The sequence below is a fragment of the Liolophura sinensis genome, chromosome 13, assembly GCF_032854445.1.
Source record: "Liolophura sinensis isolate JHLJ2023 chromosome 13, CUHK_Ljap_v2, whole genome shotgun sequence".
NCBI lineage: Eukaryota > Metazoa > Mollusca > Polyplacophora > Chitonida > Chitonidae > Liolophura > Liolophura sinensis.
Genome location: NC_088307.1, coordinates 447,680 through 508,627, shown reverse-complemented (window position 1 = coordinate 508,627; position 60,948 = coordinate 447,680). Strand labels below are relative to the sequence as shown.

Here is a 60,948-nt window from a genome sequence, read left to right as displayed (position 1 = left end):
CTGAACCAATCCAGAGGATGCAGTAAACTCAAAGATGTTGCAGCTTTGTTAAATGAATTATTCCTGACAGAGGTAGCAGGGCACCTTAAGTTGTAGCATGCCAAGCCAAGTGGTAGAAGTCTTTATTTTTTCATTGATACAAGTGTTGAATTGCAGTACTGAAAAATTTTTCTTTTAAATAAAGGCCATTCCTTGATATCGCGCTGTGTACTGAATCAAACCTGTTAGAGGTAGCAGTACACTTGAATATGGAGCACCTTTGTGTATTAAATCAAACCGGACACTGGTAGCAGTACACTTGAATATGGAGCACCTTTATGTATTAACTCAAACCTTATAGAAGTAGCAGTACACTTGAATATGGAGCACCTTTATGTATTAAATCAAACCTGACACAGGTAGCAGTACATTTGAATACATGTATGTGGCACCTTTATGTACTGAATCAAACCTGACACAGGTAGCAGTACACTTGAATATGGAGCACCTTTATGTATTAAATCAAACCTGTTAGAGGTAGCAGTGCACTTCAATATGGAGCACATTTATGTACTGAATCAAACCTGACACAGGTAGCATTACACCTGAATATGGAGCACCTTTATGTATTAAATCAAACCTGACACAGGTAGCAGTACACTTGAATATGGAGCACCTTTGTGTATTAAATCAAACCTGTTAGAGGTAGCAGTGCACTTCAATATGGAGCACATTTATGTACTGAATCAAACCTGACACAGGTAGCAGTACACTTGAATATGGAGCACCTTTATGTATTAAATCAAACCTGACACAGGTAGCAGTACACTTGAATATGGAGCACCTTTATGTATTAAATCAAACCTGACACAGGGAGCAGTACACTTGAATATGGAGCACCTTTATGTATTAAATCAAACCTGACACAGGTAGCAGTACACTTGAATATGGAGCACCTTTATGTATTAAATCAAACCTGACACAGGTAGCAGTACACTTGAATATGGAGCACCTATATGTACTGAATCAAACCTGACACAGGTAGCAGTACACTTGAATATGGAGCACCTTTATGTATTAAATCAAACCTGACAGAGGTAGCAGTACACTTGAATATGGAGCACCTATATGTACTGAATCAAACCTGACACAGATATCTGTGCACTGAACTATGTAGCATCTTCATGCACTAAATCAAACCTGTCAGAGGTAATGAAAACAGAGGCAATTGCATGGAGTCACATCTTTAATATTTTTCTTAACAACTGGAATGGCATACAGTACATATTTAACACACTGCATGGGTTTTGATTTATAGCATGTATGTACAGAGTTATCTCCCTTGGTCATTCCTTGGTCATTCCAGATCAGGGTGGCTCTCATTTACCTGTGGTTCAATCTGATCTCTCAGCACATACTACATGACAAGGAGTGAATGTTCATCCATGGTCTCTGCTGTCAAAAACTGATAAATCCTTCTGTCACAATTCATGACAGATTTTGTCAATTTTACTCTAGCATTTCTGTTCTAGCATGCGATTCCACTTCTGCATAAGCAGCACTGCGACCGAACATCTCACGTTTTCAAATTAGAGATGATCCTATTGGTTATGTTCCCTACTTGCTTTGACAGCAGCTCCATGGCAATTGAGACCAATCACAAAAGAGAATGAAAGTGACATTAACCAATGAACTGTTCAGAATTTGATCGTGTGGAACTTCCAAACACATTCTTGCCTACACACTAAGATTTGCACTGGTGGACATTAGTTGCCTGTCATAAATTATGTGTCGAGACCAGATGAGGCTGTGGGTAGATTGGAGCACCTGTGCAGGCGAGGTCTTTAGGACAAAAGCTGTATATACAGAGTTCTCTCCCTTGGTCCTCTTGTTTATTTTGGAGGCCCAGGAGATGGGGGATCTAGAAGAGCTTTACGGCGAGCAGTCTCCTTTGATACATTGTAATGAAGTTTGCCCAGTCGGTCCTGAAATTGAACAATGATGGCTGTTAGTGTCAAATAGAAACTATCCACAAAAAGAGTCAAAAACAAATACAATAAAAAATAAAATAAAAAATCAAAAAATATCGTTTTCTGGACTGCATGTGTTTGTACTGCAGCCAGACAGTGTCACTATGTAAGCTGGCCAGTCTCAATGTTAACACAATCAAAGTATTTCTGAAATGGCGTGACTGAAGCACTAGATGTTAAACTACTATTATTTTACCCAAGACGGAACTCCACCAGAGTACACCAGATGTACACTCAGACTGGACTACTCCACAATAACCATCTAGAATATGTATACCACCAGACACCAGGCATGACACCTAACAGATATATACATTAGGCATCAGGCCTGTTCAGACATCAGCCGTGTATAGACATCCGTCCTGTACAGACATCAGCCCGGTATAAGCATTAGGGGACACTTCCACAAAGATGTCATACTTGTACGGTATCGCACATATAGGACAATGGTATGTTAACAGTGATGTACAAAATATTGTATGACAAATGTACGATAAAAAAATGTTGTACGCCGCTTTGTGAAACACATATCAGCCCTGTACACACATCAGCCCTGTACACATATCAGGCCTGAACACACATCCGCCCTATACACACATCAGCCATGTACACACATCAGCCATGTACACACATCAGCCCTGTACACACATCAGCCCTGTACACACATCCGCTCTGTACACACATCAGCCCTATACACACATCAGCCATGTACACACATCAGGACTGTACACATATCAGGCCTGTACACACATCGGCCCTATACACACATCAGCCATGTACACACATCAGCCCTGTACACACATCAGCTCTGTACACACATCAGCCCTATACACACATCAGCCATGTACACACATCAGGACTGTACACATATCAGGCCTGTATGCACGTCGGCCCTATACACACATCAGCCATGTACACACATCAGCCCTGTACACACATCAGCCCTGTACACACATCAGCCCTATACACACATCAGCCATGTACACACATCCCGACTGTACACATATCAGACCTGTACACACATCGGCCCTATACACACATCAGCCCTGTACACACATCAGCCCTGTACACACATCGGCCCTATACACACATCAGCCATGTACACACATCAGGACCGTACACACATCGGTGGTACTTTACCTGCACATTCTGTAGTATGTTGTTCACAAGCATGACTCTTCGGCGAGCATTGCTCAGCTTTTTCACATAGGGATCTAAATCTGCAGGCACCTGCTGGCTGTCAGAGATCCTTTTCAAGTCTGCGAAAATGTATGAAAAATATGACAAGTGTAGAAGTTTAGAAGAAATATAATTGATCTCCAATGTGTACATTTGCACGAACTATTTCAAGCAAAAAATTTCCATGTATTCTGAGAGAATGTCATAGAATCTGACGTTTTGGGAGCATTTTCCTCCACTGGAAAACTTAAAAGTGTTTAATGGTCTTTTATCGGTTACAAGGTTCATTTTAGTGTTCTCTGTGTATGTAAAACAGCTGAGATCTCTGTGAACTGAAAGCTTCCTGTTACAGAAATAATGACCAATTGTCTTCCAGTACAATTCATTGTCTTCTCTGCTCGCAAAGGGCCTATCAGTTATTTTGTCCGTAGTGAAGGACCTGGCCCCACCTCATTATGACAGGATTTTAAAGAGAATGCATTGCACCAGAATGTCATATTATGACTTCATATTATTATGATATCATATTACGATATACTGTAAAATTGTCGACATTTTCCCAAATTTTTTTTTTGCAAATAAGTCGTTACCATTTCTACTTTTCTGGTTTGTGTGAGCATGAAAATCTTCATTATCTGTACCACTGCCGTATGTGGCAACAGATCAAGGCAACAGATCATAATACAATACATGTTTTGGTCTTTACAGTGTGCATTCAACAGTACAAATATGGAAAGAACACATAAAATACTCATACAATCTGTCAACCTTTTTCCGATCTTTTCAGGGTTATATCCAAATGTTCATCGCATATAGTATATGTAATTTACAGCTCAGTCCACAATTCAACAGATAACTTATTCAACAGACCATGAAACACTTTGTACATGTGTAATAAGTTTGTTGGCATTCAGGTAATTAGGAAGATCAACTACTGGGCACTAACCCAAAGATGTCAAGCAGTGCTACAGATACTTTTCACAGGTAGTGCGGCGCTCCCTACATTTCAGAGAGGGAGTACTAGGTAAGCCTACTGCAGCACAGAGGTTTTGAAAATACTCTACACTTGACTGAGAGAAGCGAGTTGAGAAAATAGAAAGGCATACATGTGCATACATGTATAGGCCTACACAGACTTACCTGTAGAGATTCTTGCAGTTACACACAGGACAACCAGTTTATGTATGTACATGTCGATTGCCCAGTATTACGACTTTTCATGACATTCTGAATACATTGACTATAACAGCTCTTCCTCATGAGGAATGAATCTGAATGACACTTATAGGCCTACATTTATTTATAACACCTCAACCTGTAGGCCTACTGGGTTTATTCCAGTAACTCACTCCAAGTCATCTTTACCTTTTCAGTTTGTTTTGATAGCAGGGGTTGCAGTATTATTTCATCTTATTATCCTCAAAATAGCGCAAGCGCATTCGATAAACGAATAATAAATGAAAGCACGACTTCAAATATAATTAAAATTTCTACCCAATGCATAATTTTATTTATTTATTTGATTGGTGTTTTGCACCTTACTCAAGAATATTTCACTTATACGATGGCGGCCAGCATTATGGTGGGTGGAAACCGGGAAGAGCCCGGGGGAAACCCACAACCATCCAAAGGTTGCTGATAGACCTTCCCACGTACGACCGGTGAGGAAGCCAGCATGAACTGGACTTGAACTCATCAATGCATAATCATAACATATAAATCCCAACAAAACAATGACATCACGAAAGGAAGCTAATATTTGACCATGACACACAGTCTATTTTGTTAAGCGCACTGACACGTCGTACTTGGGTTAAACTACTTCCAGCAATTTCTTCACATTTTTTCATGCCTCTATAACGAGCCTTAATCTGGCGATTCTCACCAACAGACTCATACAAGGTGTAATAAAATGTATGCCCACACAGTTTATTTTTCATTTCACTGTTTTCTTTGCTTTTCAATGACAGACAAAACATAACCCACTCACGAAGTCACATTCATCATTCTTTTGTAGAAAGGAATTGAAGAAATTGGAAGGAAAGTCACTGACCAACTCGAAGTTGGTATTAGGCATTTACATTCACAGGTACTACACCGTGACAAAATGTCTTCAATATATGTATGTATTAAACAGTGACTATCCTGAGGACAATGGATAACTTTTATTTCAGTGAAATATGAAACAAACATGTAATCCACTTGATTATTGACACTGCCAATTGCAGGAGTATAGTTACCCATTTTCAATCTTTACTATGCAATATTCTACTTGACACTGAGTACTATGTCCACAATTTCGACTGCATAATACGAAACCCATGCAGGTGAGTAAAAAACAATAGGTTTTGTTTTAAGCAGTGTTCATTAAAATATATGTTTTCATATAAATGACATGTGAATGATCCAGATGGGTACGCTAAGATAAAGGTACTGACTTAATAATGACCACATCACACCATGGTATCTCCAATAGGCAAGAGTACTTACCATCTGCCAAGTACATGTACCTTTGTACCCCATGGTGTCTCCCATAGACAAGAGTACTTGACATCTGCCAAGTACATGTACCTCTGTACCCCATGGTATCTCTCATAGACAAGAGTACTTACCATCAGCCAAGTACATGTACATTTGCACACCATGGTATCTCTCATAGACAAGAGTACTTACCATCTGCCAAGAACATGTACCTTTGTACCCCATTGTGTCTTCCATAGACAAGAGTACTTACCATCTGCCAAGTACATGTACCTTTGTACCCCATGGTATCTCCCATAGACAAGAGTACTTACCATCTGCCAAGCACATGTACCTTTGTACCCCATGGAGTCTCTCATTGACAAGAGTACTTACCATCTGCCAAGTACATGTACCTTTTTACCCCATGGTGTCTCTCATTGACAAGAGTACTTACCATCTGCCAAGTACATGTACCTTTGTACCCCATGGAGTCTCTCATTGACAAGAGTACTTACCATCTGCCAAGTACATGTGCCTTTGTACCCCATGGTATCTCCCATAGACAAGGGTACTTACCATCTGCCAAGTACATGTACCTTTGTACCCCATGGTATCTCCCATAGAAGATTACTTACCATCTGCCAAGTACATGTACCTTTGTACCCCATGGAGTCTCTCATTGACAAGAGTACTTACCATCTGCCAAGTACATGTACCTTTGTACCCCATGGAGTCTCTCATTGACAAGAGTACTTACCATCTGCCAAGCACATGTAGCTTTGTACCCCATGATATCTCTCATAGAAGATTACTTACCATCTGCCAAGTACATGTACCTTTGTACCCCATGGAATCCCTCACTGACAAGAGTACTTACCATCGGGCAAGTACATGTACCTTTTCACCCCATGGTGTCTCCCATAGACAGGAGTACTTACCATTTGCCAAGTACAATATGGCATATCCCCTTCAGACATAAAAGAACTTACCATCTGCCAAGCTGTCAATCTGCTGCCTCAGGTCCACTTGACTTTCTCTAAAACACAAAGTGATCAGTTTGCTTCCATAAAAAACATCAATATACCAAATGTACATAAAACACATGTATACTATTTAAAAATGCTTACTGCATACTATAGGTAAGGCAAGGTACATATTTCATTAAGCCTGAAACACATGTACATGTATTCCCTTGCAAAGTCTACATGCACAATAGCCATATAAGCTAGAGAGGGTTTACATAATAAAATGCTGAATTTTCAAATTCAGATCAGCTGTACTGGAATACTGGGGTGACTTTCTTGGGATCTGGTCAAAATGCAGTTATTGGTGAATACTGGGCTGCAAACAAATATTTGTGACTCATTGAAAACATCTTTCCAAGCTGTTACATCGGTCATCATTCATATAGTAGCCATTTCAAGGCTTTTGTTAAAAGTGCTGCGCCCAAGTGTGTTTCTTATACTAGCTTTCCAAAGTATTGTCAGAATGATGCATTGTGGGAAGAATTCAAAACGTCTATGACATGAATGATGGCCATGTAAGGGACGTGGTGAGACATTGGCACTGCCACTCAGAATCTATTAGCACAGCAAGTAATGAAGTTACGACTTGTACTCCTCATCAGGGCAGTACGTTAGTCAGGTGCATTGAACAATATGTCTGCACACTGGATTTATCCGGATTAAACATTGTGGGTGGAAAATGACAGATGTTTGGTGGTCTGTTTGTTTTTAGGAGGAGCTGTCAGTATCTATAATGGCCTCAGTCCAATATCATCAATATAGCAAATCGTGATAGATGCAATATCTCCTCAAATTAGAGTTACATATTTGATAGTGCTATACAGTGTGACTCTGTCCTATAGTTTGGACTTAACAGAGTGATACGTCCATGCCTTCATTGCTGGGTGAAAACTACCTTCCCTCTCAACAGCCACTACAATGATTACACCCATGCCATCACCCAGATCACCAAACATTTCTGCAAGAGTGAAGTCAGATGGTTATAAAGGCATCGATTGTTGTCAGCCATTTCCCCACCAAGCCAAACTGGTGCTGTGTCAAGCCTATAGTGTATGTTTTAAAACAGTTGAATCTGCATTTGGCATCTGTTTGCACCCTGCTACTGTCCCCGACACCAGAGCCACACAGAACAGGATCCTGTCACCCACACCGTGACAAGGAACATCACAGACCCACACAGTATAGGATTCTGTCACCCACACCAAGACAGGGAACATCACAGAGCCACACAGTATAGGATTCTGACACCCACACCATGACAGGGAACATCACAGACCCACACAGTATAGGATTCTGTCACCCACACCAAGACAGGGAACATCACAGAGCCACACAGTATAGGATTCTGACACCCACACCATGACAGGGAACATCACAGACCCACACAGTATAGGATTCTGACACCCACAACATGACAGGGAACATCACAGACCCACACAGCATAGGATTCTGTCACCCACACCATGACAGGGAACATCACAGACCCACACAGTATAGGATTCTGTCACCCACTCCATGACAGGGAACATCACAGACCCACACAGTGTAGGATTCTGACACCCACAACGTGACAGGGAACATCACAGACCCACACAGTATAGGATTCTGTCACCCACAACATGACAGGGAACATCATAGACCCACACAGCATAGGATTCTGACACCCACAACGTGACAGGGAACATCACAGACCCACACAGTATAGGATTCTGTCACCCACACCAAGACAGGGAACATCACAGAGCCACACAGTATAGGATTCTGACACCCACACCATGACAGGGAACATCACAGACCCACACAGTATAGGATTCTGACACCCACAACATGACAGGGAACATCACAGACCCACACAGCATAGGATTCTGTCACCCACACCATGACAGGGAACATCACAGACCCACACAGTATAGGATTCTGTCACCCACTCCATGACAGGGAACATCACAGACCCACACAGTGTAGGATTCTGACACCCACAACGTGACAGGGAACATCACAGACCCACACAGTATAGGATTCTGTCACCCACAACATGACAGGGAACATCATAGACCCACACAGTATAGGATTCTGTCACCCACAACATGACAGGGAACATCACAGACCCACACAGTACAGGATTCTGACACCCACACCATGACAGGGAACATCACAGACCCACACAGTATAGGATTCTGTCACCCACACCATGACAGGGACATCACAGACCCACACAGTATAGGATTCTGACACCCACACCATGACAGGGAACATCACAGACTCACACAGTACAGGATTCTGTCACCCACACCATGACAGGGACATCACAGACCCACACAGTATAGGATTCTGTCACCCACACCATGACAGGGAACATGATAGACCCACACAGCATAGGATTCTGTCACCCACACCAAGACAGGGAACATCACAGACCCACACAGTATAGGATCCTGTCACCCACACCATGACAGGGAACATCATAGACCCACACAGTATAGGATTCTGTCACCCACTCCATGACAGGAAACATCACAGACCCACACAGTATAGGATTCTGACACCCACACCATGACAGGGAACATCACAGACCTACACAGTATAGGATTCTGTCACCCACACCATGACAGGGACATCACAGACCCACACAGTATAGGATTCTGTCACCCACACCAAGACAGGGAACATCACAGAGCCACACAGTATAGGATTCTGTCACCCACACCATGACAGGGAACATCATAGACCCACACAGCATAGGATTCTGACACCCACACCATGACAGGGAACATCACAGACCCACACAGTATAGGATTCTGTCACCTACAACACGACAGGGAACATCACAGACCCACACAGCATAGGATTCTGACACCCACACCATGACAGGGAACATCACAGACCCACACAGTATAGGATTCTGTCACCCACACCATGACAGGGAACATCATAGACCCACACAGTATAGGATTCTGTCACCCACACCATGACACTGAACATCACAGACCCACACAGTATAGGATTCTGTCACCCACACCATGACAGGGAACATCACAGACCCACACAGCATAGGATTCTGACACCCACAATATGACAGGGAACATCACAGACCCACACAGTATAGGATTCTGACACCCACACCATGACAGGGAACATCATAGACCCACACAGTATAGGATTCTGACACCCACACCATGACAGGGAACATCACAGACCCACACAGTATAGGATCCTGACACCCACACCATGACAGGGAACATCACAGACCCACACAGTATAGGATCCTGACACCCACAACGTGACAGGGAACATCATAGACCCACACAGTATAGGATTCTGTCACCCACACCATGACAGGGAACATTATAGACCCACACAGTATAGGATTCTGTCACCCACACCATGACAGGGAACATCATAGACCCACACAGTATAGGATTCTGACACCCACAACGTGACAGGGAACATCATAGACCCACACAGCATAGGATTCTGTCACCCACACCAAGACAGGGAACATCATAGACCCACACACTATAGGATTCTGTCACTCACACCAAGACAGGGAACATCATAGACCCACACAGTATAGGATTCTGTCACCCACAACATGACAGGGAACATCATAGACCCACACAGTATAGGATTCTGTCACCCACACCAAGACAGGGAACATCATAGACCCACACAGTATAGGATCCTGACACCCACAACATGACAGGGAACATCACAGACCCACACAGCATAGGATTCTGACACCCACACCATGACAGGGAACATCATAGACCCACACAGCATAGGATTCTGACACCCACAACGTGACAGGGAACATCATAGACCCACACAGTATAGGATTCTGTCACCCACACCATGACAGGGAACATCATAGACCCACACAGCATAGGACTCTGACACCCACAATGTGACAGGGAACATCATAGACCCACACAGTATAGGATTCTGTCACCCACACCATGACAGGGAACATCACAGACTCACACAGCATAGGATTCTGACACCCACAACGTGACAGGGAACATCACAGACCCACACAGTATAGGATTCTGTCACCCACAACGTTACAGGGAACATCACAGACCCACACAGCATAGGATTCTGTCACCCACAACATGACAGGGAACATCACAGACCCACACAGCATAGGATTCTGTCACCCACACCATGACAGGGAACATCACAGACCCACACAGTATAGGATTCTGTCACCCACACCAAGACAGGGAACATCACAGAGCCACACAGCATAGGATTCTGACACCCACACCAAGACAGGGAACATCACAGAGCCACACAGCATAGGATTCTGTCACCCACAACGTTACAGGGAACATCACAGACCCACACAGTATAGGATTCTGTCACCCACAACATGACAGGGAACATCACAGACCCACACAGCATAGGATTCTGTCACCCACACCATGACAGGGAACATCACAGACCCACACAGCATAGGATTCTGTCACCCACACCATGACAGGGAACATCACAGACCCACACAGCATAGGATTCTGTCACCCACGCCATGACAGGGAACATCATAGACCCACACAGTATAGGATTCTGTCACCCACACCATGACAGGGAACATCACAGACCCACACAGCATAGGATTCTGTCACCCACAACATGACAGGGAACATCATAGACCCACACAGTATAGGATTCTGACACCCACAACATGACGGGGAACATCATAGACCCACACAGTATAGGATTCTGTCACCCACACCAAGACAGGGAACATCATAGACTCACACAGTATAGGATTCTGTCACCCACAACATGACAGGGAACATCATAGACCCACACAGCATAGGATTCTGACACCCACAACATGACAGGGAACATCACAGACCCACACAGTATAGGATTCTGTCAGCCACACCATGACAGGGAACATCACAGACCCACACAGTATAGGATTCTGACACCCACAACATGACAGGGAACATCACAGACCCACACAGTATAGGATTCTGTCACCCACACCAAGACAGGGAACATCACAGAGCCACACAGTATAGGATTCTGACACCAACAACATGACAGGGAACATCATAGACCCACACAGTATAGGATTCTGTCACCCACAACATGACAGGGAACATCACAGACCCACACAGCATAGGATTCTGTCACCCACACCATGACAGGGAACATCATAGACCCACACAGTGTAGGATTCTGTCACCCACACCATGACAGGGAACATCATAGACCCACACAGTATAGGATTCTGTCACCCACAACATGACAGGGAACATCATAGACCCACACAGTATAGGATTCTGTCACCCACAACATGACAGGGAACATCATAGACCCACACAGCATAGGATTCTGTCACCCACACCATGACAGGGAACATCATAGACCCACACAGTATAGGATTCTGTCACCCACACCATGACAGTGAACATCACAGACCCACACAGTATAGGATTCTGTCACCCACAACATGACAGGGAACATCACAGACCCACACAGTATAGGATCCTGACACCCACACCATGACAGGGAACATGATAGACCCACACAGCATAGGATTCTGTCACCCACACCATGACAGGGAACATCACAGACCCACACAGTATAGGATCCTGACACCCACAACATGACAGGGAACATCACAGACCCACACAGTATAGGATCCTGACACCCACAACGTGACAGGGAACATCATAGACCCACACAGCATAGGATTCTGTCACCCACAACATGACAGGGAACATCATAGACCCACACAGCATAGGATTCTGAAACCCACAACGTGACAGGGAACATCATAGACCCACACAGTATAGGATTCTGTCACCCACACCATGTACCAGGTAGATCCATTCAACAAGTTGCATTGTGGAGCGGAGCGGGCCGTTAAATCCACTCTAATAGGACAGCACAGACTGATACATGTATCTGGTGTGGAAGAAGAGATGGGTCTCCTCCATCACTCCTGCAATTTCCAATTAATTTCATACTAATTATATACAGCAAACCTGTCAAAGTGATGGCTTTTCTCTCTTCAAAATTGCAGTGTGCATGCGCGATGCCTCGGGTGCATCCCAAATCGGAGTTGCAAAGTATCTGAGGTCACGGGCAAAAAACATGGCTGAATACTTTACAATTAATTTTAGTCGCTTGACTGACTGGGCAATTTGTACTTTCTATTCTACATACATGATGACTAATGAAATCATCACTAAAGTTGTCATTTAAGACTGGCTGCATGGTCTTGTCATGTTTGGTTGATTTGAAAACCGTATCTACTGGCACACGGCTCCTCTGCTGTGACGATCATCTTCCTACTGCTCCACTATGAAGCAGGACATGCACGTAGGCCTACATGTAGCTGCTCAACCTGGCGGCCACGGCATGTACCGTGGATGCCTTCATGACTATAATAAATCTATTCTACAGCAAGTAGGGAAATATGGTGGCAGTGAGGTGGGTGTAGAAAGCCGGTCTTTAGGTTGGTGTTTTTTATTTACACGAGACATCCATGATAAGAAAGAGAATCGGCCCAGGCCTTCGTTGAGTACAAAGTTAATACTGTTAGCGTCGAGACCCCAACTACGCTAGGCCAATACAAAAAAAGGAGTTGGAGTCGATCGGGGCTAGTCTGAACTATGAAAACAGATTCTTAATCACATAAGACTATATGCAGCTATAAGACATTCTACCCTTGTTGTGCCCTTACCTGCTAACATTATTTACACTGAGCAAAGCAGCACTTGCTCCAGCAGTTATCTGCACTAACAACGTGACAGTTCCGAGTAGACGCACATTGTCCTCTGTCACGGTGTCAGCTGACGACAACTGTTACAAGATAAGCACAGGCAGTAAAGAAAGAAACATTTTTGCCTCAGTACCTGACACATTTCACCCGTTCATCTATCTCCAGCACACAAGGCTTTAACAGGCCTACAATTCCCTCCGCAATGGCATCCCTGTTGGATGTATCCAGCGGTTTTTCTCTCATGACAGGCGACGGATCTTTCACTTCCGCCATGTTCGACAGCTCGCACTCGTACCTTTACTGCAGCTGTTACATCATCGTTTATTTCCAACAATATTCGCCAGCCTCCCTCCACGAGGGGAACGGAAGTACAGTGCTATTCGTTTATTCGACCGTCAGTTTAGGGGAAACATTATAGTGCATTATGATTGGATGATTTAAGTAGTAGGCTTGTGTCAAGAGGTCACTGTTACCTAGTTGTGTGAGAGAGAGAACACGCCATGCTGCACAGTTCTTACCATCACCCTCTGCTAAGAGAATGGCAGGCTGGAAACACTTCCATAACTGCCGACAGACTTGTCTATCCCATCTTCATCACGTGAGTTCTGCAGCTTAGCAACGCAGATGAAGTGAGCATGCTTATCTGTCGTAATCGGAGCTCAAGTTAACATGCCACATGTGCATGTAGGTCTGGCATGTCGGTCTACAGGTGCATGTAGGTATCATGGGTGTATACATGTATAGGCTAGGCTAGGTTCATAATGGGTGTATACATGTTTAGAATGAACGATGTCACGTCTGGACAAATTATGCACTATTCCCATCGCAAACTAAGTGGGCGCACACAGCTAACTGCCACAATTAAAAGCTGAAAGTCTGTGAGAAGTCAGGAGGCAGATAAACAGATGGTAACAGGCAGTGATGAGATTTGCCGCATTCAATCCTGCAATCTGGGGAATGTGTAGGCCTACCTGTATATTTAGGCTGATGTCACATGCCAGGTATCAACAGCAAATTAAGCTATATTTTCTTTCTTACACAACAAAATAATTGTTAATTGATTGATTTATATTTGATGCCATGATCAAGAATTTTTTGCTTTTTTTTCTCAATCACACTACAACATAAGGTAGGAGAATAGCATGGTTTGAACTAGCACAATACTAGGGCTAGACTTATAATAGTTTGTGCACTGTACATGTAGGTGTTCAAACACTGTACATGTGGGGGTACAAACACTATATGTAGGGTTACAAACACTATATATAGGTGTGCAAACACTACATGCAGTGGTACAGACACTATACATGTAGGGGTACAAACACTGTATATGTAGGGGTACAAACACTGTACATCTAGGTGTACAAACACTACATGTAGGTGTACAAACACTGTACATGTAGGGGTACAAACACTACATGTAGGGTTACAAACACTATATATAGGTGTGCAAACACTACATGCAGTGGTACAAACACTGTACATGTAGGGGTAAAAACACTATATGTAGGGTTACAAACACTATATATAGGTGTGCAAACACTACATGCAGTGGTACAAACACTGTACATGTAGGGTTACAAACACTGTACATGTAGGGGTACAAACACTGTATATGTAGGGTTACAAACACTATATATAGGTGTGCAAACACTACATGCAGTGGTACAAACACTGTACATGTAGGGGTGCAAACACTGTATATGTTGGTGTACAAACACTGTACATGTGAGGGTACAAACGCTGTACATGTAGGGATACAGACATCGTACACGTAAGGGTACAAACACTGTACATGTAGGGGGTACAAACACTATACATGTAGGGGTACAAATACTGTATATGTAGGTAGGGGTACAAACACTGTACATGTAGGGGTACAAACACTGTACATGTAGGTGTACAAACACTGTACATGTAGGTGTACAAACACTACATGCAGGTGTATAAACACTACATGAAGGGTTCAAACACTGTGCATGTAGGGTTACAAACACTGTACATGTAGGGGTACAAACACCGTATGTGTAGGTGTACAAACATTGTATGTGTAGGTGTAAAACCACTGTGCACGGAACAAACACTGTACACATAGGGGTACAAACACTGTGTAGGTGTACAAACATTGTATGTGTAGGTGTACAAACACTGTACATGTAGGGGTAAAAACACTGTACATGTAAGGGTATAAACACTGTACATGTAGGTGTACAAACACTACGTGTAGATGCACAGTGCACATGTAGGTGTACAGACACTGTAATGTAGGTGTACAGGCACTGTACACGGTTGTACAAACACTGTATTTGTAGGTGTACAAACACTATACGTGTAGATGCACAAACACTGTACATGTAGATGCACAAACACTGTACAGGTAGGTGTTAAAACATTGTACATGTAGGTGTAAAAACACTATGTGTAGATGCAAAAACACTGTACAGGTAGGGTACAGACACTGTACATGTACTGGCACAAACACTGTGCATGTAGGTGTAAAAACACTGTATATGTAGTTGTACAAACACTGTACATGTAGGTGTACAGACACTGTACATGTAGGTGTACAGGCACAGTACATGTAGGTGTACAAACACTGTATAGATAGGGGTACAAACACTGTATGTGTAGGTGTACAAACACTGTATATGTAGGTGTACCAATACTGTACATGTAGGTAGGTGTACAAACACTGTACATGAAGGACTAGAATACTGTATGTGTAGTTGTACAAACACTATACATGTAGGTGTACAAACACTGTACATGTAGGTGTACAGGCACTGTGCGGGTAGGTGTGCAATCACTGTACATGTAGGGGTACAGACACTGTACATGTAGGTGTACAGACAATGTACATGGGTGTACAAACATTGTACATGTAGGTGTACAGACACTGTATATGGGTGTATAAACACTGTACATGTAGGTGGATGGACAGATGTCAGTGCACTGGGTGGGCTGGCGTTATTGTACTGTTACTGGTTGAGCTGTTGTCAGTGTACTGTGACGGAGTGGGCTGGTGTCCTTGTTCTGTGACTGTGAGGTCAGGTGTTGGTGTCCTGTGTCTGTGAGGTCTGGTGTACATGTACTATGATTGTGAGGTCTGGTGTTGGTGTCAATGTGCTTTGGATGGACTGATGTCAGTTCACTGGGTGAGCTGGTGTCAGCGTATTGAGACAGGGTGGGTTGGTGTCAATGTACTGTGACTGTGAGGACTGTTGTTTGTGTACTGTGACTGGGTGGGTTGGTGTCAGTTCACTGGGTGACTGGTGTCAGTGTATTGAGACAGGGTTGGCTGGTGTCCATGTACTGTGACTGTGAGGTCTGGTGTCGGTGTCCTGTGACTGTGGGGGTGGGGTGCTGCTGTCGATGTCTTGTGATTGTGGGGCTGGTGTTGGTGTCCTGTGACTGTGAGAGCTGATGTCGGTGTTCTGTGACTGTGGGGGCGGGTGTCTGTCCTGTGACTTTGAGGCCTGGTGTGGGTGTCCTGTGACTGTGGGGGCTGGTGGCGGTGTCCTATGACTGTGGGGGCTGGTGTTTGTGTCCTGTGACTGTGGAGGCTGGTGGCAGTGTCCTGTGACTGTGGAGGCTGGTGGCAGTGTCCTGTGACTGTGGGGGCGGGTGTCTGTGTCCTGTGACTGTGAGGGCTGGTGGCAGTGTCCTGTGACTGTGGGGGCGGGTGTCTGTGTCCAGTGACTGTGAGGGCTGGTGGCAGTGTCCTGTGACGGGGGGGGGCTGGTGGCGGTGTCCTGTGACTGTGGAGCAGTGCTTGATGTGTATACCATACATACATGAGCTGGGATGTTGCGATCAGCCAGCCACATTTGCATGGTGAACCTTTGATAAAATATTATGTACTATGGTGAACCTTTGATAAAATATTTTGTACTATTGAGAACCTTTGATGAAATATTATGTACTATGGAGAACCTTTGATCAAATATTATGTACTATGGAGAACCTGTGATAAAATATTATGTACTATGGAGAACCTTTGATCAAATATTATGTACTATGGAGAATCTTTGATCAAATATTATGTACTATGGAGAATCTTTGATCAAATATTATGTACTATGGAGAACCTTTGATAAAATATATATGACATATTTGAGGGAATCTTATACTTATGAATTTATTTTATTGGTGTTTTTCATCATAATCAAGAATCTTTCACTTCTGCGAGGGTAGCCAGCATTATGTCAAGGGAATAATGGGTGTAAATGTACTATGCTCAGGGCCAAATTACCTTGTCCATACTATGTATATGGGCTAACCAGATCAGTATTTACTATTATTTTTGTTTGTTTGTTGTTTGGACAGAGATGATGCAAATGGTGTACAGCCAGTGGCCAGTATGCCAGGTCAGTGTCGTTACGGTATCAACAAACTGAGGCAGGTGTTATCTCCCCTGGTTGACAAGGGTCTGAAATGTGTGCTGCTGTTTGGGGTACCTACGAACTTACCAAAGGTCAGAAATACTAGCCCTGCATACCACTCAGTATGACTTTCATACATGTACTGTAGCTTTTCAAGGAGATTAAAAACTTGTTTTTGCCTGCCGGATGACACCATTGCAGTCAGCTGAATACCTGGGTGTCTGGACCCACTACGTTGTACAAACAGTGTTGTCATTAGTTGTTCCAGGCTCCTCTTTCATAAGCTTAAAGACCCAGGTTCAGTCCTGATGCATGTAGTCAAGTCCCTGGAATTCATTTTTTCAGTCGTTGTATGGTCTGTTGTCAGGCGATGTATTGTGTTAACTGGCTGGGATTTCATGTCTTCGTTATACATTCCACATGGAAGTAATGTATACATCTATCTCAAACAGTTTTGAAACTTCCAGGATGCGAGAGGATCTTCTGCGGACTCTCCAAATACCCCTGTCATACTTGCTCTCAAGGCATTGAAGACCTGGTTCCCGGGACTACTGCTTGCCTGTGATCTCTGTATCTGTCCCTACACTTCACATGGACACTGTGGTTAGTGATCTCTGTATCTGTATCTACACTTCACATAGATACCATAGTTAGTTATCTCTGTATTTACACTTCAAATAGACACTGTGGTTAGTGATTTTTATATTTGTCTCTGTACTTCACATGGACACTGTGGTCAGTGATCTCTGTATCTACACTTCACATGGACACTGTGGTTAGTGATCTCTGTATCTGTATCTACACTTCACATGGACACCATGGTCAGTGATCTCTGTATCTACTCTTCACATAGACACTTTGGTTAGTGATCTTTATATTTGTCTCTGTACTTCACATGGACACCATGGTCAGTGATCTCTGTATCTGTATCTACACTTCACATGGACACCATGGTCAGTGATCTCTGTATCTACACTTCAAATAGACACTGTGGTTAGTGATCTCTGTATCTGTATCTACACTTCACATGGACACCATGGTCAGTGATCTCTGTATCTACATTTCAGATAGACACTTTGGTTAGTGATCTTTATATTTGTCTCTGTACTTCACATGGACACCATGGTCAGTGATCTCTGTATCTGTATCTACACTTCACATGGACACCATGGTCAGTGATCTCTGTATCTACATTTCACATAGACACTTTGGTTAGTGATCTTTATATTTGTCTCTGTACTTCACATGGACACCATGGTCAGTGATCTCTGTATCTACACTTCACATGGACACTGTAGTTAGTGATTTCTGTATATGTCTCTCAAATTCACATGGACACTGTGGTTAAGTGATCTCTGTATCTGTGTCTACACTTCACATAGACACTGTGGTTAGTGATCTTTATATTTGTCTCTAGACTTCACATGGACACTGTGGTTAGCGATCTCTGTATCAGTCTCTAAACTTCACATGGACACCATGGTCAGTGATCTCTGTATCTACACTTCAGATGGACACTAGTTAGTGACCTTTATTTGTCTCTATACTTCACATGGACACAGTGGTTAGCGATCTCTGTATCAGTCTCTATACTTCACATGGACACTGTGGTTAGTGATCTCTGTATCTGTGTCTACACTTTACATGAACACTGTAGTTAACGATCTCTGTATCAGTGTCTACACTTCACATGGGCAGTGTGGTTAGTGATCTCTGTTTCTACACTTCACATGGACACTGTGGTTAATGACCTCTATCTGTATCTACACTTCACATGGACACTGTAGTTAGTGACCTCTATCTGTATCTAGACTTCACATGGACACCATGGTCAGTGATGTCTGTATCTGCACTTCACATGGACACTAGTTAGTGACCTTTATTTGTCTCTACATTTCACATGGACACTGTGGTTAGCGATCTCTGTATCAGTCTCTACACTTCACACGAACACTGTGGTTAGTGATCTCTGTATCTGTGTCTACACTTCACGTTGTCACTGTAGTTAGTGATCTCTGTATCAGTGTCTACACTTCACATGGGCGCTGTGGTTAGTGATCTCTGTTTCTACACTTCACTTGGACACTGTGTTTAGTGACGTCTATCTGTCTCTAGACTTCACATGGACACTGTGGTGAGTGATCTCTGTATCTGTCTCTACACTTCACATGGACACTGTAGTTAGTGATCTCTGTATCGGTGTCTACACTTCACATGGACACTGGTTAGTGATCTCTGTGTCTACACGTCACATGGACACTGTGGCTAGTGATCTCTGTTCCTGTGTCTACACCTCACATAGACACTGAGGTTAGTGATCTCTGTATCAGTGTCTACACTTCACATGGGCACTGTGGTTAGTGATCTCGGTATCAGTGTCTACACTTCACATGGACACTAGTTAGTGATCTCTGTGTCTGTGTCTACAATTCACATGGACTCTGTGGTTAGTGATCTCTGTATCTGTCTCTACACTTCACATGGACACTGCAGTTAGTGACCTCTGTATCAGTGTCTACACTTCACATGGACACTGCGATTAGTGATCTCTGTATGTGTTGCTGAATATACGGCTTTGAACTCCAACTGAATAAATGTCTGTTGTCTGATGTTTGCAGGTATACTGTTTGAAGATGGGACAGTACACAATGAAGCAAGTATTTCACGTCTTGCGGAAATTGCAGTGGCGTATGCAAAAGCAGGTAAATTTACATACAGTTGAGGAATCGTACAAATGCATGTACATTATATATTGACATGCGTTTACAGCTTAACAAACACTGCGGTCTTGACTTAATGGGATGTCGTGTGCTATGGTTATCTTTAGCTGATACTGAGTTAAATATATGCATATATCAATAAAAATTCACACCCAAGAATTGTAGAGCAGACAGGAAATAATATAGACTTAGTTATTTTCTAAGGTGTGGAACCAGACAGCAATGGCCAAAGCCAGTTTGTTATGACCCCCTTGATAACTTAATAAATTAACTTTTAATCTGAAATTGTCATGGAGCTATGTACTACTCCCTGATCTGTGAGAATTCGTGAGAATTTAGAGGCATTGTTCAGCATGACTCAACCCTCAAGCTGGAACAAAACATCTTGGCCTATGGCTAAAAGGCAAAATGGTGCTTGCATGAAGTCAGCTGTCACAGCTGCATTTTCATGCCTCAGAAACACTGCACCTTGATCAGATGAAAATGATATGGCAGTGCTTTGTACTCCTTGTGCATGTGTGTACTCCATGTGTATGTGTGTGCACTAGATATGTATGTGTGTGCATTCCATGTGTATATGTGTGTACTCCATGTGTATTTGTGTGTGTACTACATGTGTATGTGTGTACTCCTTGTGCATATGTGTACTACATGTGTATGTGCGTGCACTCCATATGTATGTGTGTGCACCCCATGTGTATGAGTGCACTAGATGTGTATGTGTGTTCACTAGATGTGTATGTGTGTTCACTAGATGTGTATGCATGTATACTTCATGTGTACATGTATGTATATACACTTCATGTGTACATGTGTGTACTCCTTGTGTGTTTGTACTCCAAGCGTATGCACATCTGAACTTTGGTACCTTTTAGGCTGCCAGGTGATCGCACCCTCTGACATGATGGACGGCAGAGTTGGAGCCATCAGGGAAGCGTTGTGTGCGGCCAAACTGGGTAGCAGAGTGTCTATCCTGAGTTACAGCGCTAAGTTTGCCTCAGCTTTCTACGGACCGTTTAGGTCAGTCGATGTGTGCTGGCCGCAATCAGCCCACATTTTTGTGGCTATACATGTATGTGCAGGTCACTAAGTGTGCAAAAGAATTCTCAACTCTAACTCTACATGTACAAGCACTTAGGCATCTGCTTGACTATGGTGACCGTCATGTTATAGTCATCTGTAGCTGTCAGGGTAATTACTGCAATCTTCACACTTGACAATGGTGACGGTCATGTTATAGTGATCTGTAGCTGTCAGGGTAATTACTGCAATCTTCACACTTGACAATGGTGATCGTCATGTTATAGACATCTGTATCTCTCAGGGTAATTACTGCAATCTTCACACTTGACAATGGTGACGGTCATGTTATAGTGATCTGTAGCTCTCAGGGTAATTACTGCAATCTTCACACTTGACAATGGTGATCGTCATGTTATAGTCAACTGTAGCTGTCAGGGTAATTACTGTAATCTTCACACTTGACAATGGTGATCGTCATGTTATAGTCATCTGTAGCTGTCAGGGTAATTACTGCAATCTTCACACTTGACAATGGTGACGGTCATGTTATAGTGATCTGTAGCTGTCAGGGTAATTACTGCAATCTTAACACTTGACAATAGTGACGGTCATGTTATAGTCAACTGTAGCTGTCAGGGTAATTACTGCAATCTTCACACTTGACAGTTGTGACCGTTATGTTATAGTGACCTGTAGCTGTCAGGGTAATTACTGAAAGCTGCACATGCATGTAATGGTTATACACTGCACATCCCAACAGTCCAGTTCTGCTTGGCTGTTCCTTTGCCGAGGTTGACTAAATTGAAAGATTGTTTAATATGATGCATCCAGCATGGATGACAGGGTAAATTCTTCATCCTTCTGATATGGTGCATGTATTAACAGCACATATGGTCTGTTGTTGCCAATCCAACATGAACATATAGCTCATGACAATGAGCTCAGTGTGAAATAAAACACAGGAATTAATTAAAGTGTGGTAGAAAATGATGTTAATACATCTACATGTACCTCTCATCTGTACTACACACACATTGTGGAGTCTGAATATACCAGGGGTTGATTTACAATATACCAGGGGGTGATTTACAATATACCAGGGGTTGATTTACAATATACCAGGGGGTGATTTACAATATACCAGGGGGTGATTTACAATATACCAGGGGGTGATTTACAATATACCAGGGGATGATTTACAATATACAAGAGAAGGATTTCTTGGTTACATTATATTTGTCCTTCTACTTGGAACTTCATATAAATTAGTAAATTAGTATTGGCTAAAATTATGGAGAATTTCCCAGCACATTTTAGATGGGAGGGCATGTGCATGTAGTGCTCTGTGTAAGGTTATGTCGTTGTTGTGTGTTTCCAGAGATGCTGCCATGTCTGCGCCTAGTTTTGGGGACAGGAAGTGTTATCAGCTCCCCCCAGGCTCCGTGGGACTAGCACAGAGAGCTGTGGTAAGGACATTATACATGTACCAGTTCTCTCTAAGATTCTTGGTGTTTATTACAAGGTTAATTGAACTGTTGTTGGAGCAGTACATTCAATGACCATTTAGGGCCTACTTTAGAAACCGTGAGTGACCTGTGGGAGAGTTTGTCACTTATACCCCGAAGGCCAGTGGTGTACATTTGGAACACCAGTGTCCTGCACCCACAAAGTCGAACCACATTGTACACATGTAGGTGAAATATTCAACATATATTTATACCGCTATACTGTAATCTGTATTCAGCATGACATAAATTACATACATATATTATACCCTTATACTGTGATCTATATTCAAACTTTCATAAATTACATACATATATTATACCAGTATACTGTAATCTATGTTCAGCATGTCATAAATTACATACATATATTATACCCTTATACTGTGATCTATATTCAACATGTCATAAATTACCTACATATATTATACCCTTATTCTGTGATTTGTATTCAACATGTCATAAATTACATACATATATTATACCAGTATACTGTAATCTATATTCAACATGTCATAAATTACATACATATATTATATCCTTATACTGTAATCTATATTCAACATGACATAAATTACATACATATATTATATCCTTATACTGTAATCTATATTCAAACTGTCATAAATTACATACATATATTATACCCTTATACTGTAATCTATATTCAACATGACATAAATTACATACATATATTATACCCTTATACTGTAATCTATATTCAACATGTCATAAATTACATACATATATTATACCCTTATACTGTAATCTGTATTCAACATGACATAAATTACATACATATATTATACCCTTATACTGTAATCTGTATTCAACATGACATAAATTACATACATATAATATGCCCTTATACTGTGATCTATGTTCAGCATGACATAAATTACCTACATATATTATACGGGTATACTGTAATCTATATTCAACATGTCATAAATTACATACATATATTATACCCTTATACTGTGATCTGTATTCAACATGACATAAATTACATACATATATTATACCGGTATACTGTAAACTATATTCAACATGACATAAATTACATACATATATTATACCCTTATACTGTAAACTGTATTCAAGCTGTCATAAATTACATACAATATTATACCCTTATTCTGTGATCTGTATTCAACATGTCATAAATTACATACATATATTATGCCCTTATACTGTAAACTATATTCAACATGTCATAAATTACATACATATATTATACCCTTATACTGTGATCTATATTCAACATGTCATAAATTACATACATATATTATACCCTTATACTGTGATCTATATTCAACATGTCATAAATTACATTACATACATATGTTTTACCCTTATACTGTAATCTGTATTGAGCATGACATAAATTACATACATATATTGTGCCCTTATACTGTGATCTATATTCAACATGTCATAAATTACATACATATGTTATACCCTTATACTGTGATCTGTATTCAGCATGACATAAATTACATACATATATTATGCCCTTATACTGTGATCTATATTCAGCATGACATAAATTACATACATATATTATATCCTTATACTGTGATCTATATTAAACATGTCATAAATTACATACATATGTTATACCCTTGTACTGTGATCTGTATTCAACATGTCATAAATTACATACATATATTATACCAATATACTGTAATCTATATTCAACATGTCATAAATTACATACATATATTATACCCTTATACTGTGATCTATATTCAAACTGTCATAAATTACATACATATATTATACCCTTATACTGTAATCTGTATTCAACATGACATAAATTACATTACATACATATGTTTTACCCTTATACTGTGATCTGTATTCAGCATGACATAAATTACATACATATATTATACCCTTATACTGTGATCTGTATTCAGCATGACATAAATTACATACATATATTACACCCTTATACTGTGATCTATATTCAACATGTCATAAATTACATACATATAATATGCCCTTATACTGTGATCTATATTCAGCATGACATAAATTACCTACATATATTATACGGGTATACTGTAATCTATATTCAACATGTCATAAATTACATACATATATTATACCGGTATACTGTAATCTATACAACAAAAATTAACCATCCACTTTGTTCTATTTAGGACCGTGATGTGGCAGAAGGTGCAGACATGTTGATGGTCAAGCCTGGTATGGCCTACCTGGACATTGTGAAAATGACAAAAGACAAAGTAAGATTTAACTTCTTACCCAGACATCAGAAATGTAAGATTTGGGTATTATCATATAGGGCTTTACCTAGCCCGCCTAAACATCAGAAATGTAAGATTTGGGTATTATCATAAAGGGGTTTACTTAGCCTGCCTAAACATCAGAAATGTAAAATTTGGGTATTATCATAAAGGGCTTTACCTGGCCTGCCTAAATATCAGAAATGTAAGAATTGGGTAGTATCATAGAGGGCTTTACATCAGAAATGTAAGATTTGAGTATTATCATAAAGGGCTTTACTTAGCCTGCCTAAACATCAGAAATGTAAAATTTGGGTATTATCATTAAATGCTTTACCTAGCCAGCCTAGACATCAGAAATGTAATATTTGAACAATAATTTTTAAAACATAACAAAAATTCATATAGTATTGTAGATCTATATAGCCAAAACAAAAACTGATTCAAGTTTGTATAAAATGTACTGTACATGGTAAGTCGACTTCTTTTACAGTATATGTTGTTGAAGCCTGGTAAAGTAAAATGTGAATTTCTCTGTTTGAGACTTTTCTTATGTTTTCAGTATCCTACCCACCCTCTAGCTATTTACCAAGTATCGGGAGAATACGCCATGTTGTACCATGCAGCTCAGAATGGAGCCTTTGACCTGAAGACTGTGGTGTTGGAGGTGTTACAAGGAATGAGACGAGCAGGTAGGCAGGATGTACACGGACTGAGCTCAGAATGGAGCCTTAGATCTGAAGACTGTGGTTTTGGAGGTGTTAAAGGGAATGAGGTGAGCAGGTAGGCAGATTGTACACTGACACTGAGCTCAGAATGGAGCCTTTGACCTGAAGAATGTGGTGTTGGTGGTGTTACAAGGAATGAGGTGAGCAGGCAGGCAGATTGTACACTGACACTGAGCTCTGATTGGAGCCTTTGACCTGAAGACTGTGGTGTTGGTGGTGTTACAAGGAATGAGGTAAGCAGGTAGGCAGGATGTACACGGACTGAGCTCAGAATGGAGCCTTAGATCTGAAGACTGTGGTTTTGGAGGTGTTAAAGGGAATGAGGTGAGCAGGTAGGCAGATTGTACACTGACACTGAGCTCAGAATGGAGCCTTTGACCTGAAGACTGTGGTGTTGGTGGTGTTACAAGGAATGATACGAGCAGGTAGGCAGGATGTACACTGACACTGAGCTCAGAATGGAGCCTTTGACCTGAAGAATGTGGTGTTGGAGGTGTTACAAGGAATGAGGTGAGAAGGCAGGCAGATTGTACACTGACACTGAGCTCTAAATGGAGCCTTTGACCTGAAGACTGTGGTGTTGGTGGTGTTACAAGGAATGAGGTAAGCAGGTAGGCAGATTGTACACTGACACTGAGCTCAGAATGGAGCCTTTGACCTGAAGACTGTAGTGTTGAAAGTGTAACAAGGAATGAGGTAAGCAGGCAGGCAGATTGTACACTGACACTGAGCTCAGAATGGAGCCTTTGACCTGAAGACTGTTGTGTTAGTGGTGTTACAAGGAATGAGGTGAGCAGGCAGGCAGATTGTACACTGACACTGAGCTCAGAATGGAACCTTTGACCTGAAGACTGTGGTGTTGGTGGTGTTACAAGGAATGAGGTAAGCAGGTAGGCAGATTGTACACTGACACTGAGCTCTAAATGGAACCTTTGACCTGAAGACTGTAGTGTTGGAGGTCACAGGGAATGAGGTGAGCTGGTAGGGAGATTGTACACTGACACTGAGCTCTGAATGGAGCCTTTGGCCTGAAGACTGTGGTGTTGGATGTTACAGGGAATGCGGTGAGCAGGTAGGCAGATTGTACACTGACACTGAGCTCTAAATGGAGCCTTTGACCTGATGACTGTAGTGTTGGAGGTCACAGGGAATGAGGTGAGCAGGTAGGCAGATTGCACACTGACACTGAGCTCCAAATGGAGCCTGTGACCTGAAGACTGTAGTGTTGGAGGTCACAGGGAATGAGGTAAGCAGGAAGGCAGATTGTACACTGACACTGAGCTCTGAATGGAGCCTTTGACCTGAAGGCTGTATTATTGGAGGTGTTACAAGGAATGAGATGAGCAGGTGGGCAGATTGCACAGACTGAGCTCAGAATGGAGCCTTTGACCTGAAGACTGTAGTGTTGAAAGTGTAACAAGGAATGAGGTAAGCAGGTAGTCAGATTGTACACTGACACTGAGCTCAGAATGGAGCCTTTGACCTGAAGACTGTAGTGTTGGAAGTCACAGGGAGTGAGGTGAACAGGAAGGCAGATTGTACACTGACACTGAACTCAGAATGGAGCCTTTGACCTGAAGAGTGTAGTGTTGGAGGTGTTACAGGGAATGAGGTGAGCAGGAAGGCAGATTGTGCACTGACACTGAGCTCTGAATGGAGCCTGTGACCTGAAGACTGTGGTGTTGGAGGTCACAGGGAGTGAGGTGAGCAGGAAGGCAGATTGTACTGCACTCTGAATTGAGCCTTTTACCTGAAGACTGTGGTGTTGGAGGTTACAGGGAATGAGATGAGCAGGTAGGCAGATTGCACAGACTGAGCTCAGAATGGAGCCATTGACCTGAAGACTGTAGTGTTGGAGGTGTTACAGGGAATGAGATGAGCAGGTAGCCAGATGGCACAGACTGAGCTCAGAATGGAGCCATTGACCTGAAGACTGTGGTGTTGGAGGTGTTACAAGGAATGAGGTGAGCAGGCAAGCAGATTGTACACTGACAATGAGCTATGATTGGAGTCTTTGACCTGAAGACTGTGGTGTTGTTGGTGTTACAAGGAATGAGGTGAGCAGGCAGGCAGATTGTACACTGACACTGAGCTCTGAATGGAGCCTGTGACCTGAAGACTGTGGTGTTGGAGGTCACAGGGAATGAGGTGAGCAGGAAGGCAGATTGTACACTACTGCCCCATTTTAACATTATACTTAGTATTATCCAACCATCCTACACTTATCTTGATCGGATGTGGAGTGGATCCTACGCGGATCATACAGTCATAGTGGGCTGCCCATGCACGGATCTCGGCACCATCCTAATTACATCTTACTCATATCTTGATCGTAAGGAAGATGTAGTTTAGCTTACACTGTTTTACGGCATTATAGGCTTTGCCTACACGCTAGCTGTAAACATGGCACGATGCGTCTTCAGCTTACGTACATAGTTACCAGAAATATATTAGTAAAGTGTCTGTCATTCGCAGTATTTTGGTTTCCCATCTCTCAAGGAAGTTATTAATGTCAGTGGAAAGGTAAAATCTTAACCGCAATCCCAGTGACAGTTCTCACAATGTGCCAAGCAGATGGTACACCCATCTTGTCTGTGTGATCAGCATATGATATGAACATCTTCCTGTGACATTATGCTCTTCCCACACGGATGTTCTGACCCATATCTGTTCCATGTATATACATGTATATATCGTTAGGATCGAGTGGTACGTAAGGTACATCATTCATCTTTATTAGCGTTCAAGGTTTCTGTGGTGTACTTGAGGTACCTCTTCAAAGTGTTGATTTTTTTCAAAGTTGCCTTGTTGTACTTGAGGTACATTATCTCATATTCCAAAACTGCTCTTAGTTCCTGAGGTATTTGAGGTACAGGCATATGGCTAAGTTGTACTTGATGTACAGATAATATAGATATACCTCAGATATTATAGATGAGGTATAGCTCAAAGAGTTTCTAAGGTGTAACTGAAGTATATCTTGTAAGCGTGGAGTTTTTTCAAAGTCGCTGAGGTATACACTATATGACTGGGGTGTACCTAAGGTACAAGTCACCTCAGATAATATAAATGAGGTGTACATCTATACATCACACACATCTATATCGGACACTAGAGCGTACACACTGATATCAAACCATGCCAAAGTCTTGGAAAATGGTACTCATGCAGCCTCGCTTGACGCTCAGTATTTGTGAGGTTAGAGCTAGGACATGACGGGTGGGTCCCGTGTCAGCATAATGTGTGGGATGTCATGTCTGGTGTCTCCAGCATGATACTTCAGTGGCTGCATGGACTCGCCCCTGCCACAAGAAGACACATTACATTTACACATGTCCTTCTCATCATATGACTGAAAATTGATGAATACAACATTAAACCCCAAGCATACATACATACATATGTGTACATACCCCCTATCCACCTCATGTATACCTCATTCAGATGTGGACACCTCATGTCTGTAAGGGATGGTTGCTTCTGTCACTAGTCACCACCTTTGTAAAGAAGACTTAGATGGCGTTTATACACGTATGTGACTTTCTGATTTCCTGTTAACTCCCTGTTAACTCCCTGCAAGTAGAGATTAAATACTCAGCATTTGTTCTTGTTGCATTTTTAGGTGCTGACATCATTATTACTTATTTCACGCCTCAACTTCTGGACTGGCTTCATCAGTAATCCCAACTTCACACATCAATTTCTGGACTGACTTCATCAGTAATCCCAACTTCACACCTCAACTTCTGGACTGGCTTCATCAGTAATCCCAACTTCACACCTCAACTTCTGGACTGGCTTCATCAGTAATCCCAAATTCACACATCAATTTCTGGACTGGCAAAACTTCTGCTTGTGTGGTGAAACTCTCTGAAGAGGAAAGACATGACCCATCTGCACTCAGGAAACCAGCAGATGCCATATGTTAATTGTACTGTTATGAATATACTGTATACAAATATCACATATCCCCACCTTTACAGGTAATCTGGCAATTTTAATGGGCCTTTATGTGTAGTACCCTTTAATATTTGGATTGGATTCAGGGAATATTTTAACTAGCAATCAATAAATTGACAGATATATATTTTTTTTACAATAATGAGATCCATTGAAAGTTTGTGTTTTAATTTCCAAAAACTATAAACAGGTACCATAGGTATATATGCACAGATGTCCCCAAACTCTGTGACATGTACCTGAACTCTTTGACGTGTACCTTAACGCTGTGACGTATACCTGAAATCTGTGACGTGTACCTGAACCCTGTGACATGTACCTGAACCCTGTGACGTGTACCTGAACCCTGTGACATGTACCTGAACTCTTTGACGTGTACCTTAATGCTGTGACGTGTACCTGAACTTTGTGATGTATACCTGAAATCTGTGACGTATACCTGAACTTTGTGATGTATACCTGAACTCTGAGACGTATACCTGAAATCTGTGACGTATACCTGAACTTTGTGATGTATACCTGAAGTCTGTGACGTATACCTGAAGTCTGTGACGTACATGTATACCTGAAGTCTGAGACGTATACCTGAAGTCTGTGACATATACCTGAAGTCTGTGACGTATACCTGAACTTTGTGACATATACCTGAAGTCTGTGACGTATACCTGAACTCTGTGACGTATACCTGAAGTCTGTGACATATACCTGACGTTTGAGACGTATACCTGAAGTCTGTGACATATACCTGAAGTCTGTGACGTACACCTGAACTCTGTCGTATACCTGCACTCTTTGACATATACCTGAACTGGTGACATTATAATGTTATAGTTGTAACAGGGCATTATAATTATGGTTAAATAGCCAAACTCTGTTACGTATGCACAATGTAACTGAAATCCTGCTGTGAAACTGGGCATTATGATGATGGTTAATTGGACAGATGTGAAGGTGGGGTTGAAGATCTCTTTAAAGTCTAGGCATTATAATTTAAAGGGTGATCTCACCCATGCCATGAAATTCCGTAGTTTACTTTAGTTTAACTGGTTTGACTGTAGCTTGAGGTCAGGGGAGTACGGCCTCGAGTTCCTGGTCAATTGAGGTGGTATATTTCTTGAATTGCAAAACTTTACTGTCTCCTGGTTTTAAGATGTTCTAGCTGCAGTAGTAACAGAGTGGTGTTAAGCCATACATGTATTCATTCATTCACTCATTCATTCATTCATTCATTCTCTCACAGTATAGACCTGGTCATTGATGCATCAGTGATGGGTTTTTTTTTTTTTTTTTTGAAGGTGCTGCTTCTGTGTATTTACGCTGCTGGTTTGAATGGGTTCTGTTTCTTGAGAAATATTGTTATATTCTATATCGTTTTAGATTGATGAATATTTTATATTAAAATAAAGACTGTAAAATTCAGTAGAAATTGGGAAACCCTTTGACAGTAATGTTGGATCCAGGTGATCAGCAGATTAAACATTGTGAACATGATTTGGGGACCACCGTGGCTAAGGACCGTGGCACAATTACCCTGGAGCCTTTCACCACGTTGGTTGAGTGCACCTCATGTTGACTTCCTCTACAGTCATACCTGGGAAACTCTCTCACCAACCTGTAGATGGTCGTGGGTTTGCCTCATTTCCTCCCGCCATATCTATGCTGGCCTCGGTGGTACATATATATAAGTGAACCTTTCTCAAGTACAGGGTAAAACACCAAATAAATACATGTACATGACACCTCCGATGCAGTTAGGAAATATCTGATCGTTAGGTGCCATTTAAAAAGTGATTTTTAATTAACAATATTGTCAGTATTAGGGATTACACTTTGTGAGCATTTCTGATCATCAGAGAAAGGGGTCATACATGTTCATCTAGAAGTTAACCGGTCAGCTAGATTCTGTTTTTTTTTTGAAAGGCCTGTTGGTCGACTGATCTGGCGATTTGGTGCCTGACCCCAAGGTCGCTGGTTTGGAACTTTCGATTGGTCTCGGGGATAGTGGAATTTCTAATAACGCTAATATCGTTACAGTTATTTGATGGCATATACTTCTGATGTAAAGTCAGTCATATAATTTGTTCAGCAAAAGCTGTGCAATGATGACCATGTTGCCACAAGGTTTGAAAGCATCTGATGGCATCACTGAGATAGCACCAAAGACCATCTCAGACTGGAGACATATCTGATGATCATTTGAAACTGTGGAATTACCTCGAATGGTCGTCGATTTTGCCTTTACTAATGTTATGTTTATTCAAGAGTTGGTAATTTTTTTTTATTTTACACACAAAAATAGACTCAATAAATGCATTTATCTAATTTTTGCCTTGTGTATGTGAATGTCCATGTGTATGTGATATATCGCTGAGCAAAGCATGTACCCATATATGCACCGGGGTGATGCATATGGCGTAGAAGGTTCTGGAATGGAGCTGGGATACATGTAACCACACGGTGCCAAAGGTTCTGGAATGGACCTGGGATACATGTAACCACACCACGCAGAAGGTTCTGGAATGGACCTGGGATACATGTAACCACACGGTGCCAAAGGTTCTGGAATGGACCTGGGATACATGTAACCATACGGCGCAGAAGGTTCTGGAATGGAGCTGAGATACATGTAACCACACGGTGCCAAAGGTTCTGGAATGGACCTGGGATGCATGTAACCACACCACGCAGAAGGTTCTGGAATGGACCTGGGATGCACGTAACCACACCACGCAGAAGGTTCTGGAAAGGACATGGGATACATGTAACCACACCACGCAGAAGGTTCTGGAATGGACCTGGATTACATGTAACCTTAGCGCGCAGAAGGTTCTGCAGTGGACCTGGGATACATGTAACCATACGGAGCAGAACGTCCTGGGATACATGTAACCATACGGAGCCGAACGTTCTGGAATAGACCTGGGATACATGTAACTATAGGGCGCAGAAGGTTCTGGAGTGGACCTGGGATACATGTAACCTTAGGGCGCAGAAGGTTCTGGAGTGGACCTGGGATACATGTAACCATATGGAGCAGAACGTCCAGGGATACATGTAACCATACGGAGCCGAAGGATCTGGAATGGACCTGGGATATATGGAACCACACCAGGCACAGAAGGTTCTGGAATGGCCTTGGATACATGTACCCAAACGGCGCAGAAGGATCTGGGATACAAATGTTCACACGGCGCAGAAGGTTCTGGAATGGACCTGGGATACATGTAACCACACAGAGCAGAAGGTTCTGGAATGGACCTGGAATACATGTAACCACACAGAGCAGAAGGTTCTGGAATGGACCTGGGATACATGTAACCATACGGAGCACTCCGGCCATACGTGGGAAGATCTGTCCGCAACCTGTGGATGGTCGTGGGTTTCTTCCGGGCTCTGCCCGATTTCCACCCAGCATAATGATGACCGCCGTCGTATAAGTGAAATATTCTTGAGTATGGCGTAAAACACCAATCAAATAAATAAATAAATAAATAAATAAATAAACCATACGGAGCAAAACGTTCTGGAATGGACCTGGGATACATGTAACCATATGGAGCCGAACATTCTGGAATGGACCTGGAATACATGTAACCATTCGGAGCAGAAGATTTTGGAACAGATACATGTAACCATATGGAGCTGAAGGTTCTGAACTAGGCCTGGCATACATGTAACCATAGGGCGCAGAGCTTTTTGGAATGCAGCTGGTATACATGTAACCACACGGCGAAAAGGTTCTGGGATGCAGAAGGTTCTGGAATGGAGCTTGGATACATGTAACCATACGAAGCCGAAGGTTCTTGAATGGAACTGGGATACATGTAACCATATGGAGCAGAAGATTCTGGAATGGACCTGCGATACATGTAACCATAGAGCGCAGAAAGTTCTGGAGTGGACCTGCGATACATTTAACCACAGGGCAAAAAGGCTTCTGGAATGGGCCTGGAATACATGTAACCATACAGCTCAGAAGGTTCTGGAGTGGACCTGCGATACATTTAACCACAGGGCAAAAGGTTCTGGAATGGAGCTGGCATACATGTAACCATACGGCAAATAGGCTCTGGAATGGGCCTGGAATACACGCAACGATACGGCTCAGAAGGTTCTGGGGTGGACCTGGAATACATGTAACAATACGGAACAGAAGGTTATGGAATAGAGCTGGCATACGTCTAACCTTACGGCACAGAAGGTCTTCAATGGGACTGGGATACATGTTACCTTACGGCACAGAAGGTTCTTGAATGGGACGGGGATACATGTTACCTTATGGCACAGAAGGTTCTTCAATGGGACTGGGATACATGTTACCTTATGTCACAGAAGGTTCTTCAATGGGACGGGGATACATGTTACCTTATGGCACAGAAGGTTCTTGAATGGGACTGGGATACATGTCACCTTACGGCACAGAAGGTTCTTGAATGGGACTGGCATACATGTCACCTTATGGCACAGAAGGTTCTTCAATGAGACTGGGATACATGTGTTCTTACGGCACAGAAGGTTCTTGAATGGGACTGGGATACATGTTACCTTATGGCACAGAAGGTTCTTGAATGGGATTGGGATACATGTTACCTTATGGCACAGAAGGTTCTTGAATGGGACTGGGATACTTGTTACCTTACGCCACAGAAGGTTCTTGAATGGGACTGGGATACATGTCACCTTACGGCACAGAAGGTTATGGAATGGAGCTGGGATACATGTCACCTTACGCCACAGAAGGTTATGGAATGGAGCTGGCATACATGTAATCATACTGAGCAGATAACAGTACAGTCCACAGTGTAGTTATTCTAGTATATATTAATTTTGCCTACATGTTGAAATGAAGTTAAGACATGACAGAACAACCATCAACAAAGACAGGTGTGGAATATAGTTTCTACGCATTGTTTTGTTGCAAGAAAAAAACATCATGTCTCGGATGGGCATTTTGGTTACCGCTTTAAAGGCCGGTGCCTGTTGTCTACCATAAAGTAAAGAGTTTGGACACAAGAATTTCATTTTTGAGGTATCTTATATATTTCTTAATAACCTTTCTATATTAAGCATATCTTCCATAAATGTTCAGAAATCAGTGCTTGGGTCGTACGAAAACTAGTTTAGAGCCATTTTTACACCCCAAGAACAAAGCTGGTCACGTTTTTATATGCTTGTATTTGTTCTGCCAATACATCCCAAAATTTAGAATACTAAAATCAAGCGTTTATGTACCGTTGAAGCCAGAGGCGTGGCTGGCACAACGAACCTGGTGATGGTGGGTGGTAAAGTCGTGGCTGGCACAGTGAACCTGGTGATAGTGGGTGGTAAAGCTGTGCATGGTACAGTGAACCTGATGATGGTGGTTGGTAAATGTGTGGCTGGTACAGTGAACCTGGTGATAGTGGGTGGTAAAGGTGTGGCTGGTACAGTGAACCTGGTGATAGCGGGTGGTAAAGGTGTGGCTGGTACAGTTACCCTTGTGAAGGTGGGTGGTAAAGGTGTGGCTGGTACAGTTAAACTGGTGATGGTGGCTGGTAAAGTTGTGGCTGACACAGTGAACCTGGTGATGATGGGTGATAAAGGTGTGGCTGACACGGTGAACCTGGTGATGATGGGTGGTAAAGGCTTGGCTGGTACAGTTAGCCTGGTGATAGTGGGTGGTAAAGCTGTGCATGGTACAGTGAACCTGATGATGGTGGTTGGTAAATGTGTGGCTGGTACAGTGAACCTGGTGATAGTGGGTGGTAAAGGTGTGGCTGGTACAGTTATCCTTGTGAAGGTGGGTGGTAAAGGTGTGGCTGGTACAGTGAACCTGGTGATGGTGGATGGTAAAGTTGTGGGTGGTACAGTTAACCTGGTTATGGTGGGTGGTAAAGGTGTGGGTGGTACAGTTAACTTGGTGATGGTGGATGGTAAAGTTGTGGCTGGTACAGTTAACCTGGTGATGGTGGGTAGTGGTGGTAAAGGCGTGGCTGGTACAGTTAACCTGGTGATGGTGGGTGGTAAAAGTGTGGCTGGTACAGTTAACCTGGTGATGGTGGTGGTAAAGGTGTGGCTGGCACAGTGAACCTGGTGATGATGAGTGGTAAAGGTGTGTCTGACACGGTGAACCTGGTGATAGTGGGTGGTAAAGGTGTGGCTGGTACAGTGAACCTGGTGATGGTGGATGGTAAAGGTGTGGCTGGTACAGTTAACCTGGTGATGGTGGATGGTAAAGGTGTGGCTGGTACAGTTAACCTGGTGATGGTGGGTGGTAAAGGTGTGGTTGGTACAGTTAACCTGGTGATGGTGGATGGTAAAGGTGTGGCTGGTACAGTTAACCTGGTGATGGTGGATGGTAAAGGTGTGGCTGGTACAGTGAACCTGGTGATGGTGGATGGTAAAGGTGTGGCTGGTACAGTTAACCTGGTGATGGTGGATGGTAAAGGTGTGGCTGGTACAGTTAACCTGGTGATGGTGGGTGGTAAAGGTGTGGTTGGTACAGTTAACCTGGTGATGGTGGATGGTAAAGGTGTGGCTGGTACAGTTAACCTGGTGATGGTGGATGGTAAAGGTGTGGCTGGTACAGTTAACCTGGTGATGGTGGATGGTAAAGGTGTGGCTGGTACAGTTAACCTAGCTGGTGATGTATAAACCTGACGGCTGTCGTATATGACTATCTAGAGTACGGAGTTTTAAAAAAACGATCACTTACCTTTTCGAAAAATTCTACTCTACGAAGAAAGGGTACTGCTTTCAGTTTTGTGGTTACTTATTTCAAGGCTCCTGTAACGCATACATTAGCAGTTAAGTCCATATTCAGGAAATTAGTTTTCTCGTTTTTACGGATGGTTGAAAAAATACCTGTATGTATTTTCCATAAAGAATAGGTAGAAGTAGAACATATTATAGATCGGTGTTTATAATGTGACGCGAATCTTTTTATGAATATGCCTGTGTAAGTATACCTACATATACCGGTACATGCAGGCCTGTATAGTTACTCCTCAATCTAATCAATTTCTTTTTTACCTGTAGTAAGTCAGATTTGAACAAGGCACAGTAATTGTAATTACCATGCATAAATAGGTCTGCTACAAATACCTATGTGCCCTGTGGTTTACATGTGGCGTAACAAAATTGTAGTAGACGTACTGGTGCGTACACACATACATATATGTAGGCTCGGCTATATTCCCTTTTTGTCTGATAAATTAAAGGGGCCTCAGGTGTTCTTAGGATTTATATTTTTCAGGACTCAGGATCAGCCAAATGTTCTGCACCACGGCATTTAAAAAGTCCATTTAAAAATACAGCGAACTAAGTTTTGGGTTTTTCAGTTCAGGGCACACATTGATTACATATGCAAAACACGTGTACAATCTAGGCTGCATTAGAATGTCAACAAACAATTAACAGGAGAGTTACTCGTGCACCTAAATCGCCTTCAAAACAGAAGAGTGCTTCCGAAAACACGTTTGACGGGTTATGAAGTTAAGGGCGATTTGTTGCAGTGGACATGTTAGTTTGGTGATGGTTTTAATGTGAGTGTTGAATAGTAAAGACAATGGATTTGGATCAGGTGGCCAGTCCACCGCTCCAAACGTGTTTAGAGCAAGCAGTGTGTGATGGAGACCTGGAGGCTGTGCGAAATCTGGTCACCCGGTCTTCCTGCTGCGTCAGTAACGTGACCAATCGAAATGATTCCGGTGTGATTGATCCTAATAAGATATTTGTGGCCAGCGTTAAAAGTGGGAATGTTTGTATTGTAGAAGAGGTATTACAGTTACGGCCACCGCCGAGTGTGCGATATATGGACGATAAGGGACGACGGCTTCTTCATTATGCCGCCGAGACAGGGTCTTTAAGGGTCGTTCAAAAATTACTGTCAATGGGGTCGGTAGTGAACATGAGCGACGTAGACGGCGTGACGCCGATCATGATTGCAGCATCTAATGGTTACGCTGACATTGTAGAATTCCTGATACAGCGCGGGGGACGACTGAACAGAGCGTGTCAGAGGAGAACTGGAGAGACAATTCTCCACCTGGCTGCTCTGAATGGACATCTGGGTGTGGTCAGGATACTGGTGGAGCACGGAGCAGATATAAACAGTCAGACCCCTGCAGAGAAAGGCGGGATGACTGTCCTGCACAAGGCAGTGTTGGGTGGAAACACTGAGGTAGTCAAGTTCCTGGGCACTCATGGCGCTAACCTTTTTAAGACCGATGCCTTTGGACGCAGTGCTTTTCATATGGCAGCCCATAAAGGCCATGTCAACATGGTGAAAGTGTTCGTGGAAATCGGTATAGACCTGGAATTGAGGGATGAGAAAAGTCGCACTGCTCTGTGTCAGGCAGTGCTAGGTCAGGCAAAGGAGGTTGTGGCTTACCTGCTGGACTGCGGAGTGGATGTCGGCACAACAGACGACGATGGCTACCAGCCACTGCACCACGCCGCAGCAGCTGACAGAGCAGATATCGGGGAGATGTTGATCAAGCATGGTGCTGAGGTGGACCATTCCAGTTTGACCCTTAGCACCCCGCTGATGGAAGCCTGCCTGGCAGGGAGCCCGAGGGTGGTAGACATGCTGCTGGTGCATGGTGCAGATGTTAACAAGGCTGATGTCAATAACCGTACAGCTTTACATAAAGCACAGATTTGTGCTAAGGGTAAGGCTAGATAAGAAACTACATGTAACAGATGGGCTGTTCATTTATGTTTAAAGATATATAGAGGATATCGCACAGTCGGTGTTGATGACTGTAAACATTGCACAGGAAATCACACGGTCAGTGTTGATGACTGTAAACATTGCACAGGATATCACACAGTCAGTGTTGATGACTGTAAACATTGCACAAGAAATCACACGGTCAGTGTTGATGACTGTAAACATTGCACAGGATATCACACAGTCAGTGTTGACGACTATAAACATTGCACAGGATATCACACGGTCAGTGTTGATGACTGTAAACATTGCACAGGAAATCACACGGTCAGTGTTGATGACTGTAAACATTGCACAGGAAATCACACGGTCAGTGTTGATGACTGTAAACATTGCACAGGATATCACACAGTCATTGTTGATGACTGTAAACATTGCACAGGAAATCACACGGTCAGTGTTGATGACTGTAAACATTGCACAGGATATCACACAGTCATTGTTGATGACTGTAAACATTGCACAGGAAATCACACGGTCAGTGTTGATGACTGTAAACATTGCACAGGAAATCACACGGTCAGTGTTGATGACTATAGACATTGCACAGGATATCACACGGTCAGTGTTGATGACTATAAACATTGCACAGGATATCACACGGTCAGTGTTGATGACTATAAACATTGCACAGGATATCACACGGTCAGTGTTGATGACTATAAACATTGCACAGGATATCACACGGTCAGTGTTGATGACTATAAACATTGCACAGGATATCACACGGTCAGTGTTGATGACTATAAACATTGCACAGGATATCACACGGTCAGTGTTGACGACTATAAACATTGTACAGGATATCACAGTCAGTTTTGACTACTATACATATTACACAGGATATCACAGTCAGTGTTGACGACTATAAACATTGCACATTGCACAGGATATCGCACATAATATAGGCATTGCTCAATTTGCATGATTTTCATCTCTCAGTTGAACAATTTATGCTGTTCAACTTTCACTGCAATATTCTCTTCATTATACAAATGTTGGAAAAGTCATGAGTCTGTGTCTCTGCTGAAGAATTATCATTTTATTCGTTTTTAGCTGTAGGCCTACACACATTTGTAAGTATGATGTCACAAGAAATCAGGTACCTGGGAGATGTGCGAAAATATAACTGAAAGTGGGAATGACAGTAGTAGATGACAAACCAGATACCTTGGAGACTTGCGAAAATATAACTGTAAGTGGGAATGACGGTAGTAGATGACAAATCAGATACCTGGGAGACTTGCGAAAATATAACTGTAAGTGGGAATGATGGTAGTAGATGACAAATCAGATACCTGGGAGACATGTGCAAATATAACTGTAAGTGGGAATGACAGTAGTAGATGACAAACCAGATACCTTGGAGACTTGCGAAAATATAACTGTAAGTGGGAATGATGGTAGTAGATGACAAATCAGATACCTTGGAGACTTGCGAAAATATAACTGTAAGTGGGAATGACGGTAGTAGATGACAAATCAGATACCTGGGAGACTTGCAAAAATATAACTGTAAGTGGGATTGACGGTAGTAGATGACATATCAGATACCTGGGAGATGTGTGCAAATATAACTAAGTGAGAATGATAGAAGATGACCAATCAGATACCTGGGAGACATGTGCAAATATAACTGTAAGTGGGAATGACAGTACTAGATGACCAATCAGGTACCTGGGGAGATGTGCGGAAATATAACTGTAAGTGGGAATGACGATAGTAGATGACAAATCAGATACCTGGGAGACTTGCAAAAATATAACTGTAAGTGGGAATGATGGTAGTAGATGACAAATCAGATACCTGGGAGACATGTGCAAATATAACTGTAAGTGGGAATGACAGTACTAGATGACCAATCAGGTACCTGGGGAGACTTGCGAAAATATAACTGTAAGTGGGAATGACAGTAGTAGATGACAAACCAGATACCTGGGAGACTTGCGAAAATATAACTGTAAGTGGGAATGATGGTAGTAGATGACAAATCAGATACCTGGGAGACTTGCAAAAATATAACTGTAAGTGGGAATGACAGTAGTAGATGACATATCAGATACCTGGGAGATGTGCGAAAATATAACTGTAAGTCGGAATGATGGTAGTAGATGACAAATCAGATACCTGGGAGACGTGTGCAAATATAGCTAAGTGAGAATGATAGAAGATGACCAATCAGATACCTGGGAGACATGTGCAAATATAACTGTAAGTGGGAATGACAGTACTAGATGACCAATCAGGTACCTGGGGAGACTTGCAAAAATATAACTGTAAGTGGGAATGACGGTAGTAGATGACAAATCAGATACCTGGGAGACTTGCAAAAATATAACTGTAAGTGGGAATGACGGTAGTAGATGACATATCAGGTACCTGGGAGATGTGCGAAAATATAACTAAGTCGGAATGACGGTAGTAGATGACAAATCAGATACCTGGGAGACTTGCAAAAATATAACTGTAAGTGGGAATGACGGTAGTAGATGACATATCAGATACCTTGGAGACTTGCGAAAATATAACTGTAAGTGGGAATGACAGTAGTAGATGACAAACCAGATACCTTGGAGACTTGCGAAAATATAACTGTAAGTCGGAATGACGGTAGTAGATGACAAATCAGATACCTGGGAGACTTGCGAAAATATAACTAAGTGGGAATGACGGTAGTAGATGACATATCAGATACCTGGGAGACGTGTGCAAATATAACTAAGTGAGAATGATAGAAGATGGCCAATCAGATACCTGGGAGACATGTGCAAATATAACTGTAAGTGGGAATGACAGTACTAGATGACCAATCAGGTACCTGGGGAGATGTGCGGAAATATAACTGTAAGTGGGAATGACGATAGTAGATGACATAGCAGATACCTGGGAGACGTGTGCAAATATAACTAAGTGAGAATGATAGAAGATGGCCAATCAGATACCTGGGAGACATGTGCAAATATAACTGTAAGTGGGAATGACAGTACTAGATGACCAATCAGGTACCTGAGGTGATGTGCGGAAATATAACTGTAAGTGGGAATGACAGAAGATGACCAATCAGGTACCTGAGAGATGTGTGAAAATATAACTGTAAGTGGGAATGACAGCAGTAGATGACAAATTGGGTACCTGGGAGATGTGCCGAAAATATAACTGTAAGTGGGAATGACAGAAGATGACCAATCAGGTACCTGGGAGATGTGCTGAAAATATAACTGTAAGTGAGAATGACAGATGACCAATCAGGTGACTGGGAGATGTGCCGAAAATATAATCGTAAGTGGGAATGACAGAAAATGACAAATTGGGTACCTAGGAGATGTGCCGAAAATATAACTGTAAGTGAGAATGACAGAAGATGACCAATCAAGTACCTGGGGAGATGTGCCGAAAATATAACTATAAGTGGGAATGACAGAAGATGACCAATCGGGTACCTGAGAGATTTGTGAAAATATAACTGTAAGTGGGAATGACAGTTTTAGATGAAAAATTGGGTACCTGGGAGATGTGCGAAAATTTAACTGTAAGTGGGAATGACAGAAGATAACAAATTGGGTACCTGGGAGATGTGCCGAAAATTTAACTGTAAGTGGGAATGACAGAAGATGACCAATCAGGTACCTGGGAGATGTGCCGAAAATATAACTGTAAGTGGGAATGACAGAAGGTGACAAATTGGGTACCTGGGAGATGTGCCGAAAATATAACTAAGTGGGAATGACAGAAGGTGACAAATTGGGTACCTGGGAGATGTGCCGAAAATATAACTGTAAGAGGGAATGACAGAAGATGACCAATCAGGTACCTGGGAGATGTGCTGAAAATATAACTGTAAGTGAGAATGACAGATGACCAATCAGGTGACTGGGAGATGTGCCGAAAATATAATCGTAAGTGGGAATGACAGAAAATGACAAATTGGGTACCTGGGAGATGTGCCGAAAATATAACTGTAAGTGAGAATGACAGAAGATGACCAATCAAGTACCTGGGGAGATGTGCCGAAAATATAACTATAAGTGGGAATGACAGAAGATGACCAATCGGGTACCTGAGAGATTTGTGAAAATATAACTGTAAGTGGGAATGACAGTTTTAGATGAAAAATTGGGTACCTGGGAGATGTGCGAAAATTTAACTGTAAGTGGGAATGACAGAAGATAACAAATTGGGTACCTGGGAGATGTGCCGAAAATTTAACTGTAAGTGGGAATGACAGAAGATGACCAATCAGGTACCTGGGAGATGTGCCGAAAATATAACTGTAAGTGGGAATGACAGAAGGTGACAAATTGGGTACCTGGGAGATGTGCCGAAAATATAACTAAGTGGGAATGACAGAAGATGACAAATTGGGTACCTGGGAGATGTGCCGAAAATATAACTGTAAGAGGGAATGACAGAAGATGACCAATCAGGTACCTGGGAGATGTGCCGAAAATATAACCGTAAGTGGGAGTCACAGAAAATGACCAATCAGGTACCTGGGAGATGTGTGAAAGTATAACTGTAAGTGGGAATGACAGAAGATGACCAATCAGGTACCTGGGGAGATGTGCCGAAAATATAACTGTAAGTGGGAATGACAGAAGATGACCAATCAAGTACCTGGGAGATGTGTGAAAATATAACTGTAAGTGGGAATGACAGAAGATGACCAATCGGGTACCAGGGAGATGTGCGAAAATATAACTGTAAGTGGGAATGAAAGAAGATGACCAATCAGGTACCTGGGAGATGTGCGAAAATATAACTGTAAGTGGGAATGACAGAAGATGACCAATCAGGTACCTGGGAGATGTGCCGAAAATATATCTTTAAGTGGGAATGACAGAAGATGACCAGTCAGGCACCTGGGAGATGTGCTGAAAATATAACTGTAAGTGGGAATGACAGTTTAAGATGACAAAACAGGTACCTGGGAGATGTGCCGAAAATATAACTGTAAGTGGGAATGACAGTAGTAGATGACAAAACAGGTACCTGGCAGATGTGTGAAAATATAACTGTAAGAGGGAATGACAGAAGATGACCAATCAGGTACCTGGCAGATGTGCCAAAAATATAAGTGTAAGTGGGAATGACAGAAGATGACCAATCAGGTACCTGGGAGATTTGTGAAAATATAACTGTAAGTGGGAATGACAGAAGATGACCAATAAGGTACCTAGGAGATGTGCGAAAATATAACTGTAAGTGGGAATGACAGAAGATGACCAATCAGGTACCTGGCAGATGTGCCAAAAATATAACTGTAAGTGGGAATGACAGAAGATGACCAATCAGGTACCTGGCAGATGTGCCAAAAATATAACTGTAAGTGGGAATGACAGAAGATGACCAATCAGGTACCTGGAAGATGTGTGAAAATATAACTGTTACTGGGAATGATAGTAGTAGATGACAAAACAGGTACCTGGGAGATCTGTGAAGATGGTAGAGTATTTAACGTGGGAATGGCAGTGGTAGCAGGACCATTTAGCTACCTGCCTAACGTAAGAATATGTTTGAACTGTAAGAATTTTAATGACATCTGGAAGTCGGCTACCTGGGAAATATGTGTTGATGTAACTGTACATGTAAGTGGGAATGGCAGTAGTACCTGAGGCATAAGTTACCTGGGAAATGTGTGAAGATGTTACTGTACATGTAAGTGGGATTGACAGCAGTAGATGAGGAATAATGGATCAATATTCCCAACAGAAATGGTGAATAACAGAATAAGTAACAATAATGTTTTCTGTTTTTCCAGAAATGAAGATAAAGGAAGAACTGAGTCTACAGCTAATTGCTGGAGGGGCGAAGATCAGCGTGCGGGATAATGACCGTTACACGCCCCTGCATAACTTGGTCTTCCAGTGTGTTGTCAACTCCAGAGAGCACCTGGACGCTGTGAAGATCTTTGTGAAGTATGGGGCAGGCCTCATTCCAGAGTTCTCAGAGCCCAGGTATGAAAGTACTGATTGATACCTTGTCTGCTGCTCAGTTAATGTCAGATTAGTATTGACATCCATGCTGTTAGATTTACTGGTGATAGGAGGAGGACTCCGTAGCCATCATATGGTTAGAGCTCTTTTCAGATAACACAGGAGAAGGGAGTCCATTGGCAATCTGAGTTCTCCCTTACAGGTGGAAATTGTAAATTAGGCTCACTGCAGAAAAGGTGTCAATCTTGGTTAAGGGGAAGGAGGCAGTCTGGGTAAAGTCTGTTGGTTTGATACTTGACCCAAGAAGGTGGGCGACATACTGGTAATGATCATGTGATTATGTGGAGTGCTATCAGCCGGAGACCGTGAAAGAATGCTCATTCTGCGTCACAGCAGAAGGTAGACAGTCACTGGAGAAAATTGTCAACCTTTGTTAATGGGAAAATAGCAGCCTGGGTATTTGTAGGCTTGGTGCTCAACACAAGACTGTAGGCCACATATTGACCATAATCCCATGATTGTGTGGGGTGCTATCAGCCTAGTTTACAACACTGTTAACATCATGAGCTTGCAAAGTTGTAATATTTGTCAGGTTCCTGCTGAATGGCAGTGGTTTACTGGGGGGGGGGGAACCACTGTAAAAAGTTAAAAAAATGATTGAATGTGATATGAGACACCAATCAAATAAATATATAGAGTGCTGATAAATGGGCACTAGTTTGTCAGCCTCTGTACACTATCTTCTGTATTGTTTTCCTCTCTTGATTTTTGTCAATAGAAGAGCAATCATTTACATGTACAAAAACTGGTGTGTCTTTCAGGGGTCAGGTTGACATTTTTGCACCTGGATTCACTCTGCAAAGGTAAGCCTTATTTCCACTTGTTATTGTTATTGTGGATAAAACTATTGATACCCATTTTACAGGTGAAAAACTCTTGATTAGGGAGCAAAACACCAAAGAAATAAAAAAAAATCACTAAAACTTTATCATCTATTCTCATTTTGTTACATGCCTGTTGAATAAAACTTGTTCCATCAATGTGTCCAGTTTTTCCAAGAAAATTAGAGTGCACATTTGTTTCATTATATTGTGTGCAGTATTTTTAAAAGTGTGCAGAGTTGTTTTATGATTGTGGGCATTTGTTTCTTGAGTGTGCGGAGTTGTTCTGTCAGCCTGTCAAATACAAATATATAAATAGTCTGCTGCTCGCCACTGTAACACAGAAGGCTGTGCTTGTGATAGGTCTATCAGATTGTCACATTCCCAGCATTAGCTAGTTACCTCCCTTGTATTGGCATATGTGTTGCCTGGATCAACTTTACTGGTTCTCAGTTTACTGATATCTATTGGCTATTTAGTTTACAAAGGAGACAGTACAAAGGGAATTTGAACATTCATATTGACCTAAATGTACATGTACTCTCTATTGGTTATTTCATGTTTGTATGTGTTTCCAAATTTGAGTACAATCTGTGAAGTCACTACCCAGCTGATATAATTCTTCATTGTTTCCCAGCTTTGCTAACCACAGGAACTCCCCACTTTGCTGGCTGACATGGAATGGTTTCTATGAGGCTGCCCGCTTTCTGGTTCTGGCAGGCTGGGATCTGAGGAGAGAGAACTGGTTAGATCTTCCTGGTAAATCAGCTGAGCACTCAGAGTTCTTGGTGTGGTTAAGGACACAGGCATCAAACCCTTGTTCCCTCACCTTGCTGTGCAGAAATGCCATCCGTTGTCACCTCCTGCTGTTGACAGACGGGCGGGAGATCCTCTCGAAAGTCAGTCAACTGCCTGTTCCTCAAAGAATTTTGACATTCCTTAACCTAGATGATATTTGATAATACTCTTATTTTATATAATGTATTTATGTGATGGCATGTATCTGTTGTCTTGTTCTACATGTTCTGGCTAGCTGTGATGTCATATGTACTATGCATACCAATCTGCAGAAATTTACACAATCTATTTTCTTTACTGCCTTTTTCTTTTTGAGCTTTTGTTAAAGTTGTTTGTTATACATTTTTACATTGGCACCGTTTACTAGGTAATATTTTAGTATAATTCCTTATTTGGTACGCAGATGTTCACATAAAAGTGAAATGTAAATGTAATTAAAGGCTCCATTGAGGACAAGCTCCTTTATAATACCGGAGACGTGACACCCTGTTGTCATTTGAATATCGTACTGGAGACGTGACACCCTGTTGTCATCTGAATATCGTACTGGAGACGTGACACCGTGTTTTTATCTGAATATCTTACTGGAGACGTGACACCCTGTTGCCATTTGAATATCGTACTGGAGACGTGACACCCTGTTGTCATTTGAATATCGTACTGGAGACGTGACACCCTGTTGTCATTTGAATATCGTACTGGAGACGTAACACTCTGTTATCTGAATATCGTACTTCTTTTAACAAAAACCACGGCAAATTCCCTTCCTCAGCTGTGTAAACGTTCTCACTGTTTTCCAGATTTGTAGTTGAATCCATCAGTTTTATCTGATTGGCATTTATGTCAGCGCATTTATGTCCACTTTTTGATATACTTTAAATTCTTTGTTCCAAATGACAGTTTTTTTAAATAATAAAACATATGAAACGGCACTAACAGCCCGCCGTTTGATCACTCAACTACGCCCTGAGTGATCAAATAACGTGTTTAGGCTATTAGTGCCTGGAATTGTACGTAGCTGTCTTCTGTTTTGATTTCCACTCTCTGCTTGAGACAACAATTCTCAACGTTTGCTTATAAAAATAACAAAGACAAAAGACATTGATTTTAAATAAAATGTGAGAAAACAACAGCACAAGTCGATCCCAGTGTAGGGAATGTTCTTATTTCATTTTATTCCAAAAGCTTAGATCCACATCGGCTGTCTGCATTGTTGGAGAAGAGAGCTACAAATTAAGCTGTCGTATGAAGCGGCTAAGCTAAGCCTAAACATTCAGCACGACACTTGGGATATAATCGCTTCTGTTTTGCCACTTTAGCCACTTATCTAGGTGGAGGAGACATCCTGCATCAATGAAACCTGAAAACTTCCAGGCTGCTAATCTCGTTGTCCCGCTGTCGACCAAGCCCACTGATACAATTTTCTCTATGACTTGTTCCACAGTTCTGTTTTTCAAGGTCAAAATGGTATGTCACCCTCAAAATTGGTAACGTTTGTTGATATTAACAATTGACTTGGTAAAAGCATCCGGATTGGGTATGACATCGACGAAAAAAGTCAAGACTTAAACAACTGCTATGTTCACTTCTACAATGGCCAATGGCGAAAGTTGATGTCCCGGTCAAGCCACAGACCCACAAGGCTCTCTCCTACTCTGATCTGATCTGTATTCGTCCAGCTATGTTTACATGTAGACCAACTTGTCGATATGACCTTTGACATCCGGCTCTTTGCAGATGACTCCTGCCTGTTCGTCCTGTCCGATAATATACTAAAATTTCACGCTACGGGGGTGTATTGATGAAGAGATGCTTTGATGGAGAAATGAACAGTTGCTGTCCTTGCCTCTAAGACAAAATTTGTGCGGAAGACGCACCCACATCTAGGTTTAATACTCAATAAATGTGGTAATCTAAACAATTACACTGCTTACCTTATACATGTTATTTTCGCCTGACAGGAAAATGGCATTGTTTCCTGGTTTCAGATATCACCGGATATACTAGAAAAAACTTGTAAATTGTCATTCGCCTGTCCCTAGGCGTATCATTGGTTTAAGGCGCTGATGGGGTGTACGCTGTGTCTATACAAAAAGACACCAGACTCTGCTCTTCGTACACTTAACAACTCGTTTCGCTTGTTGACAATATCAGCGGAATGTCCAGTGTTATCGCTTAGAATTTTTCATTATGTCATGCAGACTATCAAAGCCAAAGGCTATCCACGAACATTATTTTGACATATCTTAGCCACACGCCCCGTCGTTTCTGTAAATTTTAGACTCTTAATGTATTTGCATTATCGTTTAACTGTATTTCCCTTACTTTCTCGATATGAGTGTTTATCAAATAAGAAGTCATCAAATGATTAAGAATGTCAAAGAATACAAGCGCCTCAGAACCACTGTTGTGTAAAAAACCTTACAGTATTATGTGGAATGTTGACTTAATGTAACAGAATTTTTGTCAAAGTGATTTATTGCAAACATGCAAATGAAAGTACATATGGCACTAAATGTTTTTACTACGATACGATATGATCTATCTTTTAAGTCTAATAAAGTGGGGAAAATAAAAAAAAAGATGTTAACCTTGATAAAAAGGAATTTAAACAAGCCAGTGTTGGCAGATGCGAGAAGACACTGGCTTCGAGGGATCGCATACTTCACTGCACACAATTAATCAAACCTGTCTGGTATGAAAGTTGACTTTTAAACAGTATGTGTGACCTGTGAATTTACGAACGTTACTTTTCTCAATATTTTCACAAGGAATATCGTAAAATTGAGAAGACCCTTTATTATTTGTTTATTTGATGAGCTTTTAAAGAAATATTAAAGAATGATTTTCTACGTATACAACGGCGGTTAGGTATATGTGTGTCGTAGACGGGAATGCTTGGGTACAACGGTGGACGGGCTCGTGTGTGTAGGAAACCGAAATGCTCGGGCACAACGGCTGTCGGGTGTATGGATGTGAAAAACCGGAATGCTCGGGCACAACGGCTGTCGGGTGTATGGATGTGAAAAACCGGAATGCTCGGGCACAACGGCTGTTGGGTGTATGGATGTGAAAAACCGGAATGCTCGGGCACAACGAGCTTGTCGTCTCTGGACGAAATAAGGCAGCATCGTGTGTATATACAAGACCATATACCCATCCACGTATATAGCTCGATGCGACTCATTCCAGGCTACGAACGCCCTCTTAATTTTGGCCAAAGCTACTACAAAAGAGAGACATATAGAGAACAACGCGCAACAGTTAAACATCATGAAACACATTTCCAGGTTATACAAAACAGTTGTACATGTATATGTACACGTACAGATTTACTGACTCATGTTCCAGCTCAACTTTGAGCTAGTTTAAAGGGTGATAACAGAAAGGTGTTAGTACATGTGTGAGAGGAGATAGGACGGAGATAGGACTTACCTTCCTTTCTGGAGTAAATATATCATTCTGGGTGTACCAGGAAAAACGTGATCAGAAGCACTATCAGGATTTTGATCTCTACCCTAAATCAGATAACAGCCTCTATTTATTCAGTGAGTGATGATTCGGTCTAGGTACTAATACAATTATCGGGCATAACGATCAACGGGTAACAGCAATGGGTATTTAAAGAGAGGCTAAGTTGTTGATTTCAAGATATGGACAAAGAGGAAACATACAACGGATTGACAAGATTCACAAGGGAGGATGGCATTGTTGATTGAGCAATTGGCCAATAGATGAAACATACAAAACGAAACATACGTCAGTTGAACAATAACCTAGGGACAACTACGGGCACAGGTGTCAGTCAGGATGGGGTGGTAGTCTAGGGTCTGTCTGCTGAGATGAGATCACTGTAGGCAGGGGGCATTAGGAATCCATTATCTCAGTTAGTATGTGACTTTGATCGGCGTATTTCAATGGCTTCCATCAGCTTTCTTGTAGTGGTGCTGGTTATTTTAGTTTTCAAGGGCCTGACCCGTGACCAGTTAATCGTGAGGCGGGAATTTAACCTAATATGGTCTCACATGGCAGATTTAGAGTCCTGGAATTTTACTGAGTTCTGGTGCTCCTTGGTCCCAAATGGTAACGGCCTAGAAGTTCCTTCAATATGGTGTTGATTACATGAACATGTAATTTCATGAAACAACCTTGGCGGGAGTTGGCTGGTGACTGGAGGTCGTTATCCTGAAGCGTTCAAATAGCCTTGTAAGGTGTTGCTGTTACTGAAAAAAGTGTGAAAGTGGACCTGTTTTAAGAGGTGTCTTGTCTGGTAGCTGATTTTGCCGATGGAGGGGTGTGTGACCGTAATAGGTGATGGATCCTTAGCTGGCAGTTTGAGTGTTGCTAGATGGTCTGATGATGTGAGAAATTATCTTGTTTGTAAGGACCGGAGGGTAGTTATTCCGTTCAGTAAACATTGTCTTGAGATGGGCTATCTCCGATTAGGGCTTGTTGATTAGATGATAAATTGACGGCTTAGTTAGTGTTAGTCTTGGTTAGTTAGTTAGTTGGCCTTGGTTAGTGTTAATATGATGTCAGTTTTTGTTTTGGTTTATTTTTATTTTTGCGTGTGCATTGGTTTACGATAAACACTGGTTTGTAGCTTGTCATCTCTTCTGACAAGGACATCTATCAAAGGTAACTGCTGATGTATATTTAGTGTGTCTACCATAATGTTGTCCTTCAAATATCCCAGTTTTTAAATAGACCTATTTTGATACATTTTTATTGGCCTGTAATTGCCTCATTTTAATAATGAAACAATTAATTTTCAACAGATTAATCGCAGCCTTAATTTTCTTCCATATCCTGGCCTGAATAACTGTATGGTTTAGCACTCTGTTACAAAACCTTCGAGGGCCTGTCTTTTTGGCACAGCCACAGTCCATGGAAACGAGCGGCATGGCATCAACATTGTTTTTAAAATCATTATGAAGGTGGATGGAAACGTCTTTTTGCGTTTACTCTGTTCGAGTATGGATATACCAACTGGCCACAACCTGAGTGACACGAAAAGAGAAGAGAGCCTATTATTTACTTCGGATTATTAGTTTAAAATTATTATACATATACGTAGACTGTGTTTTTTTTGTATGCACCAAAGGAAGTTAATTAAACAGGCTAGTTGTAGTTGTGTAAGATTTAAAGACAACACCGTTAAAAATCAGAAAAATCTTTATGTCTTACACATTTGAAAAATCTGACTACGCAGCCAGACATATGTATGGGCAGTAGTCCGTAATAATGGTAAGTTATTACTTTTGAATTCTCTGCATTTAGACTTGTATGCCTTGCCAATTTGCCTGCCTGTCACACACGTGTCTAGAAATACATTACTCAGGACAACGAAAACTTTATTCAGAATTTATGGAGAATCGGTAATATTCGAAAACCTTTTTTACTGAGCATACTGATCGAGTCAAACTGAAAGAGAATCAGCACACGTAATGGTACCGTAGGGTTACACAAGTACTTTGGCCTACAAGTCAGTCGTCGACAAAATTATAATCATATTGGGATAGGCACAGTATGTATATGGATTCAAGCTCCAAGCAAATCAAAACAGTTTTATGCTGGCCCAAAGGACAGTGTTTAATTTACATGTAACTTACCTTTATTCGTAGTAGAACCGGCAAATCCACGTGTGGGGATCGTTAGCTTATGTCTGCGTGACGCAGTGGTAACTGGTGAACTGCTACTAGCCCAAAGACAAGCTGATCTTTCTTACCGTAACGCCCAGCCTCGGTTATATACACCAATGTGGGAATTTGGTGGGCGTAACTAGGCTTGGGCTGGAAGTGGCGCCCAGCCTGTCTTGCCCATCTTTGGTGCGACCAACCTATCCAACACCTGAGTGAAAATCGCAAACTGTTTCCCATCTTTAGCCAATGTGGGCATGATTTCCGCTATTTCCGTTCGTCCACTTTTCTGCCGTCGTGTGAGTGAAATATTCTTGAGTACGATGTAAAACACTAAATAAATAATAAACAGAACTAAATAAATGATAAACTGAACTAAATAAATAATAAACTGAAGTCAAAATTTTACAGTATGTGCATATTACTGGGTTTTTTTAGCCTTAGTACTATTGTTGCAGAGTTATGTCCCTTCACCTGATGCCCCATTTGCATTTAATGAATGTTTACGGCAAATGGTATTTATTCTAATAAAATTAAACTAGTGACCTTATGATCTCCACTAATTCCAGGTTAGCAAAACTTTTCCTGTCTCTTAATTATTTGGCCTTTTATAACTTTCACAGGGAAGGAACTTATCGAGGATAGGCAATTAGCACTTCTTATATCAATGGCTCTCTTTTGTCAGTAGGCTAGTCATGCAGTTTTAATTCGTCCCAAATTTTGACAGAGATTCACAGCTGTGAGTATAATGTTGTGTAATTAATTTTGAGATAGATGTTTTATGGAAAACATGTTAACAAATGTAAACAGCAAGTAAACTATTATCATTTCTGTTTTACAGGATCCATCAAAAAATCCTCATACGGAAACATGTACAAGACATCAACTTGAGCAAGTGTTTTTTTCGCCCCAAGGGACAGGGATGGGAGGAGGGCAAGAAGATCCGGAGAGTCCCTTGTTGCACCCACCGTGATGAAGGGTACTAAGAATAGGCTAACAAAACTTTACTTTATGGCTCTTTTGGTGTGGATTGTTGAAAATTAGCCGCAGAAATAAAATGTACTGTCACATCTTTTTTTGTGAATCTCGTGCCAGACCTCAGGCAATGAAACCTAATTTTCGACCGGCATATCTGACTTTGCTATCTCGCACCACGAAAGGACTGAAATTAAATGAGACTCAAATGAAAAACCATTCTCTACTTAGGTGAAGTTTTTTGAAGTTTTGTTTTCAGTTATAAAGTGTCGAAACTGCACTCGGTTTGATGTGGTTATTGGACCAGGTTTTTGTTTCTGTAGTCTACCAAGCCTGTATGACCCCCCTGACTCATTGCAGACCACTGGCCCTTGAACAATAAGGTGTTGTTTTTTTAGTCTGGCTCTCGCTGTATCTGCTGCAGTTTTACGTCATTACTTTTGACAGGTATATCTGCCAATTAAGGTATGGCAATACCTGGTTTCCCGCAAGCGTAAATTTGACAGCCTCATTTAAGTGAAATACCAACGCATATGCGTCGTAAAGCACTGTCGTTCAACAATCAAGTAGTAAGGTACGACGTAATGCGAACAAGAATTTTTGTATGGTAGGATGGGCGTGGGAGGAACTGTGTATGTCCATGTGCAGCTCACCTGGGGCTGATCGAAAACCCACACACAAACCGGTGTCAGCCCACCCAAACCCCATGCTGGACCCAGTGGGAAGCCTACTTTGGACCCATTTGGAACCTGCCTCCAAAATGACACAGGTGTAGGTTGGGTAGCCCAATTAGGCACCACTGATCTGCCCACTTAAGACCCATATTGTGCCCACTTGTCTTTCCTGGCTGGGGTAATATTTCAAAGCCAACATTGGTAAACCATCTTTCAACAGTAGACCCAGCCGTTTAAACTTTCGAATCGGAAAATTCAAATCAACGTCTGCCATTTTTGCAATTTTTCTTGATCTTCGCGCAGGGTGATTTGCCGTGAAAAGTGTATCCCACACATTATGTTTACAGGGCATGTAATTCTTAAAGAGAATGTCGGATAGGATGACACTTTTGCGACCCATCACCTATTCCGAAGTTGAAAAAATGCCGTCAAATCGCAGAAAACGGCGTCATTTTTCTGAAAATTGTCGACGTGGCAGTCCGGGATAGATATTGTCTGAGTTTTAAAACTCTTTCAGCTGTATATCAAGCTAACAACAAAGGCACAGGGCATTAAACCTGACCATCTGGTCTATGTAGCAAACTGCGATACGATAACAGGACACTAAACCTGGCCCTCTGGTCTATATCTCAAAATGCGATAAGATACATGGAATTAAACCTGGCCATCTCGTCAATGTAGCAAACGGAGATAAGATACAGGGCATGAAACCTGGCCCTCTGGTCTATATCTCAAAATTCAATAAGATACAGGACATTAAACCTGGCCCTCTGGTGTATGTCACAAAGTGCGATAAGATACATGGCATTAAGCCTGGCCATCTGGTCTATGTAGCAAACTGAGATAAGATACAAGACATGAAACCTGACCCTCTGGTCTATATCTCAAAATACGATAAGATACAGGGCATTGAACTTGGCCCTCCGCTCTATCTCGTCTGCTTTAAAGATGAAAAATCAGTTAAGTATTTGACCTGTATATTTACTGTCTAAATCTCTAATAACCTCTACAGCCATGAAGCACTGCCACATGTAAAGAACAAATTTCACAAGTATAGAAATTGGTCAGTAATGGGTGGAAACCCGCCACAGCTATTTTTTGTTGTGTGTTTCCATGTTTAATAACCTTTCCAAGTATTTATGACAATTATTTGTGTTGAAAAACCATGACAAACCGAGGTCATGCATTCTTCGGCACCCAAAACCATGACAAACCGAGGTCTTGCATTCTTCGGCACCCAAAACTTTGACAAACCGAGATAATGCACTCTTTGCTACCAAAAACAATGACCTGCTGAGGTCATGCATTCTTTGGTACTCAAAACCATGACAAACCGAAATCATGCACTCTTCGCTATTCCAAGTCATGACAAACACAGGTCATGCACTCTTCGCTACTCAAAATCGTGACAAGCCGAGATCATGCACATTTCGCTACTCAAAACCATAGCCATCTGAGGTCATGCACTCTTCGCTACTCAAAATCGTGACAAACTGAGGTCATGCACTCTTCGCTACTCAAAACCATGTCAAACCGAGGTCATGCACTCTTCGCTACCCAAAACCATGAAAATTCGAGGTAATATACTCTTCGCTATTCAAAACCTTGAGAAACCGAGGTCATGCACTCTTTGCTACTCAAAATCATAACAAACCTAGGTCTAGAACTATCTGCGTAGTCACGTATTGACATCAAAACTAATTGAGATATAATACAATTTAAGACATACGTATATGAATGCACGCATTAAGAGGTAAAACAGTGTTATTGCTTACATTAACAGGGAAGTTTCGAGTTCGAATTCTTTATCGTTGAAAGTAGAAAAAAGACCAACTGTATCATGTGACTTGTCAAAATGGAGAAGTTCTTAAAGGAAGGAGGTGTCATTTATTCCTCTGAAAAAGGGTGAAACCGGTGATCAGTAAATTAATGTCAAGAAAGGGATGACAAAAGAGTTCCAAGTCGAAACTTTTCCATTAAATGCAATTCATTATTATGTCAACGGCTTTAGTGAGGGGTGGGGGTGGGGGCATATAGCGAACGCTATATCCGTCTTTCCGTTCGGCCGTTCGCCTGTTCTACAAACTCGCTGGAGACCTGGCTCCCGTTCTACAAACTCGCTGGGGGCCTGTCTCCCGTTCTGCACATAATGGCACCCGTTCTTCAAACTCGCTGAGGACCTGGCTCCCGATCTATAAACTCCCTGGGGGTCTGGGTCCCATTCTACAAAGCTGTCGCAACGCTGTTCCAAGAACATTTACTGTGGCGACGTATTACTTCACTGTATGTTGTCATGGAAATTGCAACAGGAGTATTCTGCCCCTAAAGCTGAGCACAGTCAGGTTATTTTTTCACATTTCGATCTCTTTTAGGAGATTGGTATTTTACTACTGTTGGTATGTGAGAGGAAATTAAATTGAGACATATCTTAGGCATCATTTAGCTTGGGATTCTCAATGTCGCACATAATATGCAAAATTACCAGTCGTTGTGCATCATCAGGTTACTTTTTCACATTTTCATCGGTTTTTGAAGTTGTCTGCCCTTTTGCCTATTTTTAAGGTCCAGTGATTGGTAAATTTGTGCTTGACATATTCTAACTACATACATGCATTTGGACATAACTCTGGTATCATGGGGCATATGTAACTTAAACTTACACAAAGTGTGCAAGATAGTGTGCAAGTGTTTGGATTTATGTGTAGCTGTCTGCACTTGTCCGTACAACAGAAGATGTGTGTATCAAGTGTATGATATAGCATACATGTAGGATTCTCAAACCTATACATGTAGACAGGACCCTCTGTGGCTGAGTGATATAAGATGCTTTCCTGATGATTGCTGTAGCCTCCCACCAATGAGGTCAAGGCTAAGTGCACACCAGTACACTCGGTCTCTAAATTTTTTTCTGATACTGCGCAATGGCTGAATGTGCTACATTTATACATTTCCGGAGAGAAAGGAGGACATACATCTTTGCAATCTCTGGTTGGTTTCTTGTTTTACCTGCATGGGTCAACCTTTGTTGTGGACTACTTCAACTGAGAAAGGGTGTATTATCTTTTTCAGCTATACGAAGATTCTTTCGTGTAAATGTGAATCAGGCTGTCTTAAAATGCGAGGTAATAGTGCAAGGCTGTGGCAATGCTTTTGTGATTGAATATTTCGCCAGGGAACAGGCAACTGACGGAAGTGTCATCACGACAAGGTGAGCTTGAATTTTGGCATATTGGATGTCTCTGGTATCCAAGCTATCAATTTGTCTCGGTCGTACCGGCTTTCTTTCCAAAACCTATCCATAGCTTGCCCCCTGTCAGTATTTAATTCCTCAGCCATCAGACGAAGAAACCAAAGCCAACTCGGGGTCGCCACTCAAAAACACAATCTCTGGAACAGAAATCTGGCGTGAAAGCTGTCAAGATATTTTCGTTCCTTTATAGACTAAAGAATATATAGTATCAGATTCTGTTAACCTTGTTATGGCAAACCGTCTGACTGAACATTGTAACGTCAATCATTCAGCCCTTAAAGCCAAGGCAATACTTAATTATGTATTGGATTTATGTTTACGTGAAGTTCAAGCATATTTGACTATTGAGAAGGAATAAGGCTTAGGATCAGGTGAGATGATGAAACTATAACAGGTGAGAGGATGAAACTACAACAGGTGAGATGATGAAACTACAACAGGTGAGATGATGAAACTACAACAAGTGAGATGATGAAACTACAACAGGTGAGATGACGAAACTACAACAGGTGAGGTGATGAAACTACAGCAGGTGAGATGATGAAAGTACAACACATCACCGGGTACTTGAGAAATCCCCTCAAAAACTGCCGCAGCTAACGTAGCGAGAGCTTAATTCGAACACGTGGCTTTATCTTTCAAGGTCTAGTTGTCATTAGTTGGTAGAAAGATGCTGAAGAAGACAGAACAAGATGATTATATCAGATGATATAAACATAGCAATACCATACAAAGAAGACCATGCCAAATAAATGACCATACCACGCAAATGACCATACCAAATAAATGACCATACCAAACAAATGAACATATCAACCAAACGACCATACCAAAGAAATGACCACATCCAGCAAGTGACCATACCAAACAAATGACCATACCAAGCAAGTGACCATACCAAACAAATGACCATACCAAACAAATGACCATGCCAAATAAACGACCATACCAAACAAATGACCATACCAAAGAAATGACAGCCCTCAGTGACCACATTAGAGCCCATCCAGAACACCAACTCCAATGGAACACAGTTCATACCCTACAAAACAACCAGTCAGACTATAAAAGAAGGAAACTGCTGGAAGCCATCATGATCCGACGACACAATCCACAGCTTAATCGAGACAGCGGGTACCACCTACCGAGTGCCTACAATGACCTCATCAGATTAGACAGTGACCGCCTTAAACCCCGAAGCCATTAACCCTGAAGTTATTATCTATGTTACATTGTTGCCTGTTTTTGACACCACTCACTCTCTTACTGTATATATGTTGTCTTGTATCTCTGTATGTTCATATGGTTTGATAACGATGTAAGAACCTTCATCGAAACGTCACCAACACAATAAATCCAGGAGTTGTTATCCATAAGTAATGCCTCTGTCAATCTATACCATCCCAATTCCTAAATGCCTCTGAAAGAAGCCATACGTCATCAAAAATTACCAGACAAAAGAAATGACCATACCAAGCGAATGACCATACCAAGCAAATGACCATATCAAGCAAGTGACCATACCAAAGAAATCTCTGGTATATCTCTTTTTTATAATACAGATTCTCCCTTGTTCTCACCTGATAAACTCTTCATCAATGTTATTTCAGCAATATCGTGACGATCGCTTTGCATCTCCCATGCTCTTATTGCCTTAACAGAAGTAAAAAAAACTACTATTTCAGATTAAAACCTATCCACATGTACCAAATTTAAACGTATTGTTACACGTCAAAGGTATCAGTATTTGTATACATCTAACGTGTATCCGTATCTGCACATAACAAACGTATCCATATCTGAACACATCAAATGTGTATCCATATCTGCACACAACAAATGTATCCATATCTGAACACATCAAATGTATCCATATCTGAACACATCAAATGTATCCATATCTGAACACATCAAATGTGTATCCATATCCGCATATAACAAACGTATCCATATCTGAACTCATCAAACGTGTCCATATCTGTACACAACAAATGTATCCATATCTGAACACATCAAGTGTGTATCCATATCTGCATATAACAAACGTATCCGTATCTGAACCCATCAAACGGGTCCATATCTGCAAATAACAAATGTATCCATATCTGAACACATCAAGTGTGTATCCATATCTGCATATAACAAACGTATCCACACCTGAACACATCAAATGTGTATCCGTATCTGCACATAACAAACGTATCCGTATCTGAACACATCAAACGGGTTCGAATCTGCAACAAACACGCCCGCACCTGCAGACATTAAACGTATACGTATCTGCACATAATCTTGTCCATACCTGAACACATCAAATGTGTATCGGTATCTGCACATGACAAAAATATTCATACCTGCACACATTAAACATGTATCAGTATCTACACATACCATTAATAAACATATCCACACCTGCACACAACAATCGGGTTTGTATCTGCACACTGCCGAATGTGGTGGGTTTTCCCAACATCCGTCCCGGGTACCTCTAAAAATTATGCTGGCAGCCGTCGTATCGGTTAGATACTCTTCAGTACGTCGCGAAACACCACAGAAAACAACAACAAATAAATCACACTTTAACAACTCACACGCCACAAGCGTTAAAACACTATCCGGTATATGAAAGGGAGATTGTTATGGAGACAACAATATTCTGTATCCCTGTGGAGAAAACAATATCCCCTCTTAGGGTAGACCCTAATGGTAAAAACAATATCCTGTGTCCCTGTGAGAAAATATTATCATGTATGAGGGTGAATCCTTGCGGAGAAACAATACCCTCCACAAAACTAGACGTTTGTGAATAAAAGAATATCCTCTGGAAGGATAAATCCAGGAGACAACGATATCCTCTACAACTATAAAGGTGACGAAAACGTGTGCCGAAAAGATTATCCATTATAAAGGTAGATCCTCGTGGAGAAAACAATATCCTGTATCTTTGTGGAGAAAACAATATCGTCTATAAGGATAGATCCTAGTGGAGAAAACAATGTGCAGAAGGATGAAGATGACAGCAGTCTATAGAAGATGGAGTCGACAGAGTGCAGCACTGCATTCCAGCATAAAAAATGAGTTACAGAAAAATGTGAGTGCTTGGATTGGGTTTAATATTCGGTTTGTCACAGCAGAGACCTCCATTGTATACGAGCGTTCATTACGGTTGACGGATGGTGTACGAACGTCCATCATGATGGACGGATGGTGTACGAACTTCATTATGGTTGACGGATGGTGTACGAACTTCATTATGGTTGACGAATGGTGTATGAGCGTCTATTATGTTGGTGGATGGTGTACGAACGTCCATTCTGTTGGACGGATGGTGTACGAACTTCGGTTATCGTTGGAGGATGGTGTGGGAACGCCCATTATGGTTGGCGGATTGTATACGAACGTCCATTCTGGATGACGGTTGGTGTACATCTTCGGTTATCGTTGGCGGATGGTGTACGAACGTCGGTTATGATTCTAGATTTATCAACAAAAGAACAAGACAGTGAAACACGATGTCAGAGTGATCATAATGCGCCACGTGTAACATACACACTAGCTCAGTTGTCAAGTGCGTCCCAACCACTCAGGACGACTAGTTATCGGGCAATTGTATTTTGTGTTCAAACCCAGCTCAGAACGGTTTGTCTGCGTCTGTGCATTGCAGGTTTGTCACATACATGGCCATGGCGTGCAGGACTTTCCTCTAGGTTTATCACACATACGAATTTGGCGTGTAGGACTTTCCTCTAAATTTGTCACACATATGAATGTGGCGTGTAGGACTTTCCTCTAGGTTTGTCACACATGATTGTAGCGGGTAGTGCTTTCCTCTAGGTTTGTCACACACATGAATTTTGCATTTAGTGCTTTCCTCTAGGTTTGTCACACACATGAATGTAGCGTCTAGTGCTTTCTTCTAGGTTTGTCACATACATAAATGTGACGTGTAGTGCTTTCCTCTAGGTCTGTCACACACATACATGTGGCGTGTAGTGCTTTCCTATAGGTTTATCACACATGGATGTGGCATGTAGTGCTTTCCTCTAGGTCTGTCACACACATGAATGTGGCGTGTAGTGCTTTCCTCTAGGTTT

At 41.8% G+C, this 60,948-nt stretch overlaps 4 protein-coding genes across 5 annotated transcripts; 3 read left to right on the top strand and 1 right to left on the bottom strand.

The window, feature by feature from the left end:
- Positions 1-1,212: 1,212 nt before the first annotated feature.
- On the bottom strand, positions 1,213-13,707 carry LOC135480564 (SNARE-associated protein Snapin-like). Its single transcript, XM_064760426.1, has 4 exons — positions 13,552-13,707; positions 6,641-6,687; positions 3,150-3,268; positions 1,213-1,964 (listed from the first exon to the last, which is right to left on the bottom strand). Exons 1-4 carry the CDS (start codon positions 13,689-13,691, stop codon positions 1,872-1,874), a joined length of 399 nt encoding a protein of 132 aa, XP_064616496.1. The 5' UTR covers positions 13,692-13,707; the 3' UTR covers positions 1,213-1,871.
- A 184-nt stretch (positions 13,708-13,891) lies between these two features.
- LOC135480612 (delta-aminolevulinic acid dehydratase-like) lies at positions 13,892-31,118 on the top strand. The gene is made up of 9 exons (XM_064760496.1): positions 13,892-14,016; positions 17,745-17,892; positions 18,268-18,403; positions 20,419-20,502; positions 21,396-21,540; positions 22,922-23,009; positions 25,217-25,303; positions 25,866-25,995; positions 29,654-31,118. Exons 1-9 carry the CDS (start codon positions 13,919-13,921, stop codon positions 29,710-29,712), a joined length of 975 nt encoding a protein of 324 aa, XP_064616566.1. The 5' UTR covers positions 13,892-13,918; the 3' UTR covers positions 29,713-31,118.
- A 4,145-nt stretch (positions 31,119-35,263) lies between these two features.
- On the top strand, positions 35,264-36,058 carry LOC135480356 (uncharacterized). The gene has a single exon (XM_064760184.1). The coding sequence runs from the start codon at positions 35,264-35,266 to the stop codon at positions 36,056-36,058; it is 795 nt and encodes a 264-aa protein (XP_064616254.1).
- Positions 36,059-37,465: 1,407 nt separating this feature from the next.
- Positions 37,466-48,126, top strand: LOC135480546 (putative ankyrin repeat protein RF_0381). 2 transcript variants are annotated; one of them, XM_064760401.1, is made up of 5 exons: positions 37,466-38,642; positions 44,463-44,658; positions 45,459-45,500; positions 46,156-46,417; positions 48,054-48,126. In XM_064760401.1, exons 1-5 carry the CDS (start codon positions 37,538-37,540, stop codon positions 48,090-48,092), a joined length of 1,644 nt encoding a protein of 547 aa, XP_064616471.1. In that variant the 5' UTR covers positions 37,466-37,537; the 3' UTR covers positions 48,093-48,126. The 2 variants fall into 2 exon arrangements, with proteins under 2 accessions (XP_064616471.1, XP_064616470.1); XM_064760400.1 differs by lacking the exon at positions 48,054-48,126 and having other exon boundaries at positions 46,156-47,241.
- The last annotated feature ends 12,822 nt before the right edge of the window (positions 48,127-60,948 follow it).

Excerpts from the sequence above, each read along its gene's own strand:
- LOC135480564 (XM_064760426.1), bottom strand. The coding sequence starts at position 13,691 with ATGGCGGAAGTGAAAGATCCGTCGCCTGTCATGAGAGAAAAACCGCTG. Across the intron at positions 6,688-13,551 it reads GAACGGGTGAAATGTGTCAG|AGAAAGTCAAGTGGACCTGA; the intron begins GTACTGAGGCAA and ends TTTGTGTTTTAG. Across the intron at positions 1,965-3,149 it reads ACATACTACAGAATGTGCAG|GACCGACTGGGCAAACTTCA; the intron begins GTAAAGTACCAC and ends GTTCAATTTCAG.
- LOC135480612 (XM_064760496.1), top strand. The coding sequence starts at position 13,919 with ATGCTGCACAGTTCTTACCATCACCCTCTGCTAAGAGAATGGCAGGCT. Across the intron at positions 14,017-17,744 it reads GTCTATCCCATCTTCATCAC|AGATGATGCAAATGGTGTAC; the intron begins GTGAGTTCTGCA and ends TTGTTTGGACAG. Across the intron at positions 20,503-21,395 it reads AGTGGCGTATGCAAAAGCAG|GCTGCCAGGTGATCGCACCC; the intron begins GTAAATTTACAT and ends GGTACCTTTTAG.
- LOC135480356 (XM_064760184.1), top strand. The coding sequence starts at position 35,264 with ATGGTGGGTGGTAAAGTCGTGGCTGGCACAGTGAACCTGGTGATAGTG.
- LOC135480546 (XM_064760400.1), top strand. The coding sequence starts at position 37,538 with ATGGATTTGGATCAGGTGGCCAGTCCACCGCTCCAAACGTGTTTAGAG. Across the intron at positions 38,643-44,462 it reads AGCACAGATTTGTGCTAAGG|AAATGAAGATAAAGGAAGAA; the intron begins GTAAGGCTAGAT and ends CTGTTTTTCCAG. Across the intron at positions 44,659-45,458 it reads CCAGAGTTCTCAGAGCCCAG|GGGTCAGGTTGACATTTTTG; the intron begins GTATGAAAGTAC and ends TGTGTCTTTCAG.